The sequence below is a fragment of the Rhopalosiphum padi genome, chromosome 3, assembly GCF_020882245.1.
Source record: "Rhopalosiphum padi isolate XX-2018 chromosome 3, ASM2088224v1, whole genome shotgun sequence".
Classification (NCBI taxonomy): Eukaryota; Metazoa; Arthropoda; class Insecta; order Hemiptera; family Aphididae; genus Rhopalosiphum; species Rhopalosiphum padi.
Genome location: NC_083599.1, coordinates 17,507,112 through 17,579,200, shown reverse-complemented (window position 1 = coordinate 17,579,200; position 72,089 = coordinate 17,507,112). Strand labels below are relative to the sequence as shown.

Sequence of the window (72,089 nt, the reverse complement as noted above, 5' to 3'; positions counted from 1 at the left end):
TCAAAAAAAAATAATTATAAAATAATAAATATAAACACAATATAAAATTCATAGTAAAATAGGTTAAATGTAGTTGTTAGACTAATAAAAATTGCGACAACCTAATACTTAGAAGAATTGATTTTATTGGAAATATCATTTACCCATTTCTTGTGTATAATTTTTAGCACACAACGCATAACGCATAATTCGATCGGTTACCGATATATCATAAGCATACAGCTGTATAAATTATATTATTTTATGACACGAGTAAGCAATAGTATGAATAATGGTTGTATTTAGCACGGCAATAGATAACTAGGTTAACGTAATAACTGCAGTGTACTGACGCTAATTTATTTATACTTTCAAAAACGTCATATTTTAATGTTATAAAAAAATATATAGATATAAATACATCATTTTTATTTAGATAATAAAAAATTATTATTTTAAACTCAATAGTGTACAATTATTAATGTTTTATGAAAGACAGATTTAATGTTTCTTCTAAAATCTTAAAAAATAAAACATTTTAAAAATCTTCAGGCTTAATATTTTTATTACTTAAATATTAATATCGTGTACAAAGTTAAAATAACATTATGTATATGTTATGATTGTCTCTAGTCAAAATATCAATAGTTGGTTTAGTTTTTAAATAAGTTATACCAAATATATAAACCAATATATATAAATATTAAATATATTAATATACAAATTACATTAAAAAAAAAAAAAATACAAATTATGCATAAATAAATTTGACCATACCAATATTATCTCCATTAATTATATGGTTCTCTAAAACTGAAATAACCAAAATTGCAAAAAATGGTATAAGTTATGAATAAATATTAAACACCTATCAATACAATAATATTAAAAATAAAAAATTTATTATAAATCAATAAGTTAATAAATATAACGTACTTAAAAATTCATTGTAATATGAATAAAAATCTGAGAAAAATTTTTCTGGTTTTGTATTATTTGCTTTTAGTTGTGCTGCAGCTGTTGGAGTAATCCAAATTGCAAGAACCGTAATCATAATAGTTAGAAAATAATGGTTAGAAAAAATCATTTTAATTTTTGATATGCACAACAAATTTAAATTGTGTGAAAACTTTGAAAAATAAACTGGTAATAAAATACTTCTCAAGTTCTTTTACAGCCGATTCTTCCTTAGGCCCACCATACAATACAAAATAAATAAACAATATTCAAATATTTAACAACAAATATTCTTTATTTCTTACTACTTGCTATTAAAACACATACATTTTATATTAATCTATTTTAACGAATTTATCATTATTATGTCATTACTAAACTTACAACAATAGTTTGTTTGTATAGTTATAACACAATTGTTTTTTTTAATATAGTTTTTAAATAATATTATTTCGTATTTCTAGTAAATTTTATTTATACATAATTTAAATATTAATACAACACTCCGTTTACTTACATAATTAGACCGTTCAAAGATTCTTACTCCTGGAGTTAATTGAAGTTATCAATTACATAGATTCCGAGATATCAGCTTTCTGAATTATCGGTAGACTGTAGAGGACCTTGCCTAACCTTAAAATGTTTATACTTATAAAAATACCGTCTGGTTGTACGTCGCATTTAACGACTTTTATCCTATTATGGTCCCCGCGTGCCCGACACATGACTGTTTTTTTTTCGCTCGAAATAATAACCAATGGATTCGTGAAGATTTTGACAAAAAACCTGATCTTTTACGCCACCGACATAGGCGTACACGTCTATACCTTAGTGGACATGCTAAATGGCAATGACAGTGTTGCAGATCATCTCTCTTAAATCCCTTAGAATCTATGAGTGATTACGCCTCTTTTATGATTGGAGGGGGGATTGTTGGGAATTTCTTTGACGGTGTAAGGCGAAGGTGTATAAATTTGAGCAAAATAGGTTACTCGATCGCTTACCGATATACTGTATACAACTTTACATTGTATTGTTTTAAAACGCGTTTAAATAATTATAGTATAATTAATGATTATATTTAGAAAAGCATTATATAGCTAACTAGGTTAACACATTGACTGCGTAATGACGCCAATTTATTTATACTCTCAATAACGCCATATTTCAATATAGTAAAAACATATAAACATCTTTTTCATTTTCTAAATAAAAAAATTACGTTTTAAAACTCAAATAGTGTATAATTATATGTTCAAAATTTCAAATTTAATGTTTTCGTCAAAAGTTTATCTAAGCTTTTGAGTGATAATAATTACTAATTAAATTACTTTACCCACTGGAAATATTAAAAAACATAGCATTATACATATGTATTTAAATTTATAAGACAATATTAGGTAGTCTTTAAATAGTTTTTTTATGCAAATGTTTACTATTCATGGTATCAAAAATGGTCATTTTATACCATTTGTTATTTGTTTATTACCCGATAAAAATATGAAAACGTAAGTTTATACATTCAAATTCGTTGTTGATAAATGTTCGTCGAATCATCTACATTTATGACCAAAAAGTATAACCACTGACATCGAAAAGGCGATTTTAAATTCTGTAAATGAAATTTGACCACAGACAACAATAATACGATATCGATTTCATTTAACGCATGCTTGGTAATGTCAACTTTAATAGCTTAGATTGTCGACCGAATACCACAAACAATCATCTGAAATTGGCATTTGCATACGTCATAATTTCACTTTATTTTTATATCATTTTTATGTCATTACTAAACTTACAACAATAGTTTGTTTGTATAGTTATTACATAATTGTTTTTTTTTTCAATATAATTTTTAAATAATACTATTTCGTATGTATTTATGAGGATATGTAGTAGAAATTTAATTTTAGTTTGAAGTTTAAAAGTACAGAATACTTTTTAATCAGTATTGCCCCTCTATTCTGTTTCAACGTCACCAACATTTCTTAGGGTCTTATACCGCCCCCCTGAAGACCATCAACGCCCACAGGGGGGCGCTTTCGCCTACTTTGAGAATGACTGACTTAGACGTACAAGTCTATGCCTTCGCGGCCATGCCAAATGGCAGGGACGCGGGATAGTAGACTGTTTGTTTTGAATCACTTCGGATCTACGAGTGGCTCAGTTTCGTGGATATAAGAGGAGGTAATTATTTGAAATTTTTATTTTTCGTTAATTTCGTTATCGGATTCTTGTGTATAATGGGTATAATTTTGAGCTTTATATACAGCTGTATATATTTTTTGATATAAAGGCATTGATTAAATATTTAATCAATGACAAAGGTAAAAAAATGTACTTCATATTTTTGCATATTATATGTTTTTTGTTCTTCGCGTTGTGCAAACTGTAAAGGTTTATTTTTTTTTATTTCATTTTCTATAATTTTTTTTATTTAATTTTTTAATTAATATGAAGAATGAAATTATAAGATATAAGTAGTTATAACTTCCAGTAAATTTCCAGTAAATTTTAACAGGGAGTGTTTGAAAAAATGATGTTACACCTTTCTACTTTGAACTTTCAATTTAATTTAATAGAGCTAACTTTTTTTTCAAACATCAGTGTGTATCAAATACATATTATTATATATTTACGTATATTGTAACACATAATAATTCTTCAATAACTTCCTCTGGAGTAATTTTAATATCTTTGTTGGTTGCTTAGACGACAAGGGGGTACCAAAGCACACATATCCCCCCCTTTGAATCCGCGCCTGATAACTTCTATACAACTAGTTTGAATTTCGATTTTCATTTATAGAAATATTCCAAAATATATTTTTCTTCAGAATATAATAATAAAATTAAAAATGTATTTTGTCACAAGTGAAAAACATGAAAACATCTTATAATAAAAAATATTAAAATCTTTTTAAAAAAATGTTTAATTAAACTGGATATTTTGTTAAAAAAATTTTTTTTTTAATGTAGGTAATTGCAATTACCATATGCATGCACACATAATATAAAGTTATTATAAAATACTAATAATATTTACGTACTAGCTAAACGATCTAAAAAGAAAGTAATTACACTTGTTACTAATAAGTAATTAATAATAATTATTGAGATATATAAAAATGACGTATGCATTTTCTAAATTTTAAAATATTCTGTAATTCGTTAGGACTTAGGAGAGCTTTTTTTTATACATAATTTTAAATATTCTTTAATACATTTTTTTTATATGTTTCTTATACAGGGCCGGATTTGACGGGGGGCTTTAGGGGCACTTTGGGGGCATCCGAATATTGAAATACTAAAAAAAAATATTAACTTTAAAAATTAAATATTGATTTATTAATAATGTAACAGTGTGAAGGTTAAATTTCAAAATTTTAATAAATAAAATATAATTATATTAATATACTTATTTTAACTCTTCAAATTATGAAGGCTTAATAAAATTATTATAATATTGAGATCTTTAAACGAACTTTCAAATCTGTGATACATGAACAGTATATGAGTGGTATATCAAACTAGAAATAAATACATTTTAGGTAAATAGACATAATGTGTAAGTTTGCAAATTTTTATTTTTTTTCCTTAACTACTTAGATATTGGGTATTTTTAATTTTTTTTCTGTCAGGGGCATCAAAAAAGGATTTGCCCCGGGCATCCGAGAGTCTAAATCCGGCCCTGTTCTTATATGTAAAAATCATTACATTATCAAGCATGTTTTGTGCCTATTTCACTATTGTACATATATTAACAATAAATTTATGTGTGTATCATGTGCTCGTCGAACGCTATTTTAAGCGACTGAATGTATGTAATAGGTGAATTTAAAAAAAAATAGTGTACCTACATCAATTCACATTCAATTATATGGTTTATATTCGGCATTTATATATATGCAGCTAAAATAAAGTTTTTAAAAATATTAATCTTTAATCGTAAGAGGTGTGTGTGGGGACAAAGTCTCCCATACATTTTGTGGTATAGTTAATTTAACATTTGGAACGCATTTTTTAAATCGTTAGGTTGAACTCTTCTACTTATTTTTTTCCAATTCGAGCAATGGATAGAAACATATTATTCACAGTTCCAATTAAAAACGCTTGTCAAGATAGAGATCGACATGTAAACTTTCTTGATTTTCAATTTTTAGAAATTTATTAATTATATGCAATATGTATGTATAATGTATTTTATTTTTATTTTCATTTTCATTAAGTGAGATAGATCTCCGAAACCGGAGAACGAATTGTGTTGTTTGTGGTCTTGTTAGATTCACAATCACAATGGCTAAAGAAAAATGTAGTGAAGATTTTCAGAACTTTATCTTTTATAATTAATTCAGTACAGAGCTTAAAAAAAAACTAAAACACATTTTATTAGGCGTTTATTATGTTTTTCAGCTTTATAGCTTTGTAGTAAGTTAACGATTGAAGATAAAGTTCTGAAAATCTTTACAGGACTTCTCCTAGCCTATGTGAATCTAACAAGACTCTAAATAACAAAATCCATTCTCCAGTTTCGGTAATCTACCACGCCAAATGAAAATTTAGCAAAAAATAACTATTTTTCTTAATAATTAGTTTATGAGTATTTAAGAAATAATGAAAGAATAGGAACTTGTGTATTCTGTGGATAAAAATTATTAAATTAATTTTGAAGTATGTAAAAAAAGTATTTTTTTGAGTACGCTATACATGGATTTTTTTAAATATATATCTTCTTACATAATAAAACGCTAAGGTCGCGCTCGTTGACCGCCAGGGGCGAAAAATCAGAAAATTAGATTTTTTAGCCCTGCTCACTGGCCGGTTATCCTTATCCGTACTGCCGTTTCTTTGTCAAAACAATAACTATTATTATTATTATTTTATTTTATATTTGTATTATTATATTATACGTACGAGATCATGTTTAACATTGTCCGCGATCCGACGCAGTAGGCAACTACCTGCGAGACTTTGTTACTTTTAAATCGATTTTCCTCGATGATAATTTACTACTTAACTTAAGTGTTAACATTCGACTTTAACTTTTTCTCCTATAATACAACATCAGAATTTTGACACGGGGAAGTATGAGAATCCGCCGAAGGCGTATTTTCCAGTCAGATATAGATTAGCACCGGTTGAGAACTGTTACCTAGACACTCAATTTCCATTTTCAGTATGCATTTATTATTATTTTTTTTTTTTTAATCAAAAAGCACCGGGAAGTGTCGGGACAAACGTTTACACTGAATGATAACTGATAGTTTATAAAATAATTCACAAATATAGTAATCGACTTTACCACAGTTTTTGATGACCGATTTCTAGACACCCGATTACCTATCATTCTTTACCAAATTTTCGGTGAAACGATTTTCACTTAACTACCTCGAAGGCGCCGATGCGACTTCTACACACCGGAAACGAGATACACGGGCATCTAGTATACATATAATATAATAACAAAAAAAAAATTAAGAAATAGTCTATAGACTGGGTATAAATGATTTTAATTTATGTATAAAATGTTGTACACTTATTAAAAAAAAAAATAGAGTGATAATAATAATAATATTTTTCTGAAATTATTTGTTCAAATATCTTATTACGATTATAAGACTAGTAAAAAATTTTTTTTTTTTAATGTAAATCTGAGAAAGTTGTACGTATAAAGTCGTTTGTCAATGCGACGTTGACTTGTAAATATTATTTTTTAATAAAAATTTAAAAATATACATACATTTTTGTCATATCGGAAACTAACAACCTCATCAAATCCAAATAGAAATTATTAAAAATACTGCAACCTATGTAAAGCTTTAAAGAATCGAAACAGATCAAACAAAAATATTTGGTACAAATCTGGAATGATAAAGGTCATCAACTAAATGGTTTAGTGACCATTTGCTTTTTCCAATAATGAATTTTCAATTTTCAAGTTCACGTTATCATAAACTAATAATAACTAATCAACAAATCAATTCATTATTGAAGGAACGTTTGGAAAGACAATGATTTCAAGTAATATAATTATGTAAGATAACCACATTAAAGAATGAAAGTATAGTGTAAATAAAACAAGGGCAATAAAAGAACAAAGGACCACTCGACTGGTATTGACCATCGACAAAAAAAACTTAAAAAACAACTAAAAGCCTGCAACTGGTCGCAGTACTCAACTCCTATAGCACGTTGACTTGACGGGGCACAACAGGCAACCTAACACACGACGACAACGCTGGACGGGTTTGTAATGTAATTTGGATAGGAAGCTATCCAATGAGGATGATGCAGGTTAATTATTGGGATTTGAGGGAGGCTCTATGGTCGGAGTCGGTCTGGTGCAATGACCATAGAGTTTACAACAACGGGGGACAAATAATCTTATTAACTAACTTAAACTACGGTCTACGGAAGTTCGGCGATGGTGAGTAGCGATAATGGTTACGGACACCAAATTATAATAAAATAAAACGCTTTCAGCTTTTTCCAAGTTGCCGTGATTTTTTGATAGTATTGTCGATAATAAATAATAATAGTTGAGAATAGTATAACAATCTGCCGTGCCGCAATTGCGACGAGCGAAGAACAACAATAATTTTTAATTAGGTACCTCAAAGGCGAAGAGTAATATATATATATATATATATATAGCCACTGATTGACAACGAACGATGTATAGTATAAAGAGTGAATAATAATAATAATAATGTAGATATACACGGGCGTTGGCCGAACAACGATGATAATATAAGAAAAATTATAAACAATAGATAATCAAAGACTATAGATAGAATAATATAATATAATAAACATAATAAGGAATGGGAGATAATAATGACCGTTTATCCGAACCACAAATGAAATAATAGGTAATTGAAGTAAAACTTATCAAACTATACGTAAATACAGTCGAGTCGCGATAACTCAGAGTTGAAAAGAGATAAAAATTCGCTTCAAGATATGTATTATTCGATATATCTAACTCAAATTTATACGAGATTAATTAATATATAATTTATATTTCTAGGGGAATAAAAAAAATTCGAGTTGTCAAATTTTTTGAATAATCGAGGATCGAGTTCTCGCGACTCGAATGTAATTTCTTAGTTCAGTAATCTTTTTGTATTTCATACTAAATTATAAACATTAAAGATACTATTTAATTTATGTAAAAATCGTGAACGTGAACGTGAACAACGACATAATGTTCAAAAAGAATTATTCGACAGAACGTGATTTCTAAAAACTGTCAAACAGGACAACATCATAACCCACAACAAACTGATATCACAATAACAATAATAATTATAATTAAATAATAATAATAATAATAATAATTAGAATATGACTACCAAACAGTTAAATTTAAAAATTAATAAATTGGTTCAGCGTTTAACATATAGAAAAACTAGATTAAAAAAAAAATCAATTTAGCTAGTTTTTGGTTTAGAGCAAATGCATTTTTTTTATGCAAATTTGAAATTTCATAAAAATAAAAATTAAAAATACTAATAATATTTACGTACCAGAAATCACATCTAAAAAAAAATTATATATATCTTACTAATAATTAGATATGATAATCAATAACTATTGAAATTTATTAAAAATTGTGAATTATCAGAATTTAAAAATATTCAGTAATTCTATAAGAGAGCTGCTTAAACATCAAACTAATAATAACTTCTTTTAAATTAAATAAAAAAATCTCTAATTTATTTTACAATGTAGATAAAACTTATTATATAATTTAAAATAGAAGTTTGAACAAAGCAGTTCTGTTTAGATCACAATAAAATAATAGATGAATTAAATATAAATTTAAAATAAATAATAATTATATACATACTTATATTAACTACAAAAAAAAAATTATAATTGTTAGTGATAAAGTAATATAAAAAATAAAACCAAAATTAAGAGGTATAATATGTCATTGTACTTTGTAGAATGTGTCAAAGTTGCATATTTTAATCATTCTTAAAGCAACCCATAATTTATTAATCTCTATTTATGCAAGCATAAGCTTTCTTAAAATCAACAAAATCATGTGGACTTCATTATTAAATTCATAATATATATGTATTTCATGATATGTCGAGTACTAAATAGTAAATACATAGATTGTAACTGACTTTCGTCTTGTAAATCCAATCCACTTAGTATTCTACAATTATATCAGTTGTATACCTATTTCTCTAGTCTGCCGATAATTGTCAAGGATTTATTTCGACTTTCGCCGGGTCTCATTTCTTAAAAATCTAACAGATACTTACCATATTCCTGTCCGTTTGTGTTTTTTACTCTAGTCTAGTATTCTATACCTTACAGATTAGTTAAATATGACGTTTATGTCAGTTATAACTTATAACATTTCACTCATTTCAGTTGTTAATTATTGAACCACCAGTTTTATTAACTCCGAATTTGTGTTGTCTTATTCTGAAGTTTCCTTATTTTTTAGAGTATATAGTTCTTGTGTTCCATATACATTTTTATAAATGAATAATATTACACCTTCAAATCACTTATAAATAGTAAAGTATTTACTAAATTTACCTATTATTATTATTACCTTATTATACCTATTTGTATCGACATTATAGTAAAGAACCAAACAATTTTATTTAGATAAGATGATTTATTGTGTTCTTACATAAAAAATCAACATTGTTTAAATCTGGCACTGCGTAAACTATACCATTTCTTCGCTGTTGTATTGTTAATTTTCACCCTAAATTATGCCAGATAAATTCAGTTTTATACAAAAAAACACCCCTCAATGTTGCAGATAAAAGCATTTTTACTTTTCCAAAAAATAAAATTTAAAACACACATAAGCACACCAAAATTCTCTACTCAGAATCTAAAACTGTATGCCACATTTCACACAAAATACCTTAATTATATACAAAATAAAGAAATATTACGTAAATCATATGCAATATAAATGTTACAGGCAATGTGATCCTGTCCAGTATTTCACATGGTCCATAAAATAAATATAAACATTAAATATCCCTACAACTCTACAGGAATTGGAATCTATCGAACATAAAATCGATGACATTTATTTTTAGTAGTACTACCTATGTTTAATTCATTAATTTATCATTTTGCGTATCAAATAAGTAAAGATTTCTATTATTAATTTGAAAGTCTTTACTATATACTACTTCTAATAAATAAATCCTAACGACCCAAATCACGTGACAATATATATCAGGAGAAACGAAAAATATAAAAATAATAAATAAATAAAATATTTACCAATTCTTTCTATAAAAAATATGTATATAATACCGTTGTATTAATAAAATTAAAATATTATATAATATTACATTTACAATTAATAGTGTTCAATGTGAAGATCTACATTCCGGTATTTTTATATTGATAATATACTTATTCTTTTATCAAAAAACACTAATCATCTCAAAAATTATAAACTGTTTTGAAAATATTTTTCTTGCTTAATAGTCTGAAAATAAAAAAAGTAGGTACCATTTTCCTAAAAATATATATATATATATATATTACTATTTTTATCATTATGATTTTTTAAGTTGTTTACTTTTTTTAATGACAACGTCCATTTTCAATAGATTATTCCTAACTTACACTTATCATAACATTAAATGCCTATTACTCAAAAACTATTACTACAAATTGGGTGTAACTCGTATTGCGTTTGAAATGAATGTAAAAAAGTAAGCCGGGCGCAATCATATTACACCGCATCAAATTACAATTTTTATGAATCAATGTATCCTTTAAAAAATTTTACTTAGAATTACACTATTGGTATACGCATTTATTTTTTTGTATTTCAATAAAACGACTTAAAGAAAAGTTTTGTTAACTTATTGAATTATAGGAAAACTTATACTTGTTGAGTAATAAATTCTATTATATTTTTGAAATCCAATGTCTATTTATATAAATAAAACATTGTTGCTAATGGACGAATCAATTAATATAACAAAACTAAATTAAAATCTCGAACAGTACTGAATAGGTAGGTAATACATTCTGATAAAATAAAACAATAATATACATACCAAACACGGCTGAAAAAAAGTAATAGATATATAAAACTGATTTAAACAATTTAAATTTAGTTTAGATTAATATTTAAATCTACAAAAATAATGATGACACAATATTTATGTAGTATCTTGTTTTGTTATGATAATGATAATAACAAAAATTTACAAAATATACTACGAGAAACAATATATCACATAAACTATAAACATATAAAATAAAATTGTACAACGCGTAATATAATTAAAAATAAACATAAAACGTACCAAGGACTTGATCTAAATGAAATAAAAACTTAATACAGATATGAGCAATTAATGTTTTGTTAATACAATTAATTAAAATAAACCTTATAAAACAATATTATTAAAATTTAACTTACTTGGAAAAACTATTCAAAATGAGTTAAAAAATGATTTTGTTAATTACATAATAATAATGTAATTTATTGTCTATACACTAATATAATATATTATATTTTACTATAAATGTATTATAAAATAATAATAATAAATAATATAATATTATAGTAAATATTGAGATATCAAAGAATTAAAGATGGGCGAGAAGTGAATATACTACATAATAATATAATATCTAGATTATAGGCGGAATATAAAACTATATTTTGGCTAAGTTACTCCAGTTCCTTAAGTTCTGAATTTGTGTAGATAATCTAACTTTGTCGCGTAATGAAATCAAATTACGATAACCTTATTTGAAATTTCAATTTTAATTTTTGTTACCGAGTACCAGTGTGACACATCACATCTGCAGCAATCGATATCTTTAATTTTTTTTTTTAACTTCAATAAATCAAAGTATACAACTATTAAATATTTACTTGACCAATTAGAATTCTCTATAAAAAAAAATAAGTAGTTTCTAATTAAAAAAACAATTACAATACACCTTTATTTTTTTATAAATTATTTAATTTTGTTTTCAAAATTAAGTCGATGTTCCAAAATTCTAGCGTATTGTCTTATAATTTTTATCAGTTATTAACCTATCACTATCGCCAACAGTTTTAAATCATTTGTACCTACTCGACTGTAGAAATCATAATTTTCATCTATACGGATACAGAATATCTTTTTTTATAGAAGATCTATATTACATGATCACCATAAATTACTTAAAAACATAGTAATTCTATAATTCTATAGTATAGTATTCAATACATTGAGTGATAACTTGAAAATCAATTTATTTAAACTAATTAGACATGTCGATAAAAAATGTATCTGAAAAACAATCAAAAAGTGTTCACCATTGGTAGAACTCATCATCATATAATATGAATCCATCACTCGTTGTATCAAAATCAGTGTTCGATATCCGTCCTTTTAGCAAGAAAAGTGTGACGGTTGGACTTTTAGTTAATAAACAGATTTCAATTATTATATTATTAAAATGTAAATTAACTAAAAAAGTTGTAACGCTTGATTTAGAACAGTGGTGCACATTAATGTGTGAAAACAATTTTGAAACAATTATTAATAATTTACATACTCGATGTAAACGTGTTAGAATTTCAGACAACTTTTTCTACTCTGTTAAAGTAAATCAATCAACTATTGTTTTATATTCTAATGATAATTACATAACATTATCTCATGTTGATCTTCATCGTTTAAAACAATTACAACATTGTATAGACTTGTATATAGTTGAAAAACAGAAAAAGTTGGAATCATACCAAAAAACATTCGATACAGCTTACGCGTTAATCAAGGCTGACGTAAACGGGTTACCATTGTCTTGTCAACGAAACGAGTTTACAAACCAATATATTCAAAATTATGATTTCAGCTATAGCAATATACAAAGTGATGATATTTCATTCATGTACGAGCTATTACAATTTCATTTTAATTCATTATCAAACATGATTTTGCAGGATTTAATAATATTGTAATAAAAAAAAATATACATATATATTTATGAATTGTGATTTTTTCGAAATATTTCGCTATCGAAAAAAATATATTATTATTTATTAATACTGCTTATATAGTTATATATTAACTATTAATAATAATTTTTATATTATTTTTTTTATTTTAACCTATGAATGTATTATTATTTTTTTTTATTTAAATAAAATAGACATAATATATTAAATCAAAGTTTTATTATTTATTAAATGATTCCCACCACTATTATAAACATAGTTTATTTATAATACATATCAAATACGTGTAATTTTTTTCTTCGAATCTTTTATGAAGCGGATGAAAAGTGTTTGAACCAATTCGTTCAGCTCACTCGATATTGTTTGGTCCTTTACCTGATCGGTTATTGCAAGCTTACATTAATACATGGATGGCACTTTCCAATACAGTGCTAGATTTTTTACTCAAATGTATACAATTCAATAATTTTAATTTTTATAATAATTATGTATTATTTGGACGACAAATATGTGATAATTCAGTGTTTCTTTCAGACAATTTTCTTCGGGGGGCATTTGAAAAAATCGAAGGGGCAATTATAATACGTATTATTTTATTTACACAATATCACATTATTATATTATAATAGCTGGTAGTCTGTTATGACTGTGAACATTATAATTAAATAGATACGTCATACACAACATTTAACATAAAGTTTTTAATACACACATATTATTATTATATATCAACCTTATTTTTAAATACACGTATGTTAAGTTCAATATAGGTACAAAAAAAAAAAATAAATTATAATAATAGCTAGAAAAAATATTTTTACCTTATTTTTGGTTAAAAATTATTAAATTTTAATTTTAAATGATATTATTATTGTTATTAAATTATTTTAAGTTCTAAAGAAATCGAATTCGGCGATTTTTTTTTTGATGACGATTAAGAACTATACTAAATTATTAAACAAATATCATTTGATTTTTTATCGTTTTATACAAATTTCAATGAGTTAGGTACACAACACACATTAACAAATAATATAGTAACAGTCAATACATTTCACCGTTTCGACAATAGTAAAGTAATAGGTACATTAATCACAGTGAACAACAATGATACACATTACAAACTAATGAAATACCTACAAATTAATCTGATATTATTTTTGGTGTTTAATAATTTATAGTCACCGTTGTTCCATAATATTATCTATATGATTACTAATTACTGATTTCCATCGGGAAATAAAAAATTATAAATAGAATACCGTATTGACTCTTATTGGATGTATCTTTTATCTATTGTTGGTGATTCGCCGTGATATAGAATTTAAATTTGTCATACCTATGACTATTTGATTTTTTTTTCTATTCTACAAATTTTCTCCGGGGGGGGCACTAGACATTATCCGGGGGGCAAAGCCCCCCCGGAGAAGTACCCGAAAGAAACACTGTGTGATATTATTAAAAATTCTCTTTTTTGTATTGTAAATATTGAATGTGTACTTTTTATATAATTTTAATTTTTATAATAATGTATTATTTGGACGAAAAACTAGTGATATATAACATGTGATATTTATACTTGTACTGTTTTTACGTACAATTCGTATATAATAGCGTATGCTTTGGAAAATACAGTGGGTATAGGCGAATAATAATAGTTAGATAAGATATAGATAATAGTTTATGATCAATATCTGTGTGAGGTGAGGCGCGTGTGTGATACAAGGTGAGGTACATTGAATCATTACTAATTGATGGATTCAGTTCAGGGGTTCTCAAAAAAAAATGTATTAATGTTTTTGCCGGAAATCGGAATATAACCTTTGGCGGAAAACGGCCATGGTGATAACGGGCTAGGGTCAATTTGGCGGAAAACGGTTAAAAAAATCATATGAATGCAGATTTAATATATTTTCTAAAATCATAAAGAATATAATTTCCTATCTATTAATATTGTGTACGTCAAATTAAAAGTAAGAATCGGTGTAAGTTATATTTGTCATTAGTCAATAGTAAAACATCAATAATAAGTTTTAGTTTCTAAATAATTTATAACAAATTCTACAAACGACAAATCATTGTAGACATAGGCGTAACTAGTGGGGGGCTTGGGGGGACTTTAGCCCCCCCCCACACACACACATACAATTTTCGGATAAATGTATATGCTTATAATGATATTAGTATTAATTTTATTTTTGCCTACAATATAAAAAATATAATGTTTCATAATATAAACAAATAATCATTCAAGTCTGTTGTAACTACCAATTGAAATAATAATTAATAATGGGTAGTCTAATTAAAAAAAAATTGCTATAAAACATTTTTAGGAATCTAGCTTTTAACTTAAAAGACTAGTTACGCCTATGATTGTAAATGAATATCAATATAATAAAAATTGAAAAAAAAAATACTTAGTTATTATACATAAATAAATTTGACCATACCAGCATTAGCAATATCAAATTCTTCTTTCATAATATCAGTAATACCTAATCAAAATTGCAAGAAATGGTATAAGTTATGTATAAATATCAATACAATAATAATCAAAATAAAAATAAAATAATTATTATTTCTTACTACTTGATATTATATTATGTACCTACATTTTATACTAACCTAGTTAAGACGAATTTATCATTTTTATGTCGTTACTAAACTTACAACAACAGTTTGTTTGTACCTATAGTTATTACTTATTACATATTTATTTTTTTAATATAATTTATAAATACTATTTTACCAAATAGCAATACCAAAAAACATCATATTAAATATTATACATATTGATTTAAGTTTATAAGACCATTAGACATAGTATTCTGTCAGAATTGTTTTTCGTAAACAATTAAATATAATTTAATTAAAATTTAATATCTCTCTAACTGGACAACTATTAAATTAATCGCAGTCAAATGGTTACCCCTCTGCTTTACGATAGGTATCAAGTGGGTTACTGAAATGAATGCTTTAAATTTGAATTCTATAGTATTTCGTTATGTAAGAAAAACAATACTGATCCAAGTCGGTTTATCAGTCTACATCCTTAAGATGATGCCATCGTAGTATTTGTTATCTCTCTCTAACCCACGCGCGACATAGCAAATTTTACATTCACAAAAATTAATATAACCATATTAATTTCTCAAATTAGAGTGAAATGACCTATTACAGAATTTAAAGTTAAGAACATTATCTAGAGCAGGGTGGTCCAACCCGCGGCCCGCGAAGCTTTTTTTTGTGGCCCCTCCGACAATTTAAAATTTAGATTTTAAATCACAATAATATTATAAAAAAATCGTAATAAAAAGGTATAAAATTTATACGATCTTATTGCGAATTTATACGAATTATTTACGAATTGTTATACGGCGGGAGTTCCCGGGAGTCGGTCATATCGCGATAAAACGTGATGGACGACGTGAATACTATTCACAATCGCACAATTGCGAGCATTAAATATTTCTCTAAACTAAATCTAATCAGTAATCGACAATCGTTATTTAAAGATTTAAAGATTTTTATATATTGAAACCTAAATTTGAATTATTTAACAACCCAATGACAGTTGATATCTCAGTACAACCTCCCGATTTTCAAATGGAGTTATGTGATTTACAATCAGACTGTTTTCTTCAATCAAAAGTAAATCTGCCTCCTGAAGAGTTTTGGAAACTGTGTTCACAAGAAAAATTCCCAACATTACGGAATTTTTCTCTTGAAATTTTGTCATTATTTGGCAGTACGTATATTTGTGAATCGGCATTTTCTACAATGAATTTAATAAAGTCAAAATCAAGAAACCGTATTCACGATTCGTCTTTAGAATCGTGCATCAGATTAGCCACCACAGGGTGTTCAATTGAAATTGATAAATTGGCTACTGAAAAACAATGCCAATCATCACATTAATAGTTTATTTTTTTTGTAATGTATTATTGTAATTTTTTAATAATAATTAATTATTTGTGTATTATATAAAATAAAATATAAATAGGTAATAATATAATTTTTTTCATCTGGCGGCCCCCGGTGTTTTTATGAAAGTGTAAATTGGCCCGCCAACTACAAAAGGTTGGACCACCCTGATCTAGGGCATCTCATAAGCGTTTCATTATATTTGTATTTTAAAGCGAGTTATGAGTATTTAAAAATTGTAAATTGTTTATACATCTTAAAAAACTCATAACTAGCTTTAAAATAAAAATATAATAAAACGACTATGAGATTCCCAAGATAATGTTTTAAACTTTAAATTTTATAATATGTCATTTCACTCTAATTTGAGAAATTAATATGGTTATAATCATTTTTGTGAACGTGTTCCGCGTGGGTTAGAGAGAGATAACAAATACTACGCTGACATCCTCTTAAGTATACCTAACTTTTATATGCTATGTTTTTGATACTGCTATCAACCTAATTAATTTTATTATTACTTATTAGTAGTTATACAGTAGGCTGAATAATCAATTTTCTTCCGAAAAAATGCATTTGAAAATGTCGTTGTAAATACCTAAGAAATATAATATTATAGGTAGAAGTCCTATGTCCCCATGAATAATAATTCTGAATTACAACAACATAATGAATTTCGTTATTCATAATAATTGAAATATTATAATAACCTCCAAGTATGAGGCAATACAATGTTTATAATTAAAGTTATGCTATACAATAATATTAATAACGAACTTTATTACAACAACATAATAATACAAGAAATATACGTAAAATACTATACGATATAATATATTGCAGTATCCCCAAAAATCAAAGCTTGTGCTGTGGAGTGAATTTTTATCACCTTAATAATTCAAAAAATCTAAAATAATCTGTTATTTGTACTAATACTATACATAGTACAATAATTGTATATAATAATTCTATTATAATACTATTATATTTAAAAATTCCATATATTATTCTTGATAAGTTTTGAATGACTAAATTATCACACTGATTAATATTAATATTAACATGGGACATAAATCAAGACCTGTTTACAAGACACGTTTTTGTCTATAAAAGTTTTTGACACTTCATTAATAAACGAATATTGACATTTTGTTTATATCTAGTATTATGTTTATGATCTGATACAGGTATTAAATGTTTATGCTTACACAAGTGGCAAGTCTACTAATACAGAGACCTAGAACATCCAAAGTAAGATACAAATATGTTTCACACTTCTCTGATGTCATACACGAAATTTTATTTTGCTATTTTTGCATATTTACGGTTTTTACTGCTATTTTGCTAATATAAGATTTTTAGTGCTATTTTTGGGTATATTTTCACATAAATACATACCTATTATAGGAGCTATTTTACTAAATTGGAGTAATAAATACTGTTTAAGGGCATATTTTTAAAAACTAAATTTAGTTAACCTACCATACAGGCATACAGCCGCCAACGAATATGTGAACGAAAACAAATTGTTATGTACGCATCCGAAATAAACGGCCTTAGACCGTTGTTGTTGTCGATTAAATCGAACAATTCCGTTCGTTTCCAATAAATTGTTTATTTTTAAAATCGTGTCAGTCACATCGTACTATCGCACTATCATTGGATTAGTTGTATTATCGTGCTGCAGTCGTATTCCTGTTGATAATATGTATGTTGTTCGTTGTTCGTATTCTATGAAAAACATTAAAAATGTGTAAAATATAAATAATATGAAATATATAAAAAAATATTTTGTCGATTTAAATGTAAAATTATATTCACAATGTATTCTCGTAGATTTTTATATAGCAATTAATTTTGCTATCGAGTATAAGGCTATCGTTAAAGACGTGCGCACTGGGCGAGCCAGGCGAGCCCCGGCTCGACCGGAATCTTTTTAAGGGCATAATAAAACGGTGTTTACTAGTTGCGGTCAACCAACTAAAAGGTTAACTACTAATTGCGATCACTGTTTGCGCTTTTATACCTTAATAGTGGGATAAAAGCAAAATAATAAATAAATATTTCTTAAATATACAATATTTTTATATTTCAAAAACAACAGTGATCGACTTCAGTTGAAGTTTAGTATTATAATATTATCGTATCGTCTTTTATCGTAACAAACTACGGTGACGGTTGATAATCATTTAAGATTAAGACTATAAAATATATAATGTATAGTATAAACTTAAATCAAATGGTATTTAATAGCTCTAAAGTCAACCAATATAAAAGCATGAAACTTGTTCATACAAAAACAATATCCAGATTAGACTACTTAAAAACCGTGGGTTTCAAATTTCAAATTAAATTTTTTAGGTACTTATTATAATATCATACTAATTAGTAATTACTACTAATATATAATTTAAATTCTATATTTTATTATCACTGTAAAAGTCCAATCTTTGCTGTGACCACAACTGTTATATGTTATTCTTATCTCAAAAGTCATCCACGACCGCAACTAGTATGCAGCCTATTAAAATTTCAAATGTGTGTATATTATATTTAACTCTATCATTATATACACGGAGATCATGAAAATTGTATTTGTCGTAATAGTGAAATAAATTAAAAATATTTGCATACCACTACATAATTTTTATTGATATATTTATCAGACTAAACATTGTACACAAAATGTCAAAATAACATGTACCTAGTATGACTATAGAAGTACTAAAGAGTATACTCAATAATATAGACAATGGCCTATCGCCTATGGAAAATAAGAAAATGAATTTATCAATTATTACATAATTACACATTTATATAGGGTATTACCTACTAAGTTTATATGTATAGTACATGTACATATATCATATATGCATTAGGTATTTAGGTATGTATTAATATAATATGTAATTTTATTTTTAACTTCAAAAATATACAAGTACCTATGTGGCTACGTCTAGCACATTAATGCCGTGTCCACATACAACTTGATTTTATTTGTATAGGTATATAAATATTATGCAGTTTTGAATTTACAATTAGAATGTATGTAGTATGTTAATGTGTTGGAAAAAATTAGGGATACTGTTCGAGTATTGGGGCACTAATTCTTCTAGGCTTGACCGGAAATTAAAGTCTGCGGACGTCTATTACTATCGTCTACTTACTTCCTAAATAATAAGCACATTTTTTAATTTACTATTATTCAATTCGGAATCTAGATGAAGTGAAATTACATTTGTATTTGATACGATGCCTTGTGATTTTTCAAACAATATCTACTGAAGTTCTAAAATTTGCAGCTTATGGATAACTATGTCATGAATTATGCTTTATTTCCTGATGTTTTTATTAAAATTTGAAGTGCGGTATAATTATCAAAGATGACAGTCGAAAAACATTTATTTCTTAGTCAAAAATTAAATATACTTAGTACTTACAACTTACAAGAATGGGCGATTTAATGATTTAACTTTATAAAAATAGTATCTTTTGAATTTTTTCGCAATGTGCAAAGAGTATTGAGTAATATTATTAAAATTATTTTTGTAATATTTAAACTTTAAATTTGTAGCAAAAACAACATATTTTATTAAGGTTAGTTTAACTATTTCATTAAAAATAAGTTCAGAATGACGACGTATAATTAGTTTTATGTTTTATTTGTAAATATAATATAATAAGACTTACAAAACAATATTATTATGTAAGATATGTGTAATAGTATATTATATTCCGTGTCCTAGCGGGTCCTAGCTGAAATAAATAGGTTTTACAACTATCATCGTATTTTTATCTTTAATAGTTTAATCGCGAGGCGCGAGTACGTGTGTAAAGAGTATGATTATAATTATTAACGATTTCAGTACGAAATTCGTTTAATGTTGTATTAATAAATATTATTATGTCGCGTGCCCCGTCGCACTTCTACGTAAACAATTCCTGTGATTGCCGGTCATAGCCCGTCGACGACGTTTCCGGGTTTTTCGAGTATATTTATAGCGAGGCGGCTTGTCGTTTGCCGCGTGCGAGACAAAAATATATCGATAACACACACACACACATCATTACCGATTGGCGATTACTCGTATACGTCGTCTCGTCGCGCGTTGTCCCGTGTCCGTTTCACTCGTTGACGTCGTTGTGTCGAACTCGCACGACTTCCGAGTGTTTTTCGTCGTTCATAGTTTTTACTCGCGTTGGCGGCCTGGTAGTCGCAGTGAAAGTGCGGACACGCGGGACCGAAACACTTGACACTGTAATATTACAGTCACTCGCTGCAGTCCTACGTATTGCGGGGCAAGAATAAAAACGCCATCTCCATGCACGTGCTAGTGAGGATGATGAACACGGGCCGTACGATCGTGATACCCACGTCCAGGACGATGAAGATCGGTGAACTGAAGACACGGATCGAAAAGAAAATGAACTTCAAACCGGAAAACCAGCGTCTGTTCTTCGCTGGCAAACAGGTGATTGTTCTCGAACGCTATTCGTGTTTTGAGTTTAATTTATTTAATACCTACCTGCTTGTTTTTTGTGTTCTATTTCATCTTATAAGTCTAAAAATGTCTTGTAACAATTAAATATTGTAGAAACTCCGGAACAAATGCAGTTTAGTTCCCACACGATTTTTTCGATTTTTTTCTTCCCAAAATGTATGTTTTAAAGCGCTGAATACGTAAGTCCAATTCAAAAATTCTCGCAAGTCATTATTTTGGAAGTTATATCTTTCCAAAGTTTACGATTTTACGCATTTACGCATGCATGCGCACAACGCTGTATACTATACTTTGCTTTCCTACGTTTTCGTATTGGATTGTCGCTTCTTGGCTCTTATTAATTTTTTTTTTTTCTTGTTATAATATTGTTATCCAAAGTAGTTTTGATGAAAAATTTAGACTATAATTAGATTATTATAATATTATAAATAATAATGTTTTATTTTCGTAAATAAATCCTTCATAATAATAAAACAAATTAACATAATATCACAACTCAATACATAGATTAAATATACATAGATAGCCCATGCCAAGGGGAAAAGCGGCAACCACATATGCCAACTATTTGGACCCCGGCATCAAAGTTCCACTGGACGCCGATAGGATTGTTGGGGGCGCCACTAGCGTATGTAGGCTTCTCACGCAGCGCCGCACCTTTATTGCTGTTTAACATTGAGATTATTATTATGATTTCTATTTCTAACATAAAATAGAAAAAAAACAAAATAAAAATAAACATATTTAATAAACATATTTCTTTTTCCTAATATTTTTTACCGATTTTCGATTAATCATATTAAAATATTGACAACTTGGCAGATTTATAAATAAGTAATATGAATTACATAATATATAAATATACCTATGTAATTTATATTACAATTCAAAAAATATTTTCAATTAATATTACAAACAATTACAATATCATTTATAAACTTTTAATTTAATATCAACAAATTACTTTTATTTAAAAACAACATAATAATGGTAGCTGGTATAATATTATATAACACTATTTACACTAGTAAAATATAATATAACAAAAGTAGCCATAACACAAATAGTTATTTTTATAGATTAAAATATATATATAATAATTAATATAGGTATTTAATTCCTATATAAATCAATTAAATATATAAATTATGCGCCTTGTAAATAAAGGTATATAATAATATTAAAATACAATCAAAAAATAAATAGTCCACAAAAAAAATACAAAAAACTAATAATTATAAAAATAATTGTTATTGTAGATATTATTTTGCAAATTAAAATAAAATAAATTGCTTTTTGGGTTTTTTGTTTTTATTAACCAATTTATAAGTTGTAATTGTTTTAAAATAATTAAAGTTAAAACATATAGATAAATAGTTAACAAATCTACAAATTTTTCAAAATGTTTAACTTACTAACTGTCGATTTATTGGATCGCCCTTTTAAATGTTTAGAAGTCCAGTTAAAATGTCTCAATAATTTGCAATAAATTAATTTTTGAATAATAAAATCAAAATGTTGTTCACAATCTTTATCAACATTTAAATCAAAAAAAATTTCGTTTTTAATTTTTAGTTGGATTGTTGTGTACAATTTTCTCTTTTGAGGGTTAACTTCTATGAAATGTTTTAAAATTATCTGAGCTTGCATAACAAATTTTGTAAATAAGACTGAAGGTTTTTTCAGACTAAATTTTTCAGGATCGGTACTTTTGAACTGTTTATAAAAAATTAAATATTCTTGATCGTCAAAAAAAAATTCATTACATTTTAATATTATCAGTTCACATTTAGTGCATTTAAATTGGTCCATACATTTTTTAGCCAAATATCCCGCAAAATAGGTGTTTGAACAGCTTTCAAGGGTTATATATTGTTCATCATCGTTGTTAATATTTTTGTACTCATCATCGTAACCATCATTATCAGATAAAGATTTACATGAGTCAGAATCATTAGAGTTATCACATGTATTTGAAATAGTCGTACTCTGTGAACTACTATTATCAAATAAATTATATTCATAATTAGTTTCACAGTTTGATAAATCAGTAGATTTCATAAGGTTGTGTTTAGCTTGAAATCGAAATGAAGTTCTAAAAGTACGAGCGGTAGGATTTCTGTTAAAACCTCCTCGTTGACAAAAAACTGAAAAAGTATTTTCTATTATGTCTTGGTTTAAGCGACTAGTAAGGAGATATTTAAAACTTTCATTTTTTTGTTGAATAAAAAGCATACTTATAGCATTTATAGACCACACCATTGCATCAAAACATGGGAGGACTTTTCCATATATTTTTATAGGTTTTACCAACTCTAATTGTTCACACCACTCTTTAGCTGACATCAAAAAATTATATATTTGAGGTTTATCTTCATTTAAAGCACATGCATACGTATTTGAACTATACAAAGTTTTAGAGTTAAGACAGTCGAATAGATTATTCATTTCTCTAACAAATTCAGCGGTCGCGGGAGCAGTTTTAGATTTTATTTGACCCGTAGTTACACACGTTTTTAAAACAGCTGCTACAGAGTTACTAAAAACTTGTAGAGCTAGTTTACAGTTCATTTTTTGAAACGGTCCGGGATTCATATGGCTGTCGGTGAGTTTTAAAAGGGCTCTACTGGTACTACTAGATTTATCTGTTATAAGCTAATTTTATATCCGAAAAAGAAACTTCTTGACCTTTAAATTTAAAATTATTTTTTAAAAAATTATTTCAAAAATTTTTGATAATATGTGGTACATCGAAAATAGAAAAAATTGTATGTTGTTTTATTTCAATGAATGGTTTATCTTTATTAAATCCTAAATGTTTTAAAGCTGAATAATTGTTAGAACCTTGGTCACAAACTAGTGCCACAGGATGAAAACCCAGTTCAATACATTTTTCAATAATATCTACTATTAAATCTTTTAATATCACACTATTCATTGATGAACCAGATAAAAAATAAGCTAAAGGTAATTTCCATGTACTATATAAACCTCGAACTAAAAAAACCATGGACTGTGTAGCCATTTTTTTTGTTCTTCCTTTGTGCCCCAAATCCTCAAAGCCTTCAACCATATCTAAATATTTTGAATATTCTAAAAACGATTTAATTTTCATCTCATCAAATACTATAACACAATACTTTTCCTCATTTGACATAGTATTTAATTTATTTTTAATTTGTTTTAGCCAAAGAGAATTAAAACCAGGACAAAATTTTGAATTTCCAATCCACCTACGTATAGTTGTCTCACTTGGTAAAATAATTTGTTGGTATTTCCTAAGATATTTGTATGTAGTTGCAGATTTATAATATAAATTAATTGCAAAATTTTTTTCTGTTAATGTCCACGGTAACCTTGAATTATGTTTACGAAAAATTTGCATTTCTGCAATAACTTTAGAGCCTAAACTGGGAAATAACACTTCGTTCTTTAATTTACACAACTTAAATTTATTACGAGTCATTTGTATTATCTTTTTCAATTTACAAATAGTGGACGATTTATTTTTTAACAAAATATTTTTTTTTTTAATTATTTCTTTTAAATTTTTTTCGCTCGTTTCTAAACTATATTTGGTAGGAAAAAGAACTTTTTTTGCTTTATTTGTATATGTACTGATAGGAGAAGGCATATCTATAAACGTTTTAACCATTAAACTAGTTGATGGTGAACATTCAAAGTTTAAAATCGGTGAAAACGGAGATTTATTTAAAGTAGCCGGAAGATGTGGAGATTCAATTGGCGTTCTTTGAGATTTTTTTTTATACGTCTTCAGTGGTGTTTTTACGTGTAAGTTTGGCGATTCAGGATTATAATTTTGGTTTGGCAATGCATTTACTAAAACATTAGTTACAGGAGATGTATTAAATTCGGATGAATCATATTTCATTGGAATTGCAGTTGATTTTAGTCGTTGCTGTGTGTTAATATTATTATAATCCGTGGGTTTGAAATGCAAATGGCAAACATGACGGTTATTTAGTTGTTCGAAACTCAAATCAGCGAGTAAGATATTACCTAAGAATTAAAAAAAAACATATTTAAATGACCGATTGAAGTTAGTATTTTTATAAAACTCGTCAAAATACGTATTGTATGTATGAGTGGTGTCATAAGTTGCTGTTGTCACTGTCACATTATTTGTGAACGTGTGATCGGGAACTATAATTGTTTATAGATTCTAACTAATAACATAATAATAAATTGATTAAAAGTCGTAGTGTTTGGGATATTAATATAAAATTATACAATATAGATTTATTTTTAGACGCGCAGCCGGCAGACCGAGCCGATTGTGATCGAGCGGCATCGTGTTCTCTCGCTGGACAAAGTATATACGCATTATGATGAATGCCAAAATATAAACTTTGAAATTCTATATCTATGTCTATATTGACAAAACAATTTGCGCTATCTGTAGACGTATTGTTCAATTAAATTATCGGTTTCCATATCGCCCATGCCTATGGGCTATCTATGTATATTTAATCTATGCTCAATATCACAATATCGGAATATCCCAAGGCAGTGACTACGACACATGTATCTGCACTCATCGCTCCGCTCCGCAAATCGAAAATATCCCTCGACTTCTTATGCAAAACTATCTCATGTAGGTCACAGGGTAAAAACTAAAATATGTATTAATAATCATTAATATAGTTAGAATATTGCATAGTTTTACATTTAGTGTCATTAACATCAATAACTAGAAACGGATAAGACATCAGTAACATTATTTATGTTTGAAATGTAAGCTACAGTCGGAGACAAAGAGTTAATCAAAGTTGTTACAGCTTGGTAATATATTAGCATGATAATCATAGGTAATAATTAAATTTATAATTTGCTTCAGTGCTATTCATATCATCCTGGTACTATCTGTAAAAATTAACTACCTGATTGGCCTCAATCTATAATTATATAGTATCTATAAAATATTTAATTATGACTTAGAAAAATATTGTGTACTTTTTGTATTTATTAAAAATACATATTTCATTTTAGTTTCCAAACTATTGTAACATATTAAGAGTTTTAAATTTTGATATAATTATAATATAGTAATTCTACCATATTTATCATTTTTTTTTGGGCTCACATATGTTTATATACATAATATATTATATACCAACCTTTATAATATACTATAATCTAGATAAGAAACTTTATATTCCATTATACTTTGAATAATGTTAAACTCATATTTCATCATTACTTTTCGAGTTATACACAAGTAAATCCTGTAGTAAATACTAATTTATTAACTACAATATAAACGCAGAATGTAGACAATTTGAAGAAATAATAAAACATAATATTACATCTATGAGAGGTATAATATTACTTAATTTATTCCAAGTACTTTTTTAACTGAATATCCTATAGTTATCTATTATTAATATAATTATTATTATCATTGACAGAAATTATTTTAACATCTACATGTCCTACACCAGTGCTTCTCAACGGGGGCGATATCGCCCCCCGGTGGGCGGTGAAGGAATACTGATGGGTGGTGAGTTCGTTTTGGGTGATAGGGGGGCGGTGAACTTTTTTTCTGTTCAAAGCACTTTATGGAAGCACAATTTTGGTCGCAACGAGTTTAGCCAGTTTCCAATCCTGTCAGATCTACACAAGAACAGTAAGATCTCGTTTGATGACACACAAATTTACTGTCAACACCTTCAATCTTTGGGTAAAGATTTTTCATAACGTTTTGAAGATATTTTGTCCCTGGAAGTTCCTCAATGGGTCATAAACCCTTTTGTAAATATTGAATCAGCAAAACTACAGTATCAAGAAGAATTGATCGAAATTTCCACTAACAAGATGTTAAAAGCAAGTTTTAAGAATGGTGAAAACCTCACAGAATTTTGGCTCCAGTGTACTATCAGTCGAATTTATCCTGGGCTGTGGACTGTCGTACAAAAATTAATAATTGCCTTCCCTTCCTCTTACCTCGTTGAGCGAGGATTTAGTGCGGTAACGAATCTAATAACTAAAAAGAGAAATCGACTCGACATCGTAAAAAGAGGAGACTTACGCCTTCATCTCTCAAACTTTGAACCAAACGTAAAAAAATTGGCTTTGGATCACCAAGCACAACCATCTCACTGATCAATACATTTAAAAACATTTTATTTTCATTATATTCACATTTTATACATATATATACATTATATTTATTAATTATTCAATATTAAACTTTTCATGTTTATTATTTTTATTTTTATTTTAATGAAGTGAGGGGGGGCGTTAAAAAATATTTTGCTTCTTAGGGGGGCGGCCGTTATAAAAAGGTTGAGAAGCACTGTCCTACACTAATTAAACAGTACCATAGCTTTTATAAGTTAGTCTTTTATCAATTAGGTATATTAAATAATAGGTACCTTAAATAAAATTTGGAATAACTGAAAATAACAAAATAAACATTATATATTTTCAGTCTGATTTATTGACAATGTTAAAATTGTACGTTTAAAACAAATACAATTATTAATATTCAATGACATAATGGGCACTATACCAAAAAGCAAATAATTTTTAATAAGAAAATATGATACCTATGATAGTTGCATAATACTGCTTAATATAATAATAATATGTTTTATTCTTGCATAATTTAAAGTATAATTGAAATTATACTTTTACAAAATCGATTAAAAACTGTGATGTTCAGCTAATAAAATTAAAATTAAAAATATATATAAATAAACCATCACATCGTACCAACATATTTTATATTTTGTTTTTCAGTAGCCAAGCTGTAATTTTTTTTTTAAGAATCTTGAAAGAGATGTTTAATTATTATAAGTAATATGTTTTAAATTGTTAACCTGTGTAAAAGTATATAGATTATGTAGATTCTATATGCATAGTTGATGTATTGATATTTGAAAATTTTTTATACTCCTAAGCAGTGATGCCCAACCTGTTGACCATTACAAATTTTTAAAACGAAACAAAATATTTTAATAAAAAAGTAAAATTATTTTAAAATAAGATTTTTATTAATTTTTTTAAATATTCCAAAAATACAATAATAATAGTTACAAGAATAGTGATTATAATAAAAAAAAATATAAAAAAACAAAAATTGTTTTACACTTTTTCATATGAAATTTGAGCTTGTTTGTGTTTTATGTACTATTAATAAAAATCTGGCTGGAATTTGTTATTCCAATCCTCAAAATTGAACGAAGGTGTTCATCCATAAGTTGCGATCTGTGAATTAATTTTGTTTGTTTCATCCATGCAAATATTTATTTGCATTTATACATTGAGCCAATTACAGTTGCTATTTTCATCATAAATCTCTCAAATCAGGTTTTGTGTAAAAGGTTTGAATAAAATTATAAAATATTTTTTTTTCATTTCTTGTTGAAATTCATCATAGTAAAATTAATTTGTTTTCAACTCAATATATTTGTGTCAATATTAATTTCATCAATATTGAATGGATTTTCAAATAAACGCTACAATTTTACATGTAATGTAATATCTAAAAATCAAGATGAAATATTTGTTTGCAATTTGTTTAACATAATGCACCCCTCTAACAAAATTTCTGGCGGCGCCTATAACTAATATGTATAGGATAAGACAACCAGGCAACATCTATTTGTCAACGCTCTTTCGTCCCCTCACAAATCATTATATTATTTTAGATTTAAAAAGTAAGGTTGTTTTTGATAATGTAAAGTAAAGAAGCTTTGTACCTAAAAAAAAATGTGTCAGCAAGTAGGTAGTACAATAATTTCATTGAACAAGTATTTTGTAGATTATTAGCAATTTTTGGAATAATTTTTAATGATCTATTTTATATATTTTTTTTTTTTATGAGTAATTATTTCATAAAATACTTCCTTTACAAAAATTGATACTTTAATTAATGTTGGTTCTGAAATCCTTGATATAATGGTATATGCTCTACATTTCTTAAAGTTCTAATATGTCGGTTATATTTAAAAGCAATTTAAATTTATCTCTGACAAGTTTTTAGTCTTATTATTTAAGATTATATAAATGTTTAGTATCCAAACTTGTTTTTAAGTAAATACCCTTTAAAGTATTTTCAGCAGCCTAAAAAATTGATTTTTACAATAACATTAATTTTTATCACACCCAATGCTGTGCTACTTATAAATACTAATTACTATTATATTTTTTTAGATTAACATACCTTAACTAACATAAAATTGAACAAAACTATTTATATAATAGTCAATTTCCTTAACATTTCACATGCATATTTCTGTGTTAAGTTTTTAGATTTCTAAATTGATTATTGACTGTGACTTCAATAATGGAAATTCATTACTAGGACCATTAAACTATTTAACTGAAAAAACATTTCTTGTATTTATTTTAATAATAGATACCTTATTGTTGTGTGTATTTTGTTGTTTCAGCTTGAAAACCAGTATAGCCTCTTTGATTATAATATTAATATAAACGATGTACTACAATTAATGGTTATGGAATCTGCTACTGAAACTGACTCTACAAAAAAATCAGAGTTAAAGGATCCTAAGAATTTAGAAGATGAAAAATGTATTCAAAGTTGCTCTACAGCCACCAGTTCTATAACAGAAGAAGTAAATATTTTATAATAATAAAATCTTCATATGCTATTACTTTTTTTTATTCTAGGATAATATAGAGGATATTTCTGAGGAGAGCAAGTATTTTAAGTTAGGAGATTATGTTGATATACGAGATTATGAATATGGTGTATGGTACATGGGTAAAATTGTGAAGATAAAAAAAGATATATCTGTAGAAAATGAAGAAACTTCTTCTGGTAATCAAGAGGAAAATGATGGGCTTATTTATTTTGTAGAGGATGTAGGGTATGTCAAAATGTTTTTATTTAAAATTAATTTGTATATATAAGCCATTTAAGTAATATTTATTTAGAGCCCCTGAGAACCCACCCGCTAAAGTTACATTGAAAGATGTAAGACCATATTCTACTGAAAATTTGCCATTTGATCAATTAAAAATCAATGACAAAGTTCTTATGAATTATAATTCTGAACATCCTAAAGAACGTGGTTATTGGTATGACGTGGAAGTAAAAAAGATAACAGTTAATAGACGAAATCGAGAAGTAATAGGAAATGTAACGCTTGGATCGAATAAAGCAGTATTGAATGATTGTCGATTGATGTTCCTAGATGATATCTTAAAAATAAAACCACATAAGTTGGTTGCAGAGAGAACTGAAGAAGATGATGTAATCATGCAAACAAAGCCTTCTGTTGAAAGTAAGAATACAAATTTGAACCAAATTTTTTCATTAAAAAATTATTAAATTAATCTTTTTACTTGAAAAGGAGCGGGAGCTTTGAATTGTACTAAATGCAAAGATAATGTTAATAAATTATGTTATGACTGTGGATGTAGTATTTGTGGTGGCAAGCACGATGAAGAAAAACAAATATTGTGTGACGAATGTAATGAAGGTTTTCATATAACATGTCTTTCACCACCCTTGACAGAAATCCCCAAAGATGATGATTGGTAAGTGCAAATGTTAAATTGTAGGTATTAACTTGAATTCTTTTTACTGTTATGACTTTGTTTATGTACAAAATACTTGTATTAGGTATTGCCCAGATTGCAAAAATGATGAAAATGAAATTGTAAAAGCTGGTGGAAAATTGAAGGCTTCAAAAAAAAAGACATTGGCATCAACATCAAAACGTGATTGGGGAAAAGGTATGGCATGTGTTGGTAGAACAAAAACATGTAACATTGTTCCACCAAACCATTTTGGTGCCATTCCTGGTGTTGAAGTCGGCACTACATGGTTATTCCGCGTTCAAGTAAGTTTTGGCAAAATCTCTCTTGGAGCATATTAAATGGTTTTTTAATATTGTTGTTCTTAAGGTATCTGAAAGTGGTATTCACCGTCCACCAGTTGGAGGAATACATGGCCGTGATAATCAAGGAGCATTTAGTATTGTATTGAGTGGTGGTTATGAAGATGACATTGACAATGGTGATGATTTCATGTATACTGGTTCAGGTGGTAGAGATCTATCGGGTAACAAACGCACCGCTCTGCAGAGTTGTGACCAAGAATTGACACGTTACAACAGGTAATTAATTATTGCACAGTACGATTATTAATTAAAAATTTGTCAATCTCAATTATTATTATTATATTTATTTTAGGGCTTTAGCTCTTAACTGTAATGCAGAAATCAATGATAAAAAAGGAGCAACAGCTGTGGATTGGAAAAAAGGCAAACCGGTTAGAGTTGTACGGAACTATAAACTTCATAAACATTCCAAATATGCACCTGAAGTGGGCAACCGGTATGAATACTTTATGTTTAAAGTAATACTTATAAATAAATATAATTGATATGCAAGAAAAATTTGCATCCAAACATCAAAGTGCTCAATATTATGTTAATTAATAATTTCAAAACAATATACTTTCCATTATATAAGTTTGATTAATGAGAAAACATTTATTTTAAAGTTATGATGGTCTTTACAAAGTTGTGAAGTATTATCCAGAAACTGGAATATCTGGATTTATTGTATGGCGCTTTGTATTGAAAAGAGATGATCCTACTCCAGCCCCTTGGACAGCAAAAGGCAAAAAGCGTATAGCTGAACTAGGTCTTGAAATAATTGTGAGTTGATTAATATTAATAAAAAATAAAATATTTAACTATTTATTCAGTTATTTGTGTGGTTGTTTTATTAGTATCCAGAAAATTATATACCACCTACTGAACTTGATAATACAAAATTACCAGAGTCTAACAGAAAAAGAACACTAAAAGACATTGACACTGAAAACAATGAATCAGATGAAAAGAAAGATGAAAAAAAAGGCTCTGTAAAAAAACCAAAAATACAGTATAAACTTGAAAAAGAAGGAGAAGAATTTATCAAAGCTGATGCTGCCAATAAAAAATATTGGGATGATTGTAAGGAGTTGTTGAAAGACGGCCAGAAAGTATTAACCTATTTAATTTTTAATATTGATAATTTTGCTAACAATATTTGTAAATATTATCCCATTTAGGCATTTTTGGATAGAGTTGAAGAAACTTTTATGTGCATATGTTGTCAAGATATTGTATTTGAACCAATCACATTAGAATGTTCCCACAACATTTGTAAAGTAAGTTTGTAACTAATATTAATTTTTGTTTTTAAAAACTAGTGTTCCTATCGTTATTTTTTTTTAGGGGTGTTTGAAAAGATCATTTGCATCTAAGGTTTACCAATGCCCATCATGTAGAGCTGAATTGGGAAAATCTTATCTTATGAACATAAATACTTTATTGGCTAACACACTTTTATATTTCTTTCCGGGATATAACAAAGGTCGTTAATTTTTTATTAACAATTTTTACTTCATACGTTTCATAAATCAGTTATTTATTTACATCTATTTTGTAGGTTTTTTTATTTATACATTTTTACATATTGATTTATATTTTTTTTACTTGAGAGAAAAGTTAACTCTTTAAAGGAAATTATGTTTTTTTTTTCAAGATTTTTAATATTAATAGATCCCAATTCATAGTTTTTTAGTGAGTTTCTATATTACATTGTTTTCAATGATAAATTAATTATCATAATACTACATTAAATGTCAGTAATGTAATATCCTATTACTTATGTTAGACAATTAAAAGATTTTAATAAAAAGGTTGAATGTATTAATAAAGTAAAAATGGAATTATTTTTGATTTGTTAATTTTATCACACAAAATTTCATAACATTTTAAGATACTGTTTAAAATTAGGTTTTATCAAAGAAGTGATTTTCTTAGGACAATTCATTTAAAAACAAAAATTATTTACATTTTTAATGGTAACCAGAATTAATTTCTATATAATACAAATAATAATATAGAATAACATTTTGTTTTGTTTGATCATAATTAACTAAACAAAAAAATAAATGCAACAATTTTATATCAAAAGATGTGAAATATCAATGCAATAATATTGTGGTAATAAACTAAAATTGTATAATATTTATAATATCAAAATTAGTTATACATTGGTGTATTACTATTGTTAGTAAATCTTAAAACTAAAAAACATTATTTACATTCCGGCAGAAACGGGTTTGAAGATAATATGAACTATGTTATAATGTTATCATTATGTCATATTAATTAAATACCATCAAAATTCACAGCTTAGTTTTTCTTAAATAACAGTTATACATTTAGAGAAGTCTCTTTTTACATTTATCTGAATCACAATAACAAGCCACTTTTTTTCCTGGTATACTTCCTATCTCATAACCATAATCCCAAGTAAGTTCTGTTCCTGCTGGTATGTATTGTTCCGAAAAATACGATATCCATGGAAAACGTAAATCGTGCGTGTCCACAAATACATTTTGTACAAATAAATTAGGATTACACGAGTGATTGAAATATCGTCCAATGTTGCCTCTATATTTTGCATTTATGGTATACACGCTATTGCAATTATCATAGTAGTTACGTACTGATTTTCGAGGTTTGTAGCAGTTTCTATTTGAAGGAAAGTACTTATGTTTGAGATTACTAGATTCCAAAAATTGTAATGCATTGTTTGAGGCCAGGTTCTTATCTAAAAAAAAAAAAAAAAAAAAAAGTTTGAATATTAATTATATATATTTGTATATATGTTTTATTTAAGTTTTTGGGAATGAAAATAATTACTATGTATGGCAATTCTATAAAATATATCTATAGTTTTTTCTGACAGTTTTTGAGATTTAGTGTTTTGTTCACTTGAATAAGCATATTCTTCATAATCTTCTTTGCATTTCTCAACTACTTCAATAAAGTCTAAATCTGCCAAGTACTCGTCTCCATGATTTTTACCTTGTTCTGTGGCATTAGTCTCTGTTAATATATTTCCAACATAACAACATATATAAGTTCCTTGTGGTATATCATTTAAACAACGTACGCCCCAACCTTTTTTCTCTGTCTTAAACAACTGTAAGTTATTAGGTATCGGTTGTTGTACAACACGATTTAAACACAAACTGTTGCATTTGCATGTCTGATTGCACTCATAAATACCAGTTGGTACATTTTCATACAATCGTCGATAAATATAACCGGCATTTGGATCTTTTTCAAGGTCTGGCATATTATCTTGTCCGTTTATTGTACTCTGCCAACAAGCACATTTTGATTTATCTTGACAATTATCTGTGCAATCACATCCGCATAGAAAATCAGTATCCACATTTATGTTGACACCGGCTGTTGCTTGTCTAGTAATCGTATACTTAATTTTTGGTGGCAGTTCATCATTAATACTATTCACACAAGTTATTGGTCTAAATTCCAATCCTTCAGATAAATCGTCCAAAAACTTGATAGGTTTTAAAATATGATATTTGGCCAATGGGTTCACAGAGCTATTAAAATCAAATTGGTCGATTGTCATTTTGCTTTTAGTCGTTACAAGATAGTGCAACATTTCATTTATATTTTGAATAGAAACTCCACAGGGAGTTTCATAATATGTTATCGATTTTTTAACATCATATCCGTTTGTTGTATGTCTTTTGAAACCAAAATATAATGGTATTGCCAACATATTAATTTTTTTTGTTTTACTCTGGTCATAGTCAGTCCATTCTACGCAAGAATAATTACACTTGTGAATTGCATATGTTTTTGGTCTTAGAATGATTTTTGGTAAAGACAAGGTATATTTAGTTTGACGTCGTACATTTTTTATTTTTACTGGTTTAGTTATGTCTCCAATTGGGGTGTTTTTAATATTTATACGTTGTATCGCATCGTCCATATAGCCGTTCCCACATGAATTTTTCTTAAATACATTTTTTACTATTCTATGGTTTGTTTCATCTTTAGTTTTATTTGAGCAACTCTGTTTAGATTTAGTTAAATGTACATGAATCTTTGATTTGTGCTTTCGCTTTACTGTTGACGGACAAAATTTTGAAAACTTACTATTACATGATTCTTCTTTGAATTCTATTTTATTGATTGAACTATCAGTTGTAATGTCATTCAATTTACATTTATAATTTTTGGTGTGCTTAAAAGTTTCATTTTCTTTAATTACTTTAATTCCAGTAATAGCGTTTTTGCCATGTACTGAAATATCTATAGGAGTGCTTATAGAATCTTCATCTTCTTCTGATTTAACGATAGAATATGAACCATAATTAAAAGACAAGCTTTCTGCAGCTTTAAATTCCATTTTATGACGTTTAGTATAATTCAAACATTTCCTTAAACAATGCACACATACCTATAAAAAAAAAAAGTAAAATCAAATTTTTAAGTAATATTTAACAAACAATTCACAATATGATTTTTATAGATATATGTTAATTTATTGTTATGCTGAGTTACCTAATTCATTTTTTTATTACCTACACGAGTTGTGTTTTATGCAACAATGGTTATGTAAATTGTGTGTGGTCGATACTTTTAAAATAAATGGTATAATAGTTGTTATCATTTATATCCTATTGCCAGGGATGTGTAACTTAAAATTACTATAATGCTCATTTTTAGAACTTGTATATCTAACAGACCAGAGAGCATAGAAAGTAAAAGACCAGTCAACACAATTTAAAATGTATAAATAATATTAATTGCTTATATTTATTTGTTTTATAATATGAATAATGAGGATTTTCAATGTACCAAATTAAATTAGAAGATCTATTATTAACTGTTTTTTCCTTTTTGCTGACAATCTAAAGATATTTTTATAATTTAATTCATCTTTGGATTGTCTTTATTTCAAGAAGATTTCATAATCATTCCATAATAAACTGAACCAATAATCTTGAGTTAAAACTCAATAATTTAAAATGTTGTTCAATGCCATTTTGTAGAATTCGAGAATGTAGTAAGTATTCATAGTGTAATGTACTAATATATAAATCATTTTACTCATAATGGTAATCCCTTGTTCTTTTTGGCATTCAGATTCTTGATATGATGTTTGATTGTAAATTAAATTTTCATGCTTATTAGGATAAAATTTGTTGTAAAAACTTAACAACTTTAAGTCTAATTAGAAGAATTTTTAATGAATTTGAGTGTGTAATGATATCTATAAAATCTTTATATCGTGCCTTTGAGTTGATCTATTTTGGAGTAGAGCTATTGTTTGGTACCTGGTTACTTACTACTATATGAATAAAGTATAACGAGTCAAATGAAAATGTTTTAACTTAGCAGTATTTAAATTAAAAATTGATCACTGACCCCATGACTATAATTTTTATTTTTATCAAGTATATTATTAATTGTATTACAGAATCATTAATTACTGATATAGATAAACTTTAAATTTCTATTTCGTTATATATATTTATTTTTCATACTCATATAAAATACCAATGCAAAAAAAAAAATCAGCCATTAAACTTAACAATGAGTTATTTATCCATACAAGGATATATTAATATAATAAGTGTACCTAATAAGAATCCACTAATCCCTATTAATATACGTATGGTGACAGCAACAACTGCTGTCGCGGGTTTAACAAATAAAAAAATATTGAATGATATGATTGTCTGAAAATTATTCAAAACATACACTTTAAAATTAATTCAACCAATATTGTCACATTTAAAATGCATTTTATTTTAAAAAAAATTTTACTACATGTTATAATATTATGTTAAATTTTCATACAAATATATAATTATCTGTTTGTAATTTTGTATCAAGTTTATTGATTTTTTTTTTTTCAATTACTGAGTTTTTATTGTTTAGATCTTAAAAAATATAATACATGTATTAGAAATTAATTAATTTTTTTTTGTACTTTAATGTATATTTTCTTCATTACTTCATTATATTATTTGTTGTTGTTCTATATAATGCTATACAAAAAATAAATTTGTAATTAAAATATTTTCCCATAATAAAGAAATTATTATAACATACCTATTAATACTGCCTTTAAAAATTCAAATGTAAAAGTATGACATATGTGATTAAATTTTAGAAAGATAATATCTATAATTAATTTAAAACTCATCAATTTCATTAAATTGATTTTTTTTTTTCAATGCAAAAGATGATGGTGATATTATTATTATTTAATGTCAAAATAAAAACAATTTGAGAAATCCAGTAGGTAAATAGATTTGTATATTTTTATTTTTATTTCAATAAAATTCATTGTATGGTACAACATAACAAATAAAAAAGTTGTCTACGTCTTACACGTGTAAGTAGTTTTGATATTTAAGTGAAATGACCTATTATAAAATTTAAAGGTAAGATTATATGTATAATAAAATGTACAGTTATAAAAAGATCATAACTTACTTAAAAATAACAATATCAATAAAAGGCTAAGTGAGGCCCTGAATAATAATCTTACCTTTAAATTTTATAATAGGTCATTTCACTCTAATATCAAAATTAATAGCACAATATTTAAACTGGTGAACGAAAATTTGCTATGTCGCACATGTTAGACGAAGACAACACATGTGGGTTCTACGTCCTCTTAATAAATTTTAATAAAATCAGTCGTTTCTTTACTCTATTCACACAATATAAAGGACTAAATTGCCATTTGTTATAACGATTTAAAATATCAGAAAAAAACAAAATACAAATCACCAAAACTTCTTCACATTGATAAATACCTAACAGAATTTTAAGAATCAAATGAATCATAAAAATCTTTAAAAAATAATACAAAATTTTATGTATTTTGTCAACTTAATACAATTTACAGTATATGTTTAATTGTTGTACAAATTGTCTTTATTTCACTTATAATAATATAGTATACAGAATATAATTAAAAAAATATATATATATTATATTTTTTCTATTGGAGGGTAGGAGGAGGATGGTTAAATACCATATGATTTTATGTATAATCTTTGCTATATCCTAATATTATGCTTTACTTGAGTTAATTTTTAACACATAATTCAGAGTTATTAATTTGTTTACATAACTTTTGATCTTGATGGCTTTATTTATTTATTGTTAGGCCGATGCTACTTGATACTACCATTGCCATATCAGCTCCAACCACAAGTTTAATTTTTCGAATTTATGTCCATATCGTTGAATGGCTATTAGTCTATATCTAGTTCTGTGTTCATTGTTTAACATGGCTTTAAAGACAGACAATTCATGTTTGTAATAGAAATAAGAGACTTTTATAAAATTACCTACAGACAATAATAATTAATTTGTGGACTTTTTCTGTCAAATTTTTTATTTGGGGATTAAAATAAAATCACTCATATTTTGCACTTGACAAAAACATAATGTAATATTAAATTTAAAAAAATGTAGATGGGTAGTTTTATTTATCTTATTTAATAAATTACTTTTATTTTAACAATGTTAATAATATTTCCAATATTAATATTTTTCTATTTTTATTTTTATTTTTTTTTAAAAATAACCATTTATTACAATTTATAATCAAACATCATACAATTTCTATAGTTTATCTACCTCCTATAAGCAAAGCTTGTGTTGGGGGTAGAGAGTTTTATTAATTATAATAAAATAAGAATTAATAAGTAACAACCAGTTGCTCACAGCTAGCTACAATAGCCCCCTGAGAAAAGTTTTGATATTTTGCCAACATATCATCACTAGTCAATACTCAATATACACTATTAAATTCAAAAGTTAAGCAAAACAATTATCAATTATTTTATAATGTACCTTTAGGAATCGTCTATATGTAACATTGAAGTGATCACACACCATTCTGGTCGCTTCTTTCAAGTCTTTGACTGATTCACAAATTGGGTTTAAACAGTATTGATTTTTTGAAGCCATGGCTACCTGTAATAAAAATTGTAATTTTAAAATAAAATAAAATCGTATATTATGTGGTATAGTTGATTGAAATGCAAATTGTATTTGTGTGGGATAAATTTGTGTGTACCCTGGAGCAAAATCATATAAGAATAACATTTTTATACAAAAACACAGTTCATTATATCTATTGGAAAATTGTCAATTTGTATTGCTTTCATTTAATTTATTTATAAATTGTGACAAAATATAAAACGACATTTAAAAAATCAAGTAGTAGGTAGTTAAATATTATGTAATATTATTTTATACTGTTGTTATTCGATAACCATGCGTACCCCAGTACAAACAGTACAGTGAGATTTGAAATTTTTAATATTCAAGTATATTACGTACCCTGCTACAACTATGAAACACAAAAAAGACTGGCGTCGTGGAAATAAAAAAAGATCATTTTAACAAAAGAATATTCAGTTCTTCTTATTATTATTATTGTTTATTCAAAGATTTGTGATCAAAAATAAATACTGCAAAATAATATACTGGCCGGACAACCGTGTTACTCGAATCGTGGTTATGGCGGTCACCGTAAAATTCTCACGAAGAAAACTAAAAAGTAAGATTAAAGCACCTTTAAAAAATTGAGACGCAACTAGTTGATGGTGATAGCTGACCTGATTGATAGATGTTTTAGATATGACATCAGAGAATGTGATGGTTGTACCTTGCGCGTAGTACTACGAACAACAAAGCTGTAATGTTCTATCAGCCGATCAGTAGGTAACGTCAAATTGATAAAATATACGTAAATCAAAAAACTCATGTGAAAAGTCTTAAGTCTATGACATAGGTACACGGGTAAGTACGGGAACACGGGAAAACTGAAGTAAAATTTGTTGGATTAATATACAACTTCAAAACATGAGACGATGTATGTATGTATGTTTGTGAGCAAACGCAAAATTCCGTGAAATCATTAAACTGTTATCACTAACTTTAATATATTAAATAGGTATGTTTTATTCTTAAAATGAGTACTTGTTGTATGTTTTATTATGTTTACCTATACAACAAATATATTAATTGTGTAAATAATGAGCAAAGTATAATAACTATTTAAATATTTAAGTATTTATAAAAAAGTTAATAGATTAAAACAACTCGTTCTTTTTTTCTGACATTAAATAAGGGGAAAAATATTAGTATTTATTTAACTAAAATACCTAAATATTGAAAATTAGCAACTGCTCATTTTATACCTACCTAATGATAATTGACGCGTTCAAAGAATAACATTTATTGTGTTTCAATGATTTACAATAATATTCAAACATAAACTCACTGTAGTTATTCAGTCGACTTTGGTTTTAATGCTTAAAATGTCAACTTTATTTAAACAAATCGGCTTATTCGATTCTGAGATCAAAAACATTTGATACTTAAAAAAAAAATATACAAATTGCAGTACGCACGTGTACACTGATAACTGAACGGACTAAACATTTTAAAGTCATATCAATCCGAATTTATTAGATGGAAATATTTCGTATAATCTTTTAGAGAAAACATACAGTACATTAATATACGGCACTTATTCTTATCATACCAATTACTCCGCCTGTACGTATTATAGTTGGAGAAAAATAATCACATCAACGATATAATAATAGTCGAGTAGAATTGTACGAAAAATACGATAATTATTGCTATAAACCAATGGCTTCAATTCAGCATAGGCGGTGCTTGATAAATTTAGTTGGACTCAATTTATTTTATTTTAATTTAAATAATATAACGAAAATAAATGAAATATGGAGATGAATTTTTAGTTTTTACTATATTTTACGTGTTAACTGTTTTCCTAATATTATCAAAAAACTGTTTATTTTCTCTCCATTTCTCCAGCAAAATTCGAGTTCACTAGAACTTTTGTGTTGTTAGCTTTAAAATCGAAATGAATTGACTTGTAATCAAGTTTAAAGGTAAGAATTATAATATATTGTATAATATGCTTTTATTGATATTTTAACCTAATGATGTGAGTTATAATAGGTAATATGAAATATATTACACGTTTAAAATTAAAAATCTATGTAAAAACTTATGAGATTTTCAAAATAACACGAAGGTTAGATAAGATGAATAATCGATAAAATAACTATAATATCAAATTTAACAGCACAAAATTGGTTAGGTTAAGAGAAAATGAACAGTACACTGACATCCTATTTAGTATTTATTATATTTCCCTATAACTATATAGATGATAATAGTGAATATCTATCTGACTTCTAGAATACGTATTATTTTCTAAGGTGAAATTGCCAGTCTATGAAAATCGTGATTTATTAAGCAGTGTAACTTAACTTAAGAGGACGTTATATCCGCATGTGTTGTCTCTGTCTTACTAATGTATATCATAGCAAATTTTCGTTCAGCAGAACACATTTCGTAATGTTAGCTTTAATTTTAGAGTAAATTTACCTATTATCAAACTTAAAGGTAATAATGTTATCTAGGGCATTTCATAGGCTTTTATTGGTATTTTAATTTTTAAACGAGTTACGAGCATTTTAAAGTTTTAATATTTTACATAACCATAACTCACTTAAAAATTAAGATATCAATAAAAGCCTAAGAGATGTCCTAGATATTATTCTTACCTTCAAATTTGATAATAGGTAAATTTACTCTAATATTAAAGCTAACATCACAAAATGTGTTTTGCTGAACGAAAATTTGCTATGATCTACATTAGTAAGACAGAGACAACACATGCGGGTATAATGTCCTCTTAAGCTACACACGGAAACATAATCTAACGTAGTAGGTAAGTACATACTGCATAGAGACGACTCATGACTGTATTCAAATATTCTGTCACCACCCGTATACCGCTGACTTTAATTTCACTTTTCAATATATCTTTTAAAATTTATTTCGACTTGAGATGTATAATTATGTGTATTTTTTAGATAAATTTATTGTAAAATTTGTATTTTTTATTTAATTCCAAATTTCAATAATTACTAAATGTACTAGTGTGTTTAAAACTATTTAAGAGAAATTTAATTTATACCTTAGATAACATACTTTTATGGTCAGTATAATGACTACTACAAAAGTACTAATACTATTGTCTATTACTATAAATGTAATAATTTAATAATTCACTAAAATTCAATGTGGAACAAGTGAACAATTATGAGCTTCAGCTAAATTATATTTAAATGGACTATTAATTTTTACATGTATACAACTCGATTATTTATGGAGAAATTGAATAGCTAGTTAAAATCAATAATCTAAAAGCACTAGTTATAAATAACACTGATCTTATATACATATTAAATTTACTATATGTATTATGTATCATGTATGGCCATATCGGTATATACGGCTACCCATACATGTGGGTGCATAAATTACTCAAGACAATACACTACATCGTTATTTAAATTGATGATTTTTAAAAACAGTTTGAAGTCGTATATAATGATATAAACGTCTGTCTCCGCAGTGGGTGTTACTTTCCTAAAGGTTTCTCTATAATGTCGGGTTTTCGGTAGATGTTTTACCTGGTTCTATATTCCCATGTTAAAGCATACAATCCATTCGCCCCCCATGACTACCTCACTGTCGTACACATGAGACAGCGGTCCATTAACAACAATACCTTATTATGCGCCCGAAACCTGTTTAAATGAAAACGGCGGAATTGCAGATAAAAAGAGTTAAAGAAATGATCGTCTTTTATGTCATTAATAATTTTATTGAAATTTGGTATTTTTTGTTCGTATTTAACAATTGCTTTTTGGATGACATATTTTCCAATCGTGATTTATTTATTATGCCTATTATACACGTGTCCACTATAATATGTTAAGTTAATAACACCTATATATACAACTAAGTTTTTTATACTTATACCACTTATTAGACTGAAAAAATACAGGAATTATGTATCATTCTTTCATTTACTATTTAGTGAATTATACTTGTAACAGTATTTGTTATAGTACCTACTACCTATAATAATTTACAATGGCATATTTAGGATTTATTTTATTTAAAGCTAATCAAACTAATAATTGGACTAAAGATTTTATGTCTAGAGTAATTCATTTTGTATATTATGATCGATATTAACGATTGATGATTGTGAAATGTTGTACTAGAATTAAATTCAAGCATTAAATTTGCTAATAATAATAGTATAATAACACTACGTATAGGTATAATGCTGGATTGCATAAATACAGTTAATTGTTTACCGATTTTTAATGAATTTAATCGAATTAATTTATAATTATGGGAAAATTATAAATAATGTTTAAGGATAATCACTTTAGCTCACTATATACTTGATTCGTTATTAAACATTTAGTAATTGTTTATATATATGGGAATTAAAATTATGGAAATCAAATTAATACTTATTTTATGTATATAATACTATTTTTACTTCACGTCATTTATACTAAATTGTAAATTATAAAATATGATTAACGTAAGTGGCGTGGTGAGCATAATTATTCGAGCCATACAAGCAAAATATTTTAACAATGACCCACCCACTATGACTATATACCCCCTACAACATTATATATAATCTAAAACTGTATGATAATTTATAATTTTCATTAAAGGACCATCAACATTTTAATATAAAAAAATTATATGTTAATTAACTATCATTTATCCACACAAATTTTAATTTTGGAGCTCAACATAAATGTCTAGAGCTAATCAATTGCATTAGACAAACGTCGTTCACCACGCCACTGAATTTAACATTATTAAAAGAACACTATACCTGCATATTGTTGACTTATGGTCTCCGTTAGGTAAGGTTAAGTTACATATTTACGCTCTACAGTTCATATTTGATTAGTGATAATATTTTAATGTATTACTTATTTTAAAGAAAACAACACTTTTTATGGCTGTACGTCGATAGTCGGTTTACTTTGGTGTTTACATTTTTAAGCGAGCCAATAACTATATACCCTTGTAGTGTGTAAAACATTGATAATTTAAATTCAATATGCTTATAATATGATAAAAAATTAAAACATCGTAAAACTTAAACACAGTTAATATTATTAACTTTAAGTTTGTCAAAGTAAATTTACACTTACATTAAAAATGAAAACTCTCGAAACTCGATCTTCTAGGTATATAATACGCCCTGGTAAGACGAGGATAATAAATAAGGGTGTGGCATCCTCAACATATAGAATTAACTTACCAAACAGGTTTTTACGGTGGTTCACTCCGTGGTTTGAAAACAGTAACAATATATAACAGGTAATATTCATAAATTCAAAATTATTTTTCCAAAACTCGACATATTAGTTGTATAGATACACAGTAGGTACACACTATAAGATGATTACTTTTTTGGAGGTTGTATTATTCCATTCGTGTACAAGAAATTTTATAATTAGTATTTACTATATTTTATGTTTATATTTTTATTTCTAAATATTTTATTTCTCAATGATTCGAACAATTTTTTTTTAATTTAGTATAATCACGAATATATTCCAAAGGGTGGTTCTTTATCGACACTCTTTATTTCTAGACCTATTAATGTTTTTGAAAATATTGTTTTACACATTTCCAGTCTAAATAAAAAAATTATTATATATTATATTTTTAAATACTTTTTATCTTTCTATTTTTATGTTTTTTACTTTTTTAAATGATAACATATATTCTTAGTTTCACAGTGGCGTCTCGTGGTTTCTGGTTGTGGAGGAGTGAATTTAAATATAATACCCCGCCTAGTCATAGATATAAGTATATAACAAATTGTCAAATTAAATAGAAATGAAAATAAAAATATGAAATAATGTGTTATGTGACGGACGACCCTAGCAAGTAGGAGTTGTAAAAAACGCGTATATAAGACGGCAGTTGAAATATACACGCATGCACAATGACACGATCATTTATGATCCTTCGATTATTGTTTGACGCTGCCGGTCGTCCGACACTGCTCGTGCTGTATGCACACGTACCCATATGCTCCTGGTATCTGAGAGAAACAAATATAATGTTCGCATACGACAAAATATGCTAAAATATACTAGAAATTTAAAAATTGCAGTTTAAGTAAAAAAAATTTTTTTAAATATGGAAGAATAAGAATATAAATTAATTTTCTTATTTTAATTAATTTTAGTAGGGGGTGCGATCGTCGCGTGGTCCAAGCCACGAGCCGCCACTGACATTCAGATAATTTTATTAATTTTGAATAAAAAGAAAAATGTCAGAAAACTGGAAATTAATTTAAAAATAGAAAAAACAAAAAAAAATAGTGTATAGTATTAAAGAAATATGCATCCTCTTCTCCAATTTTGTTTTCGGTCTTGTTAGCAAATAATAAAATACCATGTATTATGCCTATGATAACTGTTCACCCTCTTAAATGTGCTTTAGACCCACTAATAGACTGAACCATTATTCAAAAATAATCCTGGAATACAACAAGTACATTAAACAACGTTTCGGAATTCAACTAACAAATCTAGAATAACATATATGTTCATAAATCAACAATGTTTCAGTCATTGAATATAGTCTGATAATAAATTTAAATATAAATATTTTTATACTGATAATATATATGTCAACAGTCAACACTATCATACATATTGTTATTTTTCTAATTTGCATAATATTTCTATTTGTATATAGATACTAACTTTATAGGGACGCGTGAATGGGAAAAGTAATAATGCTAGCATTATTGTATTGTAATGTAAATTTAAACTTAGACGGTATTATTTTGTTTAAAAAAGATTGGGTATCTGTTGAAGAATATAGGTGTATAATGTGTCCAGGCTGTATTCAAATAGTGGAAAACGTATGCGGCGGAATCGAGGAATTATAATACACTATTGGTAAAGTACTCGTACTATTGAAGTAAAAAGAAAGCTACAACGTTAAGTAATAAAATAATACCTACATATTTATTAAAAACAAAATGTATAATTACTTTTGTAATTAATAATTATTAATTTTTTATTAAACGTCTTTTACTAACATTAAAAATTAATTTTAAGTTAGAAAACTGATGAAACCGATTTTATCCTAGCTGTTAGTTATGTCCGTCAATCTCATACAAATATACGATACTCGGATACGGGCATGATAATAATTTATAATTACGAAATCATTTTATTAAAAAACGAATTTAAGTTTAAAGTATTTAAAAGTATAAAACAATTGTTATTATCACACATAATGCACGTTTATACAATGTATATAATATTATATTATATACACAATATACACAATGTGCATAATATTATATGTTTTAAAATATGATGGCCAAGTGTTATGTTTAACATCATACCGCGAGTATTTTCAATTTTGTCTATAGTGCAGTATAAAGTCTTGATATTCCGGCACTTGTCTGTCCGGCAACCTCAATAATTCGGCATATATATTTACCATATCGAGCGACTATTTAATTTTTGGACAATTGTTTTAATAATATTATTGGAATTTCAATGAACTTTATAAAATTATCACCTATCAGTGATATTAATTAAATCTACTCGCGTAATTTAATAAAAATATAATGAGAATAAAAACATTTTGATTTTCATCCGATTTCCGTTTAATCATCTGAGCTCTTCGATAGTTGAGTGGTGTATTGGAGGGTATACGGCGCATACTTCTCAATTTTTTTGCTTAGCGTATACTCTCTAAAGTCTAAATAAACGACGATACGCGGGTATACGGCCGTATAGCCCCGTATACCTGTTAGAATTTTCAAAAATGAATAAAATGCACTAAAAATACTACAAAAATAACCTTAAAGCATAAAATTCCCTAAAAATACAAAATAAAAACTGTACTATTAAATTCTATATTTGATGAATTAAATTTCTGTAAAGACGAGCCTCGAATGTAATCGTTAGAAAAAAAGATGCAAATGCATCAAGTTCCGGGCCCTAGCAATCACGATTAGTGCACAAATCACTAAGTTATTGGTAGTTAGTAACCATTTTAATTTCTTAGATTGTACTATTCTTTTAAAGTTAATCTTTGGTCAAAGTGATAGGTATTGATAATTAGAATAAAGATTGTTAGTTAATTCGAGCGAAGCGAGAAAAAAATTTTTTTGATTCAATGTTATAGGTATATCATTGACACCTAAGATCTAGAAGGCGTATACCCACGAATATTTTTAGCAATACACCACTGGATAGTTCAGTTTTCTTAATAATCTGACAGTAATATCGTCCATATGTATCAGATTAACAACATTCTACTGTATAGAAATCTAATGGTTGAGTATCTTAACGGAGTCAGCGGGGGCTCTATGACATTACCCACACACGTGTTTTGAAACTTACTATATGGCACCAGATTTATTAATAAATATATTTTTCTTCTATCGTTTACTCAATAATTTTTAGTAAAAAATCCTAACCTATCCTATATATTACTTATAAAATTTAATGGCAAAAAAAGGGTTGTATACCTATATATAGGTTATATAATATATATATATCAGTGTCGTTGCCAGGGAGCACTTGAGACACCCCTCCCCACCAAAAAAATATGTTTATTTTGTTGACCGCAATATATTGTACAGCATTTTTTTATAAGTTACCTATATCGTTAACCTATTGTTGGTAAAGCTATGAGCCTATGAGCATTTCGCTCACACAATTGCCATTTTCAGAACCACTGGTTTAAATATTATTGGATTTTGACAATATTATATAAATGCTTCCTTGAGTTATTTTCGAAATTGATTATGGAAAAATATTAAAAGTTATAAATAAATTTACAAAGTTATCGGAGTCCAATGTTGCCGTGTACGTAATAATACCGTGTAGTTTAGCTACAGTAGGTTAGTACTCGCCCGTCACTGATCGCCTTACCGTATATTTTATAATTATACCGATTTTATTTTCGGTTTATTATCTTGTTATTTTATTATTATCTTATTATACTATAGCAGTCTAATATTGACATTTGTCAGTACCATGGTATATTTATATGCTCACACGAGTCACACGTGTATTTTAATATGTGAGCGAAACGCTAACACGAATACACGATACTAACGGTGTAAAAATATTAGCGACACTAACGACGGGTTAATATACATATTTATACAATTCAATGTCAATCTATGATAACGATAAATTATTTTTATTCATAAATGCCAAATGGTAATGATAATAATGAATTTTAAATAAAAAAATACATGTGGATCACATTTTTGTTGTGAACGCGATTATACGTACATGATTATATGTACACTGTACTTTTGATTATCCGCGTATAGGGTATAGCGTGGCATCCACGGAAAAGCGAATTCCGCGGATAATCTACAATATTCAAATGAAAATGAAAATCCAATAATTATATTATTAAAACCGTGTGTCAGGCCTAAGTAACGTTAAAATGCATTTAACGTACAACCCCATTATCGGGTATCAATTATCGCATCCCAATTAGACTGATTCATAAAGCCCTAATGCTGTACATAATAGTAATATGTATTATAAAGATAAACATAATTTTTTTTATGTATAATCATTAATTATAAATACTATAGTATACTAAAATGGTTCGTTCCGCAGAAGACCGCCGCCGATAATCTAGAGTGTACTGTATATCATTTAAATTTGTAAAGCTGCTTTATCATGATCTCCTTTATTTTGAACTATACCATTCGTGTAAGGTCAGCTATGACTGATTTTATATTATATATTTGATAAAAATTAAAAGTTATGATCATGTATTCTTGTTAGTGAATAGTAATAATATTCGAACAATTTTTATCGTTTAAATTTTTATTTTATATTAAAATATAGTAATGTATATAGAGCATTTTAATAATTATAATTATAAAATACTTACAGAAGTATGATGGTGTATATTTTAAAAAAATCGTCAGACAACAAAAAATAGAGTCCGTGAGAATGCAGCCTGAGCTTCACGTTTGGATTTGGAATGACAATAAACACTACTAAACAGTAAACACGTTTGGAGCAGGCGAGCAGCAGACAAAAACGATTGACGATACACCCCCGTTTAACGCAAGTCACCATGAGGCAGGATGACACTGCTGTGCGGTGGTCATTATAACAACTACTAAAATCTCCGGCTATACAATACAAGCATATAAAAACGTAAAAACGGTCAATTTTTTTTTTATTTTATTGACCACGGCCACATGTTGACGCGGTATTTTTTTTCGAAAAAACCAAATTTTCCTTCTATTTAACAGCGTAGGTATTTTTAGATTTATATAAATATGCTAGAATGTTCAAGAGACCTTTAGAGGACGTCGTGTCCACATGTGTTGTCTCTGTCTTCACACGTACGACATGGTAAAATTTCGTTCACTAGTTTCAATAGTGTGATTTTAGTTTTGATATTAGATTGAATTGACCTATTATCAAACTTTTAGGTAAGAACATTATCTATATGTTCTCTCGTTGATTTTTTAAAATATTTTAATTTTTAGGTGAATTATGAGCATTTTCAAATATTTAATATTTTTCATACTCATAACTTTTAAAAACTAATACGAAAATCATCGAAAACCCGATTTTTTTAAAAAACTTTATTGATTTATTCTAAGCATTATCTGGACAAAGAAATTTATTTTGACTTTCGAAGATTTGCATTCAAGAATATCTGTTTTTATTAGATTAAATTACTAATATAAATTACACTCTTATGAAGAGTCTTCACTCATAATTATCATTGATCGTCGTCATAGATCTGGTTAGTCATAGCCCATAGGTAGAACGTCATCTAGGCAAACCGTATAGCATACATTTTCAACAGCCAATATATTAAGGTTAATTATTAAATTATTTTTTTGTTTTTTAGATTTTGAGTAGAGTTATAAATGTATTAATTTTACAATAATATGTGTACGTATAAAAAGGTATATGTATGACGATGAGCAGTTGAAAAAATGCTCAGATTTTCTACTTTGGGGATGAGTTCTGGTAACAAATTGGATCTATTGGTACTTCGATGAGTCGAAAATATTAAGTACCCAGTATTTTTCAAAATATCCAGGAAAAAAAATTAAATTAAAAAAAAACTGGAATTTTTACACAAAATCCGTTTTTGACAATATAAATAATTGTTTCTTTATTTTGTTATAACTCAAAAAAGAATAACCGTAAAAACTTAAAATTTTAAAATGTTTATAAATAGCTCAAAAAGAATCAAAATAGTTAGAAAATTAAACTATATGTAGGAAATGCTAACAAATAAATTTGATAAAAATTCCAAGTATCAAAGATTATTTGTTATACCTATTGAATTACAAAAAAACACAAATATCGTTTGAGAGGACGTCATACCCACGTGTATTGTCTCTGTCTTACGAACGTTAGACAGCAAATTTGCGTCCAGCAGATTCAATTTTATGCTGTTAGCTTTAATATTAGTATTAATTTACCTATTATCAAACTTAAAGGTAATAATATTATCTAGGGCATATCATAGGCTTTTATTGATATTTTAATTTTTAAGTGAGCTACGAGCATTTTAAAGTTTTAATATTTTACATAACTATAACTCAAATTAAGATATCAATAAAAGCCTATATAAGATGCCTTAGATAATATTATTACCTTTAAGTTTGATAATAGGTAAATTGACTAATATTAAAGCTAACAGCATAAAATTGAATCTGCTGAACGCAAATTTGTTGTTTTACGTTCGTAAGACAGAGACAACACAGCGTTTATTACGTCCTCTTAAGGAGAAAAATTATTGTTATACGAATGAATGTCATAAAAATTTGAGCTTCAAATGGTCATAAAAAGCTTATGTTACTACCTGAAAAACTTTTTATTTATGTTGTATTATATGTAGAAAATTAATGTGGAATCTTATATATAATTTTTAAATCTGCAGATATAAAAAAAAAATGTATTTATTTTTAATTACAAAACAATATGACAGAATATATTTGAGATAATACAAATTCTGTCAAAATTCATAATTGAAATGCTTATAAAAATGTCATGTTTATGCATATAGTAAAAAATCATACCGGTAAGGCGGTAACATACCAAAGTAACAGTTTTAAGTTCCCCGCGAATAATGTTATTAAATTATGACAAAATAATTAATATCGTTATTAATCGTTTAAATATATGTATATAATATAATGAGATAATGTAAAAAAAAGTTTTGTGCTTTATTTAAACTTACGAAGTAGTTTACGAACACAATATTTACAGTAGATTTACCGAATGTTTATATTACAGAGAAAATCTTGCCTTTTTTTTATTATGACTACAATTTTTTATAAAGAAATGAAAAATGAAGATTGCAGCTTTATGGATTATCCTATGCTTTGCAGTAGGTGTGTATTAGGTAAATTATTGTAGCAATGGATGTATTAAATTTAAATCCAATGATATATTATTATTATTCATATGTATTGAAAATATATATTATATTTTTACATACATGTGAACAACAATTGAGCAGGAACTAATCAGTAAGTATACCATATACCTATTGGCTATTTTATAATCTTTTTTTTATATTGCTGTTAAATTTTTATTTTTCTATTACTAAGTATTACGATAGGTTGATTTAATCTTCCCGAAAACATTATATTATTAATATTTAATTGTTTTAATAATATATATCTTATACTATGTTATATTATAGTTATTAACTTTTAATTTTAAGACAATATCATTTACTGAAAATCAATGTGAGAATACAGATAAATGGTATAAATACTTAATAGGTATTAGGTATTATCTAAAATTAATCTACATATTTTGAAATTTTTATTGGATTTAGTAAAATTCATAACATATGTGAAAGCTTTAAGTTACTACAAATAATATTTTTAAACTACGCAAAATAATAAATCTCGTTAAACAAAATACCTAGTATAGTACTACTACATCCAATTTACTACCAGCAATCACGGCCAACGTTGAAAATAAAAGCATTTTTACTTCCTCAAAGAAGATCACTGATCAATTAGAAAATTTCGTTATGATTTGTATATAATACTATAATAGTGTAGACATAAACGAACATTTTTATAATCTCCGTGAATAATATTTTTGTATTCCAATAATATAATTAAAATCGTTATTCTTCATTTAAATATTTAATTTCGTCCAATTTTGAACTTCAAATTGTTTTTTAAAAAAATGTCAATTATATATTTCTTAGAATTTTTAATTTTAATTTGAACTAATTATAAGGAATAACCTCTATTAAATGTTCAGTTCTTAAAAAATCAATTTGTTTTACCTAACTAGAACATTTTTATTGTTATTTAAAAGTAAATTAAAATTAAAGTTTAAAATTGTATTAATTGTTTATAAATAGCTTAAAAAGAAGAATAAAAAATTCAATGTCAAAAACTGGATTTGCATAAGCATATCGGTATTTCCTTAATTTTTTTTACCGGTTATTTTAAATAATACTTTTTATTTTTGACCCCAAAGTAACAAGATCCAGAAAGCAATTCCAATGTTGTCAATGTTAAAAGTCGGAGCATTTTTACTTTTCCTAAAGATGATGACATACTCGTAGTTACTTGTTATAGACACAAAAAAAAGAAACATTACAAAATGATTACATTCATTGTTCCGCTCAGAATCTAAAACATATCTGTTTTTAACAGTTCTACAATATGCAGTTTATTTTGCATATAATACGGAAGTAATAGGATTATGAATTATAAATTTAAAAAAATAAATAATATACATTAGTATTATAATTCTTATATCGAAAATTCAAAATTCTGGTATGTAGTTATAAATTATAATCGTGCGTTCGCTTACATTTCTGCAATAAATAACTTGTTTCGATCTACATAGTGCGCAAATTGCATAAATATAAACGTTAAGCTATAGAGTAACAAAGCCTCCCCTAAAATATTTATTGCCCCCCCCCCTACTACCCATCCATCACTAAAAAATATTATTATGATGATATATTACGAATTGAGAGTCATTTATTCGTTATGAAAACTAGAATCTTTAAAATTATTTTTCAAATAAAAATAAATGTCGACTTAATCAATATTTTATAAATTAATTTTGGTATCTAGTAATATAAAAAATGGCCCACATAAACACTTATTGAGAACTATCATAAGCAACAAAACATTAAAAAGCTTCATGTAGTGTAAGTAAGAATTAAGTAGTACTGAAGATGTGTATCCAAATTTATATAAATATATTACTACGAGTAGTTTTCAGTATTCCCGTTACTTCAACAACCTGTGAAACATCTTTTTTTCCAATACACGAATAAAACTGACTAAAAACGACAATGAACCAAAAACGATTTTTAAATTCATCAAAAATGAGTAACGAAAGAGACATAACTAATAGACTGAAAACTAAAATAATTATTGATATATTTTTAACGATAAATAGACGTTTCGAAGTAATTTAATATTAGATATGTAATGAGCTAAATGAGCTAATATTTATTTTTTAAATCACAGATATACTGTTATTATATAAACTTTAGTTCATAATACTTAATGATTTATTATTAGGATAGTTAGGGGAGATACCCTTGTAAATCTGTAATATAAAAACAAACTTAACCGCCTAAAAAATAACATACTATATTTATGCTTATGATGGTACGATACCACTGTTTACGCACACATGTGCATTTTTTATGTACCTATTTACAATACATAAAAGTTTTCAGATTAATAATAATTTAATTTTAATACGAAATTTGTAATGAATAATTATTTTTGATTTCTTTATAATTTATAATACATGCAAGTATACAACTATCATAGTATAATGTTTGTAAATATTACTATGTAGAAATAAAATGTTGGACAATTCTGGAGGAAATTGGATTTTCCTAGAGCCTCAATAACTATGGAAAATGATAAAACAATACATTCCTAGTAAAACCTTAAATTTTCAAAAATAAAAAATATTTATAACTAAAATAATTTAAAAATAGAAAAGTAGACCTATCTACCTGTGCACAAATTTCAATTTGTTGCGGAGTGAAAGCCCTACATTTGCCATACGTAAATTTTAAAATTATAATAATACAGTATGAATATGACTGATTTTTTCACTGACACCCAAAACTTACAGCGTATGTTAATGAATAATGATAATTTATCGTTATTTATTTTATTTTGTTTTTGGTATATTGAGTTCTAAGTAATTTTATATGATGTAGTTAAAATATTCATTTCAAAACACGAACAGTGGACACTTGTTACTGGTATATATTTAAAATAAATGATAATGAATAAAAAATAGATAAATTATACATCAGTCCTCGAGCGGAAGCATGTTCAGTTGTCAAGTGGTCTAAAAGTTTTATTTAAATAATTTTATAAAATAAGTTTGATTTATCAAAAAATTATATAAACAAATCGAAACTCAGGCAATTATTAAATAATCTTGAATAATCAAGAGCTCTAAAAATTATTAAGCCGTTTCAATATGAATAAGAAAAATACACATACATTTTTTACTGATCAAAAATATATTATCAAGATTATTTTTTAAGAGTGATAGTGATAGATCAAGCAATTATATAAAGTAATTAAAATTTTGAACAATTTAGAAATGAGAAAACTTTATATTTTTATAAAATATTAAAATTTATAATTTATTAAAAGTTAAAACATTACGATCATCGTTATAATAATAGCATTTTATTAAAGGACGATTTGTAGTTAAAATGGAATTCAACTTTTTGACGAGTTAAAAATATTTTTTTTTAATACTGAACAAATAAAAGACTCTTATTGGGAGTCTTGAATCTACGTGTAGTTAATTTCAGAGCAAATAACTACTTTAAATTGTTTTACCGAAAATCAGTTTTATCTGCATGTTATTATATTTTTTAATTAAATAAGTAAATTTGTATATAATAGATCAATAAGTAGCGATCGATGAATTATAAATTTATAAATAAGTAAATAAAAAAAAAACATGTTGTTTATACGATAAAATTATTTTTTATTTATCTATATTTAAAATAATTTATAAAAAAAACATAGTTTTAAATTGTAATTAGTTTGATACTTACCTAATTTTTCATGTTATAAAATTATTGTTATATGTAAGTATATACTGTAATAATTTAAAAATAGAACTAAAAGAATTAAAGAAATATAAATTTAAAATAAAGTTAAAAAGTAAAAAATTTAAATGATGAATTTTATTTTAGTAGTTTATAAACCCAGTCCGTTGAATATTGTAGAAATAATATAATATACTATTATGAAATCTAAATTAACTTTTGTCACAATCCTACATGTGATGTGTTTCGTATAATTTATTCTCTAATTATTATTAATTATATTTGTTTTGATATATTGTAATATATTTTGATTGCTTATTTTTATGTTAGTACATAATATATAATTATAATGATTTTACAAATAGTTTTATTTTCATAACAAATGATAGATATATACCTATAATCATTACTCTATGCCTATTATCTATATTATGTTATATATTATATATATTAGTAATCTCTTAAGATTTAACTAAATATTATATTTTTATAATAAATATGTTGATTTTTATAATGAATAATATGAGTGTATATTATATAATTATAATATATATATTTATCCTTATAAATCTATTTATGTTTTATAAATTCTTTAAGATTTTATTAACGTTTTAATTTTACTAGATATGTAAAAATGTTCGTATTTAATGTTTTTTTATTCTTATAGAAAAATATAATATAAGATAGGTATTTAGTTTTTGTAAAATTTACTTGATCTAGATCAGTTCTCAGTTTATTTTTAAAAAATAAACTGACCTTCTGTTGAGTGCCACTTGGTACTTAAAGTATTATAACGTAAAAATATAAAGAGGAAAGAAATATAAATTTAAAAATAAAGTTAAAAGGTAAAAGGATCACAGGCTTCTTAGTAATGGGCCCAGGTCTTCCTCACTCTTAAAAATGCTAAAAAAATAAAATCAACCACATATTAATCTCAGATTTACGCTTTTACCTTTCTCCTGATGTTCGAAAAGCTCTCGAGGTCGTGTATTCGAGAATATAGGCGATTGTGGAGGTAACACGTTTCCACCAAAACTGTATCTTTCCCCTTTCCACCAAATGAGATCCACCTAACTTAACAACGTTTTTACCAAAACAATTTGTATACTACTCATATTATATTTAAACATTTTAAACCTTTAGGCTTTAATACAGTAATAAGTTTATTTGACGTACTAATGCTATGCTGGGTTAAAAAAATGATATATTATGGTATAGGATACTTCAAGTATTATATATATAGTACTCATATATATATATATATATATATATATAATTGGATGATATATTTTTTTAAATTGTAGAATATACTTTTCATTAGTTTTTCGGATTGATGTAAAATGTATATATACACATATAAATATAATCAATGTACTTGTTACGAATGTTACGTGTAGATATCAATATTGTCAGATCATATTATTATATATATATTATATTATATCAATATTCAATTATATTCGTAACTCGATATTGTTATCGGCCTAGCCGGTCTAGGGTACCGACGGGTTTTTGATTTTATTATTATAGTCAGTCGCGAAAAGTATTTAAACTCGTAAAAGTGCTGACTCCGCTCTTGAAATATAATTAAAAGCATTTTAATAAACCTTTAATTACTTATATTATTTCATAACAACAAAACTAATTATTTATTTTATTCTATACACCATACGGTCCACTAATACTAAATCCTATAACCGGTGTAATTTTATCACGGCAACAGTACCTACTACCTATATTGTATATTTGTATATTGTACGTTTATCATATTTGATTGTATGTTATATCGTTGACGTACTTCTTACCTTTAATGTTGATTAACCAAGATAATACTTTATGAACAAGTGAAAAAGTTGCACAGTTTAAATTGTACATTACATAATAGTGTGCGTTAAAATAAATTGTGTTACCTATGCCTTTTAATATAAGCGTAGATACAATTGTTTTGGTGAAAACGTGGTCAATACTTTTATTTGGTGGAAATGGATATTGGTGTAAAAGGGTAAGGTATACTTTTGGTGAAAACAGGTAACGGTGGAAAAGGGAAAGGTCCACTTTTGGTGGAAACGGGTATCGCCCGCGATTGTAACCTATGCCCGAGGCAAAAAAATATTCAAAAGATCTATTGTAAACTCGGGTTGTGTTTTTTTCAGGTAAAAATTATTGACGTGTAATATCGACCGGAATAAAAATGAAAATATAATTTTCATTATTCCCCTAAAAATTAATTTCATTTTTTCATATTATAATTTATGGTATAAAATTCGTAAAAATGTTTCAATGTTGTATTCGATTTGCGTATTCAGTACAAAAAATATCAGTAAAATTGTTAATGTACAAAAATGTAAAAATATAAGTAAAATTGTTAAATTATTATATTTATTGGTCAAAATTATCGCGCCGAATTTACCTTTTTATGATCTTGAATTTCTGGGCCGTATTTACAACCTACCTATTTTTAATAGTTATAATTTCCGGGTCGAGTTTACAACAAAAAATGTTAACCGCGGGCACAGTTTACATTTGCCCGGATATATGATCATTCATCAAATACTCCTTATAATTTAAAATATATGAATAATTTATAATAATAATATAAAGTATATTATTATCACACGCCTTACCTGACTCGCAGCAGTTTAAATATATTTATGTTATGTAGTGATATATTAAGGTGACACAAATCAAGAACTTTTTGAACAGTCTGAACACGTGAATTTAAATAAATACAAAACTGTCTTAGCTCGTCGAAAAGAGACTCAGTTGTCGATCGTAGGATCTGGTGTTGACTGTTGATAGATGTTTCTAATGTGACTGACGCGCATGCACTGATGCACTGATAAAAAAGACGACGTAGTCATGTCGGTCAGAGTAGCTGGTGTCCCCAACAAAAGCAAAACGCCTCTGTGTTTCTAAAAACCTTGGTCGGCGCATCCTATCCATTGTTTGCTTATTCCTAAACGGCACCCGCCGAAGAAGGTTTTACGAACAGGTTAACTACAAACTGCTGACGGTAATACCGGTATTTTCAAATTTAAAATTTATAAAACAGAATACCGAAAATATCGAAAATACTGAAACATTATATATCAAAACTAATTATATATATTATGGTATTTTACGAACTAAAAATAAAACAGGAGCTCATTGAAAACGTTATTGACAAGTTTTCGTCGAATAAAATAACACATATGGATATAGAAATTCGAGATACATACCTTTTTTGCAGGTATTTAGCATTTATATAGATACCTATTACATAATTAAATCTATTATATAAAATATAATTTATATTATGTTTTTTTTTTATGAAAACTAATAAAAACGACCTAAGCTACATATACAATATTCTGTAAAGGCTATAATAATGCTGTTAAGATCAACATGTAAATTTATTTTTATGTGTGGACTAGAAATTAATTGATCATTTCAAAAAATGTCCAATATATTAAATATTAAATTTAAAGCACTATAATAAGTTAATAAAATTTAACATAAATCATAATAACAACAAATTATTAAATTAATATAAAATAAAAATCGTAGAAATAAATAATAGTATGTAAGTATACATATTTAAATATTTTTAAGCCTTTTGGGAATTCAAATTATTTTTTTCTTAATAACTTTTAGATTCTGAACGGAGTAATGAATGTATTGATTTTACAATGATGTATGTTTTTTTTGTGTCTACCATCACGTTTAAGAGTAAAAATCATGCTTTGATTTAAAATTTAAAATTCATCTAGTTGGTATTTTGGGGGGTCAAAAGTAAAAAAATTCCAGTAGTTTTCAAAAGCGTCAGAAAAACCATGAAAAAATAACGGAAAAACGGGAATTTTTACGCTTAACCACTTTTCGACAAATCGATTTTTTGATTTTGCTGTAACTCAAAAACAAATTATTGTAATTGTAAATACTTGAAATTTTCACAAAATGTTTAAATTAGCGTTTCTATTTACGATTAAATTTTCAAAATATTTTAAGCTATACTTATATATAGACAATTAAAATTTTCGAAGTTTTTTTTTGAAATGCCTATAAAAAAATTTGGCAATCCAAAAAATCTTTAAAATTCATTACAAGGTTTATTATAAATTGTACTTATCGTAGTAAAAAAAAATCAAAAATCTTTAGTCACAATTTTTGTTTATAAGCATTTAAAGTTTAAATATTTACAAAATATATCAAAATCGTAAAAATTTGCAAGGAATTTTGAAGTTGAAAATTCGTAAAATGTTAGTGATTTATACATTTTACCTAATATAAGGTTATCCATAAGTTTACCTTCAAGTAACTGTAAAAAAAAATTCTAGCGTCAACATAAAAATTAATTTATGAGCGTGTGAAATTTAATTTTTTACAAAATCGCGTAAAATAACGATATATTACAATTTAAATATAAGTAATAATATAATATATTAATATACGAGTATATCCTAGACTGACAAATCATATCCGTCCAGAATCTTTTTCGTGTACAATGATACCTATCATTGCATTCAAATTAAACACATCCATTTTAGTGACCTACTCTCCATCTCTACTATACGTCTATACAGCAAAGCGATACCCACTTGCACCTTTTTTTATAACGAATTTATGAATGTTTTCCAACCCGTTTATTCCAAAATATTATTTTCAATAAGTACATAAAATGGATAGTGATAACAATTTTTCACTTTTCATTCAATTGTTTGCTCTCTTCAATACAGAAAATGAATAATTTAATTTGTATACAAAATTTGACGAAAACAATAGGCCGAATTTGGTATCTGAATTACGGGATGGATTTCATTCACTGTTCATTACAAATACGAATTAGCACTGTAACAAATTATTATTATAATTAAAAACAAAGTTGAATGTAAACCCAAAATATTTTTATAAGCGTCTACGGTCTGCAATTTAAATTTATATGAAATCGCATATTCACATTTAAAATGACGATTTTCTTATTTTATTGTAATTCAAAAATGAATATAACCGTAAATATTTGAATATTTAACTATATAAGTATTTTCTAGATATATGATTTTCAAAATATTTTGGCTCTTTTTGAGCATTCATAGATAATACATACTTTGACATTTTTAATTTTTTAAGTTAATTTTGAGACTTGAAAATTGTGTGTGTTGATAACATTTCTATTTGTAAGTAAAATGGCTTAAAAATGTAATTCAACATTCTTCATAAATTTTCCTTAAAAAATTTTAAAAAGGGTTTAAGTTAAAACGTATCAAATTTGTATAGGTCCTCCAATTGTAACTTACTAACTTTTGAAACTTTTCATCGAATAAGTCACTTCTGTAATAAATGTGCCAAATTTGAATTCAATGATAAATATTCAATCATTGCATATGAAAAACTACTCAGGAAGTCAGGACAATCTGTCAGCCTAAATAAATAAATAATATTGTTGACATTTTTGAGTCATTACCTACTTACGGTACTGCCCTAGAGGTGGAGAATAGTATAAGTGTATAACTTGCATGTAAGTTCAATGTTCATGCTATAAATAAGGTGTATATTGTATTCTCAGACATATAGTCAGTAGCGGATTCCGATAGTTATATTATATTATATTTGTAAGACCTGACATCAAATCCTAAATATTATGCTTACAAAATTATATGTGGTATGCTGGTATGATATAAAATAAATAATAATGAATCGCGGAAAAAAAAGTCCCGAAAAAAAAAATATTATTCTTGTAGGTACTTGTACATTTCTATAGTAAGTTGTGCTTTGTATTTTAGTGTATAATGTATAGGTAGTGTTGTAATGTTGTATATATAACGGAATATACGAGGCGGGAGTCAACAAATACTGATTCGACAAAAATTAATTATTAAATTGTCAACGACGATGACGGAAACGGAGCGATCGGGCAGTCGTGGTGTGTTACGGCTGACAACTGTTTTATTAATTTTTCTAATATCTTTAAATTATTTCGTTGTGTTATTATATGTTTATTTTATTTCAATTAATATAACTTTGTTTTTTTTCTCATATCGAGGTACGCACCCAAGCGTTTGTGGCGAGGAAACACTTTAGTAGAAAATAGCAAGACACTATAATACCTTATTTCTCTTCCAGTACTCGTTATCGTGGTCAGTTGAGAAATAGTACGATTTTGTCCAGGTTAAAGAGATCTCACTCTCAAACATCCAGTACTCGTTATCGTGGTCAGTTGTTTGAGAGTAAAGCAACCTTAGAGTTGTAACGTATAAACCCTGCGAGGTCTTATTAAATTGTCCTTTGCGTAGTACTCGTTATCGTGGTCACCAAAGGATTGTTGAGTAAGCGCTCACCGCAGGTGTCGATACTACTTGTTTGACTGTTTGGGAATCGGATACCGAGATACCTATTTTATACGTAAACCATCGCGTGACGTATACGACAGTAGGTATAAAATATATTTGTTATCTACCATAATAACTATCATAACCCATATATTATGGCTTAGTTATGTTCAAATCAGTTTTTAAAAAACATGGACACTTCATAGAGCTGTATTTTGAACACACCCAACGAAGAAAATTAGAGTATTCTTTGTGAAAATTATACAAAAATCTCTTATGCGCAACCTGAGGGTATTTTTTGTTAGAATTTATTAACTTCAACTCCATTTTTTTAATTTTAACTGCGAAAAAATATAAAATTTAAAAACAAACGTATGAACGAAATTACGAAACGATACGAGGTAACGATACGATTATATGATGTCATCCAAAAGACTGGCAACAGTCTCATTACCTATATTATGACTGTGTGTGATATTCGAAAATGGGGAATTTTCTAGTGTACCAATTAATATAGGATCAAAATATATGGCTTATGATAGTTATTATGGTAGATAACAAATATATTTTATACCTACCTATACATTACACACTAAAATACAAAGCACAACTTACTATAGAACTGTACAAGACACAAGTACCTACAAGAATAATATTTTTTTTTCGGGATTTTTTTTTCCGATTACCAAAATAATATGGTACTTTCCTGTTATACGATACTACAGCTATTTTCGTGACCCAAGATTACCTCCTTTATCGCGACTACCACAATTAGGTGTACGATATCCACGCGCTGCGTTCTAGCGTAGCAATTCACAATTATTATATTATCTATTATAGTATTATTATATATATATATACACAGGGTGATTCAAAATTTATGTTACAGCCATTTTAACACATCGATATTCAAAATAGAGAACAATTTATGGTACTAAAGTTTTTTGATGTAAAAACATCTATAATGATTTTACAACACTAATATTATTACATTTTTTTTTATATATAATTCGTAAATGTGGCAATCATTATTTATTATTTTATTGTTTTTAGTGAACGTACGCCATATATTGTTTTGTGTAATACATAGGTATACATTATAGTCATTATACATTACAAATGATTACTGGGTATTTAAATCCTTTTTTTTGTATATATAATTCGAATATAGCCATCCCAACAATACCTACTGATTAAAAAAATATCAAAGAATTGAATATGCAGGTGCATAACAAATACAAATATAAATATTAAATAAAATTAAGGTAATCTGTGATAATAGGAAAGTGTGCACATTTTGGTAGTCTTAGATAACAGAATTGTGGTGTTTCACATGGGTTTCACAAAACAAGCGTGGTAGTATTATATAACGGAGGTAGTCGCGAAAACAGCCGTAATCTCGTATAACAGGAAAGTACCAATAATATGGAAAACTTTAGTCCTCAAAACAAATCCTAGATCCACCACTGCGGCACTGCATAATAAAATAGTGCATAATTGGGTGGGTAGTTTACGAAGTCCTCCATAGAGTATATTTAGGAAAATTATCTGAACCCACTATATCTAAATGGAAAAATTCGTAATTACTCCGTTGTATCTCATACTAATCGGCACTGGGTACATATAATCATAATCGTAATAATACAAATACCTAATATTTGTTACAATAATATCGGTAGACTAAATAAACAATAATTATAATCATTAAAATATATTATTAACGAATTTGAAACAATGAATCAACGGTGAGTTAATGCCAGTAGTTGTCTCGGACGGCTCGGACATAATTGGCCCGTTAAATCCGACATTAGGTATAAACTTATGATATACAGTATACACAATACACATACATTATATTATAAAATATCGTGATCTCGTATTTTTATCTTTCAATTTATTATGAGGCGCGAGCGCGAGTACGTACCACGAACGCGATATCGCGTTGTAAATGTTGTAAATATTATTTTATTACTCTGTAACGCGTTCTATTGCGGTGAGCCACCGCGCCTCACTCCTGCGCTGTCGACAGCTGCGTCTGAGACGGTTGAGTGTCGTCGGCTCGTCGCCCGTCGACGTCGTTTACGGGTTTTTCGGGTATATTAATAGCGAAGCGGCTAATCATTAGTTCGTAATAAAAATATTATCTATAGTACATACACACACACACACACACACACACTTATACACACGATAATCATTAGTCGTGCACTTGTTAAAATTGTCTACACAGCGCTAACATCGATCGGCGGACGGCGACCACACGAATCACGATACAGCTCGTACGACTTGTGACCGTTTACTCGTTCCAAAAGCTGCGTTTGATAACGATCATCGCCGTCGTCGATACTCGCGTGCTTTCATAATTATTCGTCAGACGCGTCGTTTGTACGGGTACTCTCAGTTGTCGTTTCACGCTAGTTTTTCCGACTAAACTCAGTCGTCCACGTCGTAAAAACGCGTAGAACCGAGCTAAGCGATTACAAGTCGTGATTTAAACACGCGTGCGTCTCGATCGTAGCTATTAAAAGTACGTACACCGCGTAGAGAAAACGTCATTGTTGGCCAAGAATAAAAGTCGTCGTCGTCCGTCGTCGTCATGCACGTCCTAGTGAGGATGATGAACACCGGCGTGTCGGTCGCGATACCCACGTCTAGGACGACGAAGATCGGCGACTTGAAGACACTCGTCGAGAAGAAGTTCGACGTCAAACCGGAAAACCAGCGATTGTTCTTCGCGGGCAAACAGGTGATTATCCTCAACCGCTCGTCGTGTTGTTCGTCGAGCTGTAAGCATTTTTTTTAATTACAATTTTCAGTAACGATTTTCTACGACTGAAATTGTTCATGTTTTATACATTTTTCAATTTTTTTTTTTTTGTACAAGAGTTATGTACACGAATAGATGACCTCCATCATGCGGGCGTATGCCGTAGTCACGTTTCCAACTTCACCATATACTCTGTAATAATAGTATTAAACATTTGTAATATTTAGTTTTTAACTTCCTGTAATAAATATACTGTATTATATAATATAATATATAGGTATATGTAGGTATTATGTAGGTATGTAATGCAAGAATGCAAATGGTATTTGACAATGCATGTATCTATTAAAGATTTAATTAATTCGAAATTCTAATTTTTTTTTTAATTCATAACATTTTTAATTTATGAAATATATTAAACAGTTAGTATTTTAATTTTATAAGTAAATTTGTTAATTTTTTGGGTATAAATGTATAGTTAATAAATGGTCTATTGTTTATTATTTAAAAAAAAAATAATTGCAAAATCTATATGAAAAAAAAATTTCAAAATTTTCATGAAAATAATAAATATATATATATATATATATATATTGTATTAATTGTTCTAGACTTTGACCTCCCATGCCTTACGGCTTACACTAAGGTTTATTACAATTAAATGAAAATGTATTTTATTGAAAATTCGATGACTGATAGTTTAAATCATAGGCAATTTCAGTTACCCCAAAAAGGTCAATTTAAAATTATTTTAATTCAAAAATCAATAAATCTTGAAGGTTGAACCATAGAGTTAAGGCAATAATTATTTTAGTTGATCAGTGATATGTCAATTATAGCTCTTGTCAATTAGTTAATAACTAAGAGGATGCAACATTCTTGTTGTCTCCATCTTATAAAGTTATAACAGCAAATTTCTGAAAATCCATTAACTCTTTTAAGCTTAATATTACTATTCAATTCAAAAGTAAAAATATTTAAAGAACCTCATTAGTTATTTTTATGTCTTCATTTTGTAGCGAGTTGTGAATATTTGATAATTTTAAATTGTTTGTGCATTTTTAAATGTTAATGCCTTGTTTAAAGCTATTATATTTTATATATTCTTCATTTAACAGTATTTCATTTCTCTAAATTATATCCTCCCCCCATGAAATAATTTCGAGTAACGTGAATAAAATTGTTTTATTATGTTGCTGTACAATTTGTATTGCTATATTTTGTAAACCCTCCCCCCCCTGAAATATTTTTTTGTATACGCGCATGTGCACATTTCTGTGTTAAGTTTCTAGATTCCTAAATCAACTATTGACAACACCAATAATCGATATTTATTACTAGGATCATTAAACTGTTTTAACTTAAATAACGCTCTTAACATTTATTTTAATAATAGGTACCTCATTTTGTGTGTATGTTTCAGCTTGAAAACCAATATAGCCTCTTTGATTATAGTATTAATATAAACGAAGTAATACAATTAATAGTTGTAGTATCTGCTACTGAAACTGACTCTACAAAAAAATCAGAGTTAAAGGTTCCTAAGAATTTAGAAGATGAAAAATGTATTCAAAGTTGTTCTACAGCCACCAGTTCTATAACAGAAGAAGTAAATATTTTATAATAATAAAATCTTCATATGCTATTACTTTTTTTTATTCTAGGACAATATAGAGGATATTTCTGAGGATATTTCTGAGGAAAGCAAGTATTTTAAATTAGGCGATTATGTTGATGTACGAGATTTTGAATATGGTGTATGGTACATGGGTAAAATAGTGAAGATAATAAAAGATATATCTGTAGGAAATGAAGAAACTTCCTCTGATAATCAAGAGGAAAATGATGGACTTATTTATTTTGTAGAGGACGTAGGGTATGTCTTTTACATTTTTATTTAAAATTAATTTGTATGTTTAAGCCATTTAAGTATTATTTATTTAGAGCCCCTAAGGACCCACCTACCAAAGTTACATTGAAAGATATAAGACCTTATTCTACTGAAAATTTGCCATTTGATCAATTGAAAGTCAACGATATAGTTCTTATGAATTTTAATTCTGAACATCCTAAAGAACGTGGTTATTGGTATGACGTGGAAGTAAAAAAGATAACAGTTAATAGACGAAATCGAGAAGTAATAGGAAATGTAACGCTTGGATCGAATAAAGCAGTATTGAATGATTGTCGATTGATGTTCCTAGATGATATCTTAAAAATAAAACCACATAAGTTAGTTGCAGAGAGGACAGAAGAAGATGATGCAATTATGCAAACAAAGCCTTCTGTTGAAAGTAAGAATACAAATTTTAACCAAATTTTTTCATTAAAAAATTATTAAATAAATCTTTTTTCTTGAAAAGGAGCGAGAGCTTTGAGTTGTACTAAATGCAAAGATAATGTTAATAAATTATGTTACGACTGTGGATGTAGTATTTGTGGTGGCAAGCACGATGAAGATAATCAGATAATGTGTGATGAATGTAATGAAGGTTTTCATACAACATGTCTTTCACCACCTTTGACAGAAATCCCTAAAGATGATGATTGGTAAGTGACAAATGAAGAATTGTAGGTACAGTACTACAGTAAAACCTATACATAACGGACAATCAAGGGGACCAAAAAGTGCTTGTTATGGATAGGTTTCATTGTTTTATAAGTAAAATTAGAAACATATCTTTTTAAGGAAAAATAAAAATGTACGTATATTATATTATTTTATTTTACATATACCTACGTTATAAATTTAATTTTAATATTTATCAGCAAGTTAATAAATAGACACACTGCTCGACTCTTTACAATGAATAATGTTCACTTTTTGTTTTAACTTGAAAGATTTATGCGGTATGTTAAGTGCCATTGCTAAGAAAGATATATAAACTCTGACTACAAACTGATAGAAACTGAATAAAAACATTAGAATTACTTATGGTTTTTTTTTTATATGTATTAATTATTACAGTTTATTTCTGTTTAATTGTATCTCAACTTCATAAATTCAATAGATAATCACGATTAACATTATCAAAATCGACTATAATGCAATGGATCGTAATCTGTGTTTTCACATGTAATTAATTGTGTTCTGTATTGACGCTGTTTCTTAGTTCGCATATTTATAATATGATATCACATTTAGATTTGAGCCAGGATTTTTGTCCGTTATAGTTATGATATCACTGGGGTAAAATATTAGTGTCCGTGTCCGTAATACAAAGAGTCCATTATAGACAGGTCGAAATACATTGGAATGCCTATCATTTTGCCGGGACCTGATATTGCCCATTATATATATGTATCCGTTAAGTCAGGTTTCACTGTATTAACATTAATTCATTTGACTGTTATGAATATGTTAATGTGCAAAATACTTGTATTAGGTATTGCCCAAAATGTAAAAATGATGAAAACGAAATTGTAAAAGCTGGTGGAAAATTGAAGGCTTCAAAAAAAAAGACATTGGCGTCAACATCAAAACGTGATTGGGGAAAAGGTATGGCATGTGTTGGTAGAACAAAAACATGTAACATTGTTCCACCAAACCATTTTGGTGCCATTCCTGGTGTTGAAGTTGGCACTACATGGTTATTTCGCGTTCAAGTAAGTTTTGGCAAAATCTCTCTTGGCGCATATTAAATGGTTTTTTAATATTGTTGTTCTTAAGGTATCTGAAAGTGGTATTCACCGTCCACCAGTTGGAGGAATACATGGCCGTGATAATCAAGGAGCATTTAGTATTGTATTGAGTGGTGGTTATGAAGATGACATTGACAATGGTGATGATTTCATGTATACTGGTTCAGGTGGTAGAGATCTATCGGGTAACAAACGCACCGCTCTGCAGAGTTGTGACCAAGAATTGACACGTTACAACAGGTAATTAATTATTGCACAGTACAATTATTAATTAAAAATTTGTCAATCTCAATTATTATTATTATATTTATTTTAGGGCTTTAGCTCTTAACTGTAATGCAGAAATCAATGATAAAAAAGGAGCAACAGCTGTGGATTGGAAAAAAGGCAAACCGGTTAGAGTTGTACGGAACTATAAACTTCATAAACATTCCAAATATGCACCTGAAGTGGGCAACCGGTATGAATACTTTATGTTTAAAGTAATACTTATAAATAAATATAATTGATATGCAAGAAAAATTTGCATCCAAACATCAAAGTGCTCAATATTATGTTAATTAATAATTTCAAAACAATATACTTTCCATTATATAAGTTTGATTAATGAGAAAACATTTATTTTAAAGTTATGATGGTCTTTACAAAGTTGTGAAGTATTATCCAGAAACTGGAATATCTGGATTTATTGTATGGCGCTTTGTATTGAAAAGAGATGATCCTACTCCAGCCCCTTGGACAGCAAAAGGCAAAAAGCGTATAGCTGAACTAGGTCTTGAAATAATTGTGAGTTGATTAATATTAATAAAAAATAAAATATTTAACTATTTATTCAGTTATTTGTGTGGTTGTTTTATTAGTATCCAGAAAATTATATACCACCTACTGAACTTGACAATAAAAAATTACCGGGGTCTAACAGAAAAAGAACACTACAAGACACTGACACTGAAAACAATGAATTGGATGGAAATTTACCTAAAAAGAAAGATGAAAAAAAAGACTCTGTAAAAAAACCAAAAATACAGTATAAACTAGAAAAAGAAGGAGAAGAATTTATCAAAGCTGATGCTGCCAATAAAAAATATTGGGATGATTGTAAGGAGTTGTTGAAAGACGGCCAGAAAGTATGTACCTATTTAATTTTTGATATTGATAATTTTGCTAACAATATTTGTAAACATTATCCCATTTAGGCATTTTTGGATAGAGTTGAAGAAACTTTTATGTGCATATGTTGTCAAGATATTGTATTTGAACCAATCACATTAGAATGTTCCCACAATATTTGTAAAGTAAGTTTGTGACTAATATTTATTTTTTGTTTTTAAAAATTAGTTTTTTTATGGTTTTTTTTTTTTTTTTTTTTAGGGGTGTTTGAAAAGATCATTTGCTTCTGAGGTTTACCAATGCCCATCATGTAGAGCTGAGTTGGGAAAATCTTATCATATGAACATAAATACTTTATTGGCGACTACACTTTTGTATTTCTTTCCAGGATATAACAAAGGTCGTTAATATTTTACAAACAACTTTTACTATGTTTATTTAAAAAGATGGCATAAAACATTGCTTAATATAATTTCTATTAATTATCTCAGTAAAAAAACATGATAGATCAGTTATTTATTTACATATATTTTTTAGGTTAATTTATTCATACATTTATACATATTGATTTATTTTTTATTATACTTGAAAGATAGACTAACTCTTTTTTAATTAAAATGTCTTTCCATAAATTTTGTATTAATGGTCCATTAAAAGTTTTTTGATGTTTATTAATTTTTTTTTGGAAAAGACTACATTAAATATTAATAATTTTCTATTACTATGTTAAAAATCAAAAGATTAAATAAAATATACTAATAAAGTAAAAATTTTAATTATCTTTGATTTTTTAATTTAATTATACAAAGTGTTTAAGATACATTTTGGATTTAGGTTTAAATAAAGGAATGATTTTTTTCAATTTAATACAATCAAAATGTTCTTAAAGCTTAAAAACTATTTTTTAATTACATCCAGAATTAATATCTATATTCTATACCAGCGGTTCCCAAACTTTTACGACTACGGCACCCTTGAGAAATAATTTGTGTTTTGTGGAACTCCCTTCTTTAAATAATTTAAAATAATAATTTTTAACAATATAAATAATCCAAATATAATATAAAATAATTTTCTCAATAATCACATACATCTGGCAGAACCCTTGAGGTTGTCCCACGGAACCTAAGGTTCCGCAGAACACACTTTGGGAAACGCTGTTCTATACAATATCTTCAAAATATCAACTGTATTTAAAATTTAAAAAATTTAAAATTATTATTAAAGTGTATTGAATTGAAATTCCACAGTACTGGTTAAATATAGATTAGAATGTCACATTTGATAATAAAGAATTATAAATACAAATTCATATCCAATGAAAGAGAATACATTTTTAGCTAAATTATTTATTATTTATTTATTTATATTATATTAATTTAGTGTTACCAAAATTCACAACTTTATTTTCTTAAAAAATGCTTGTATATTTAATGAAGTTTTATTTTACATTTAGCTGAACCATAATAACAAGCCACTTCCTTTCCCGGTATACTTTTCTCTCATAACCATAATTTAAAATAAAAAGATGGGCAAGTGGGTAACGCTCTGCTGTATAGTAGTGATGGAGAGTAGGTCACTGGTCACTATAATAGGTGTGTTAAATTTGAATGCAATGACAGGTATTATTGTATACGAAAAACGATTCTGAACGAAGACGATTTGTCAATCAATGATAATAGAATATAATATAATAGGATATTTTATATTATTACCTATATTTAAATTGTAATATATCGTTATTTTACGCGATTTCGTAAAAAATTAAAATTCGTACGCTCATACATTTTTTACTATATTAACGCTTGAATTTTTATTTTACACTTACTTGAATGAAAACTTATGGATAACCTTGTATTGGGTTTTTTAACCTTAGGTATAAACCAAAAAAATTTTATGAATTTTAAACTTTAAAATTCTTTGCAAATTTTCGCGATTTCGATATATTTCGTAAACATTTGAACTTTAAATGCTTATAAACAAAAATTGTGACTTAAGATTTTTTATTTTTTTTTTTTTTATTACAATAAGTACAATTTATAATAAACTTTGTATTAAATTTTAAAGATTTTTTGGATTGCCAAATTTTTTTTATAGGCATTTCAAAAAAAAAACTTAGAAACATCGAAAATTTTAATGGTTTATAAATAGTTACAAAAAAAATTCTAAATATTTTAAAAATTTAATCGTAAATAGATAACGCTAATATAAACATTTGGTGAAAATTTCAAGTATTTACAATGTTTCGGTTTTGAGTTACAGCAAAATCAAAAAATCGATTTTTGTCAAAAAGTGTTTATGCGTAAAAATTCCCGTTTTTCCGTTATTTGGGTGTTTCCTGACGCTTTTGAAAACCACTGGAAATTTTTTATTTTGACCCCTCCCCCAAGTACCAACTAGATGAATTTTCCTTTTCACAGAGGGGCTGAAATTAAAAATCAAAGCATTATTACTACTTCAAAACGTGATGACAAACACAAAAATAAAAAAAAAACACATCATTGTAGAATCAATACATTCCTCACTCCGTTCAGAATCTAAAATAAATAAAAAAATATAAATACTAAATATATATTATAAGTATTTTTTTGAAAAGAAAATAATTACCACGAATAGCTATTTTATTCAATATATCTATAGTTTTTTATTTCGACAGTTTTTGAGGTTTAGTGTTTTGTTCACTTGAATAAGCATATTCTTCATAATCTTCCTTGCATTTCTCAACTACATCAATAAAGTCTAAATCTGCCAAGTACTCGTCTCCATGATTTTTACCTTGCTCTATGGCATTATAGTCTCTGTTAATATATTTCCAACATAACAACATATAAAAGTTCCTCGTGGTATATCATTTAAACAGCGTACACCTCAACCTTTTTTCTCTGTCTTAAACAACTTACTGTAAGTTATTAGGTATTAATTGTTTTGTTGCACAACACGATTTAAACACAAACTGTTGCATTTGCATGTCTGATTGCACTCGTAAATATCAGTTTGTACATTTTAATACAATCGTCGATAAATATAACCTAGATATAGATTTTTTTCGAGGTCTGGTATATTCTCT

General features: G+C 27.0%; 4 protein-coding genes across 4 annotated transcripts; 3 read left to right on the top strand and 1 right to left on the bottom strand.

Annotated features, from left to right (window-relative positions):
* The first annotated feature begins 16,473 nt into the window (after window positions 1–16,473).
* On the top strand, window positions 16,474–16,824 carry LOC132924825 (general transcription factor II-I repeat domain-containing protein 2B-like). Its single transcript, XM_060989268.1, has one exon. It carries the CDS (start codon window positions 16,474–16,476, stop codon window positions 16,822–16,824), a length of 351 nt encoding a protein of 116 aa, XP_060845251.1.
* A 4,096-nt stretch (window positions 16,825–20,920) lies between these two features.
* Window positions 20,921–33,054, top strand: LOC132924373 (E3 ubiquitin-protein ligase UHRF1-like). Its single transcript, XM_060988653.1, has 12 exons — window positions 20,921–21,302; window positions 29,750–29,935; window positions 29,991–30,190; window positions 30,258–30,607; window positions 30,677–30,863; window positions 30,949–31,168; window positions 31,233–31,444; window positions 31,521–31,664; window positions 31,834–31,990; window positions 32,065–32,319; window positions 32,389–32,487; window positions 32,555–33,054. The coding sequence occupies exons 1-12, from the start codon at window positions 21,153–21,155 to the stop codon at window positions 32,699–32,701; spliced, it is 2,307 nt and encodes a 768-aa protein (XP_060844636.1). The 5' UTR covers window positions 20,921–21,152; the 3' UTR covers window positions 32,702–33,054.
* Window positions 33,055–33,359: 305 nt separating this feature from the next.
* Window positions 33,360–57,993, bottom strand: LOC132924374 (histone-lysine N-methyltransferase SETDB1-B-like). Its single transcript, XM_060988654.1, has 5 exons — window positions 57,823–57,993; window positions 39,035–39,157; window positions 35,511–35,612; window positions 34,010–35,135; window positions 33,360–33,950 (listed from the first exon to the last, which is right to left on the bottom strand). The coding sequence occupies exons 2-5, from the start codon at window positions 39,149–39,151 to the stop codon at window positions 33,550–33,552; spliced, it is 1,746 nt and encodes a 581-aa protein (XP_060844637.1). The 5' UTR covers window positions 39,152–39,157; window positions 57,823–57,993; the 3' UTR covers window positions 33,360–33,549.
* Window positions 57,994–63,713: 5,720 nt separating this feature from the next.
* Window positions 63,714–69,689, top strand: LOC132924372 (E3 ubiquitin-protein ligase UHRF1-like). Its single transcript, XM_060988652.1, has 12 exons — window positions 63,714–64,249; window positions 65,694–65,879; window positions 65,935–66,146; window positions 66,215–66,564; window positions 66,634–66,820; window positions 67,657–67,876; window positions 67,941–68,152; window positions 68,229–68,372; window positions 68,542–68,698; window positions 68,773–69,039; window positions 69,109–69,207; window positions 69,284–69,689. Exons 1-12 carry the CDS (start codon window positions 64,100–64,102, stop codon window positions 69,428–69,430), a joined length of 2,331 nt encoding a protein of 776 aa, XP_060844635.1. The 5' UTR covers window positions 63,714–64,099; the 3' UTR covers window positions 69,431–69,689.
* Window positions 69,690–72,089: the final 2,400 nt, after the last annotated feature.

Bases quoted from the DNA above. Each gene is read 5' to 3' on its own strand.
- LOC132924825 (XM_060989268.1), top strand. From the start codon at position 16,474: ATGACAGTTGATATCTCAGTACAACCTCCCGATTTTCAAATGGAGTTA.
- LOC132924373 (XM_060988653.1), top strand. From the start codon at position 21,153: ATGCACGTGCTAGTGAGGATGATGAACACGGGCCGTACGATCGTGATA. The intron at 31,665-31,833 runs GTATGAATACTT...TTTATTTTAAAG, and splicing joins GCACCTGAAGTGGGCAACCG to TTATGATGGTCTTTACAAAG. The intron at 31,991-32,064 runs GTGAGTTGATTA...TTGTTTTATTAG, and splicing joins AACTAGGTCTTGAAATAATT to TATCCAGAAAATTATATACC.
- LOC132924374 (XM_060988654.1), bottom strand. From the start codon at position 39,151: ATGGCTTCAAAAAATCAATACTGTTTAAACCCAATTTGTGAATCAGTC. The intron at 35,613-39,034 runs GTACATTATAAA...TTTTTTTTATAG, and splicing joins CATATAGACGATTCCTAAAG to GTATGTGTGCATTGTTTAAG. The intron at 33,951-34,009 runs TTAAATAAAACA...TTTTTTTTTTTT, and splicing joins TTATTTTCATTCCCAAAAAC to TTTTTTTAGATAAGAACCTG.
- LOC132924372 (XM_060988652.1), top strand. From the start codon at position 64,100: ATGCACGTCCTAGTGAGGATGATGAACACCGGCGTGTCGGTCGCGATA. The intron at 66,565-66,633 runs GTAAGAATACAA...TTTCTTGAAAAG, and splicing joins AACAAAGCCTTCTGTTGAAA to GAGCGAGAGCTTTGAGTTGT. The intron at 68,699-68,772 runs GTGAGTTGATTA...TTGTTTTATTAG, and splicing joins AACTAGGTCTTGAAATAATT to TATCCAGAAAATTATATACC.